Genomic DNA, 72089 nt, shown 5'->3' on the forward strand with positions numbered 1-72089 from the left:
TGGTAGGATTGTTGGATTTGTTATTAGGTGTTGTTTCATTATTGATTTGATTAGTATTGTTAGAAATTTTAGCTATAGAGGCAAAAGAGTTTGCATTAGAAGTTGTATGAGAAAATTGAATTTTATACTTGGTAACAGCTTCACGCATACTACATTTATAAATAGTTTTAATTTTTAATATTTCTTTGGATTGTTGATATTTAGGGCAAGTATTAGATGATGCCGGGTGGTCGCCCGAGCAATTTGCACACATTATTCTCTTACATTCAGTAGGTGGGGTATGATCGGAAGGGAGGTTGCATGAGACACAAGAAGGTGAATTACGTCAGTATTTTGCTGTGTGGCCAATTAATTGACATTGCTTACAACGCATAGGATTAGGGTAATACGGACGGACAGTGAGGTTCCTCCAGGCAACATCAATTCTTTCAGGAAGTTTGTATTTATCAAAAGTTAATAAAACTACACCCGTAGGATTACGGGAGCCGTCAGCAATTCGTGAAAACTTATGTACAGCAGAAACACCCTGCTCCTTAAGACCATCAACAATATCTTCTTCTGATAAGTTATTCAGGAATGGGGCGTATATGGTGCCTTTAACCGTATTCAAAGTATTATGAAGCTTGACATTGATATGACCTCCGCCAGGTAAAATTTTTGCAGAAAGAAATTTGCTAGCTGTTTTGTTGTTATTTACAAAGAGCAGTAGGCTACCATCACGTAGCTCAGTAACTTTACTTACTTCCTTACTGATTGCTTGAATACCTTTATACGTAGCGAAGCATGATAACGAATTAAGTGGCTTGTTGTCGTCCAGCGATGACATGACCAAAAATTTTGGATCATCCGTGTTTGAGACTGGTAATTCTGGAAATTGGTCTAACGGGATCGGATTTGGTTTTTTTCTTTTCTTTTTCATTATTGGAGATAATAGGGAAAACCTATTATCCCCTAATTTGGTGGCCCCAGGGGCCATAGTAAACGCGAATTTTAGTTTAACAAATTAAGAAATTAAGTGATTGAAAAGATATAAAACGATAAAAAATTAATTCACAAACAAAGCACGAGCGTAATATAAACGCAGAACAAACCGTTATACCGTTTTAACAAACTCAATAAGCACAGAGCGAAAAGCAACCGGTTACGATGACAGTTCGACGGTGTATGTGCATCAAATTTACCAATGTAGTTCCTTTCAAACCAATTTGCGAGTCTCAGCATGTCATAATCATCTAAAATACTACAAAGACTGTTGTAGTATTCCGAGATTTCATCAGGAGGAACAAAAGCTAGGCTTTTCAGCATTCGAACTTGCAACGAAAAGTTCTCATAATTTCCATATTTTTCAACCAGTCTAAAAGCAATAAAAGTAAATGAAGATTACGCAGATACATTTATTAAATGCAGACCTTTCTTTTTGAACTTTTCTCCAGATTATTTGACCGAAGTGGAAAAAGCAGCCACGCAAATCTGTGCCCGGGAAAGAATTTCTTAGCGCCGATATCAGTCCAACTTCAAAATCGCTGATAATTCTTTCTGGTTGAAAATTTTCGCCGTACTCGGATGCGATTCGGAACAATTCTTGAAATAAAACCTCGTATAGTTTTTTGGACTTGCGGCTCATAAGGCAAAACACGAAGGGGAATGTTTCACCTTCCACTATGCCATGAATTGTAAAAAGCTGTCTCATTATTTTCGGGGCAATTTAAAATGTTCCGTCAACAACCCAGCAAGAACTCTGACTCAGAAACTTTAAACACGTCTTCGTACCACAAATAATTACACATTCATCCCTCTCTGTGAACTTTTCCACCAATACAAATAATTCTCCTTCCAGAGTATATAAATTTAAAGGAATATCTATGTCCTCCAAAGTTTGTGGTTCTCGAAAACGAGGTGCTTCCTGCCTTGATCTTCGAATTCTAGCTTTTTGGGCATTTCGGGATGGTAAATAGTCCCGACAGCTCTGCTCTGCTTCCACTGTAGCTCTTTGTATTATCTGACTTGGCGCTAAGTGACTTCTCCGAGCCATGCGCTTTACTTTATTATTAATTGTTGCAATTGGTAACTCATTGGGAGCTGGTTCGTGGCAATGGTCCGCGGGTAGTTTAACAATAACGTGATTGTTCGCCAACACCTTTGTTACAATTCTGGACTTGCACTTATATTTTAATCTTTTAGAACACGCCCAATTACAAGTTTCCATTTGAGTCTTTCTTTCAAAATAATAAAAATAGCCGTTTAAGAACAATTTCTTTCCTCCTTTATTGGAAGTTATAATTTGTATTTGTGACATAACGAATAAATATTTTAATGAAAAAATATTGAGCAAAAACGACACGTGCTTTAGTTGCTTTCACAATTCTTACGACAATGAAATCAATTAAAAAGAAGTAAAAGCAAAGCAGAGTTAATTAGAAATTCAAACAAAACCAGGTAGGTTATTCTGTATTTACGTAATTCTGTAAATAAATGATAAGAAATACAAAGAATTTTATAAAAAAGTGCGCACTTAAATACAGAATTTTGTCAATACAGAATTTCGTCAGTACAGAATATTTTTTACAGAATTTTGAAATACATAATTTTAGATACAGAATTTTATAATACAGAATTTTTAAATACAGAATTTCGCATACAGGATTTTGTAAACAGAATATTGTATAGTACAGCATTTCGTACCCAACCCGCAAAATTACTTGCGTCCGTTGTCAGCTTGAATCGCTTGTTAAAATTTGGGTAATTAAGAAATGGATACTTTGTTATTAATTCTTTTAATTTTTCAAAAGATGTGATATAGTTTGGGTCATTTAGATTGATTTTGTTATCTTTTTTTAGATAATAAACCATCGGATAAGCAACTTTAGCGTAATCTCGGATAAATTTCCGATAGTAGTCTGTTGCTCCTAAAAATGATTTAATTTGTTTTTCAGTGGTTGGCAATTTAAGTTTTTGTATTACTTCTACTTTTTTATCGTTAGGAGTTATTCCTTGAGAAGTAAGAGTATGACCCAAAAATTGTGTTTGTTTACTCAAAAAATTACATTTATTAACTTGGATTTTCAAGCCTGCCTTTAATAAAGTATTAAATATGATTCTTATACTGTTTAAGTGCTCTTCTAAAGATGTGCTAAAGATAAGTATATCGTCCAGATATACCACACATGTTTTATTAATATGTTCTTTCAAAACTGAGTTCATCAGCCTTTGGAAAGTGGCTGGAGCGTTTTTAAGCCCAAACGGCATTCTGACAAATTCAAAATGACCATGAGGGGTACTGAATGCTGTTTTCTTTCGATCCTCTGTTTTAACCTTAATTTTGGATGTATTTTGTCTAAGAGAAGGTCAATTAAGTCTCGTTCTATATTATGTGGTTCATACATATCTTTTTTTTCATCGTCAAAAAATTGTTGTTCTAACAGATCGTATTTTGCTGTAATGAATATACTTAAAAGTTCTCGTAAATTACTCACTTTGATATATCTACACTTATTATATATTTCGCCATACGTTGTCCTTGGATGAAGATGTTCTTTCAATTTCTTTTTTATTTCTTCCCAAGTAGCGCTTTCCCTTATTTCACGGAGACATTTAGCTGCATCACCGCATATTTTTTCCTGGATTATTATTTGTAGTCCAAACTCCTGTACAGCTGCATCATCAGAACATAAGCCTAATGTTCTTTCCACGGATTTTGTAAACTGCATTAGATGGCTTGTTCCTTCCAACGGTTTCAAGTGGCGAAACTGTTGTAATTTGTCTCTATTATTTAGATATAAATATTGTTGTTGTACTAAATCCTGCATTGCTGCTGTTGTAGCACCTTGGTTTTGTATATGGTGTGCTTGAGTCTTGACTGTATTATCAAGCTCTTGAAGTTTCAGCCGTTGTTGATCAATAATGGCTTCTTGTTGACTGATTATCAGTTGAAGCTCTTCAATTTGTTCATTGTCCATATTTCTGTTTACATCAAATTTGTGCGTCATTTATTGATATATGGTGTGTATGTATTTTTTTTTTTTGAATTGGCTTAGAAATTATAGTTTTTTTATCTAGTCACGGACTTTTTCGGTTCGTTTGCCGACTACGCCACTTATGTTTTTGTACCCAACCGTACTCAATGAAATGAAAATGGAATAAAATGAATTTTCTCTTTTTTTATATATCTTTTATTAACTGAATTCTTCAGACACGTTTTCAACTAAAAGCTAAGCGTCATCCCAAAAATGGGGTAGGTACAAAAAGGTGCTATCTGGATAGTAAGATATGTTTAATATATATAGGAATGTATAGGAAAGTGTGGATATGGAAATTGGGATATGTTTAATATGTATGTTTATTATTCTATTATTATAGTGTGTTTACAATGCGTTTATTTGGGTATGGAATGTAACTTATGGAAATATATATGTTTATAGTGTGTTTACAATGTATTTATTTGGGTACGGAATGTAACTCGCGCGGTCAAATTGACCGGTGATTATAAAAGTTATGGATTTTATTATTCAATGCAGATAATTGTTGATTTATTGCCGAATATATATAAAATAAAAAGTTTTCATGAAAATTCGTAAAATAAATTTATATAATTTCTAAAATTCATTATAAAAGAAAAAATAAGACAAAATTTATATACAGAATGTTATGCATGTATATATAATATACTCTATTCGGCTTCCTCACATTGCTTACAAATTATTTTAGTCTGGAATGTGCATTTTCCACAAACATATTTTTCGCACTTCGAACAAATTTTTGTTGTTTTATAACCTTTACAAAATTTGATTTGGCAAGCTTTTCGTACAGGCAAATGAGAGGTTGAAGAGGGTGTTGATAAACATTTTTTTTCTTGAGATTCTTTATATGCATCTCCGAGTTCTGAAGCTAACTGGAACAAAAATTCTTGCCTCGAAATATTTTCACCCGTTGTTTCTTTGTACAAAATCCAAGCATTTATTCCAGCTAGATCTAATATATTGAAAAATACCTGCAGTGGCCACCTACGACTTTTCGACTTCACGCTGTATTTTTTGCCATCTGGTCTGCCACATGTACACCAAATTTTGTACGATTATAAAATCTAATAGTTTCTGGTATACGTTTGTTGCTTTTTTCTATTTCTATTGAGTTATGTTTAGAACTTAGGACAAGCACTTTTTTTTCGGCTTACTTTTATACACTGTCAAAGTAATGTAATTTGATTTATATAATTTGCTTGAAAATCTAGCCATTTTATCTTTTCTTTCTTTGGCTAACTTTGGTAACTCCCTTTTGTTTCCACGAATGGTTCCAACAATTGTAGTTTTTTTTTTTCAAAGTAATTTTTTGGCTAATGAAACACTCGTGAAAAAATTATGCGTTGTTACGTTTCTTCCGCATCCTGTAAATAGATCCATTAGCTTTAGGACAACGAACTCCCCAAGGGGCATTGAACGGTCTCTCCTTTCATCCTTTCCCAAATAAGGAAACCCATTTATTATGTACTTACTATTGAAGTTTCTTGTTAATCATATTCTGAATCCTTTTCTTCAATTTCCGTTATATTTCTTAAGTAATTTGTAATTTTCCAATGCTTTGACATTTTTAGGGTTATTATCTACATTATTGCACTAGGTAAGGAATACAAAATTACATCCACATTGATGCTTTACCTTACCTTCTTCAAATAAACAGTTGTAAAAAAAATTGCAAAGAAACTCTTTAGAAGTGCATGATAAATCCTTGGTGGCCTCCGCACACAACAGAACGAATTGGAATTTCATTGGAAAAATCATTACAAATAACGATTTGGACGCTGGGCAACAATTGCTCTTTTCGAGACGTCAGCGATCGTTTTGGTGTAGCAATTGGCCTAGCATATAAAATTTTTGTTAAAATAATAAAAATGATCTGCCGCTTAAAGGGAGATGTTATAATATTTCCAAAAACTGCAGCTGAACAAAAGCAAATCAGTGAAGAATTTTCAATTCTGCGCTTCAATTCATTCCCCTTTGTTCTAGGGTGCGTTGATGGAACACATGTTCCAATTTCACAACCAATCAAAGATGAAATCAGTTATCGTAACCGAAAGGGAACATACTCAATCCTCGCTCAAATAAATATTTGAAGTTTTTTACCCTAACTTATAATTTTTAAGTTGAATACTTTTTTGGAAGGCTATTGTCGACAGTCGCATGAAATTCATAAATGTATTTATTGGTTGCCCTGGTGCATGCCATGACGCTTCGGTATGGCAAATGAGTTCTATCAGGAAGGCCATAATTAATAAAGAAATTAATATTTATTCCAATTACCATTTTTTTTGGCGATGGAGGTTATCCGTTGGAAAAGTTTATTATGGTACCTTATCGTGATAACGGATTCTTAACACCAATGCAAATAAAGTATAATGTAATTCTAAGCTCAACTCGGGTTGTTGTGGAACAGGCATTTGGCATTTTAAAAAAGAAATTTAGAATACTAAAATATATTGAAGTTCAACGTCCATATATGCCAAAATTAATAACAATGGCGTGTATGATAATTTATAACATTATTATTGTAAATGAAGGCAGCAATACTGATGAAATATTAGAAGAAACAAACATCATCGAATTTGAAACGCTCGAAGAAACCACTTTATCAGGACCGAGAGATGCAAAAGCAAAGAGAGATGCATTGGCAACTTTATTATCAGCCTAGTACGTACATATGTACCTTTATCAATTAAATTATTAGTTAAGAGCATTTTGTTTTAACATGTTTTATTGAATTCAATTAATAACAATAAATTTATTGCATTGATATTTGGTTTTAATTCAACTTAAAAAGACTTCAGCCTATTAGAGTAAACAAATTAAGAATTATTGTGAATTTTCTACAATTCTCTGGAATAAGGTGTCGAAGGGCCATCACTTGTTAAATCTTCTATTAAATTATGAAGTGAACTTTCGACCATTTCACTTGGCACAAGAACGCTACTGCGGCTGCCGAATACCTCGTCTAAGGCATCGAAAAATTCCCAGTTTGTAGAACTCTCACCAGATGTGTTGTTACGTTTCTTGATTCTTTTATACGTGCCCATTATGTTGATAAAACATCTAGTCGCTTCATCTTTAGAAAATGGATATGTGCTTTCAACATCCCGAATCTCCCGCATTATTTGTTCCAAAATTGTATTCCTTTTTTTCTTCTTTGCACTAAATTCTGGTTCATGTTGCAAACGTACTTCTATAAGGAGCTTCTTCCTCTCGTGACTCCACTTCTTTTCCATGCTGTTGTAAGATAAGTTGTGTTTCACTGTGTGAAAAGTTAATGCTAATTCCACTGCTGTAATATTGTTACTTTCACTTGATGCTGAAGAATTCGACTCAGTACTTGATGTAAGGAAATTTTTTAATACACTAGATGTTTTTTTGGCTTCAGTTTTAAACTTGTGTTTTTGAGTTTCTTGATGTTGCTTAATCTATGTATAAAAAGGAAAATTAACCAAAGCAATAATATTTTATATAGAACACTTCATAGTGAATTATACTTTAACTTAAATATCACTGTAAGCATGTATATATCATAACAGAAATAAAAAACTACACAGACCGCGTTAATATATTCATAATATTAAATGAAATAATTCACCTGAACCGATTGTAAAATTCACTGCGCAGATTGTACACCTTGCATTAGTTTTATTTTGGGAATCACTTGTTACCCATCCGTACTGTTTTTCCCACTCGGGTTTGTATTTTTGCATAACTTTTAATTTGCTGATTTTCGTTTTTTTGGCGTAGCTGGTATATCACTATCAGAAGAACATATTTTGGAAAAAGAAACATTTACTTTGCAATGGACAGAAAACTTGACTTTTGTAAGAGATGGCACGAATAATTTGATGTTTAAGCGATAGCACATGCCATATATTTGTAAGAGATGGCACCAGTAGCATGTATCGGTGTGTTTAGCAATTAATGATAATTTTCATCGTACGTTCATTTTAATTGAACTTAAACTATCGATAAATAGTTGTTCGCTTATGAATGAATGAAATAAAGTATTTTCGATGCTTTATTTTTATACAAAAGTATAAAGTATACTTTTGGAAAATAAAGTATAATACTTTATAATAAAGTACGGTTGGCAACCCTAGGCTCGAGTGACTTGAAAAATTAGCACCAGATGTCAAGAATGATAGAAATAAGATTGCGCAATGCGCATGTTTGCTTTCAGTCAGCTGTTCTTGGTGACGTCACGGTTGACTTATTATTCGCGCGCGCCTTCGAATGTGAAAGAAATTTGCAGTTTGAAATGGGTAATTATAGGATTTTGATTACAATAATTTTACTTTTATAACCAAACACTCTTACAGGTTTAAGTTCGCGGAGTCTAACAAAGTTGCTACCTAGCGCTTTTCTCACGTTAACCAGATTAACTCCTGCATAGGCTAATGAACGGCAGAAAAGGATGGAGTCTCGTTTAAACCACTGTTTCTTATCCTAATTGTAATAATAATCTTAACTAACAATTTATTCCCTTTATTTATAAGCATGTATGTATTATTATTATATTTTTGCAGGCAGTATTTTTCAACGTGTGTCAGTTGATCTAAATTCCACTGACCCAATTGAAAAAAATGATGACTTGAAGATTCTCAACAACGACGGGCTTGAAAATTTGGCAGGGTACATCTGCCACAAACTTGAGTAAAGACAACCCCGAAATTTGTGCCAATTCAGAAAATTGTTCGTCTTATACCTGGGTGGATCACCTTTCTGAAGGAGGACTCTCAAAACCAACAGATATGTTGATGGAGCATATGAGAGCCTTGCAAGCAGTATTTGACGATGTAAATGGTACTGATTTGCATATATGTACAAATTACCACCAGAAACACTTAGATTTAAGTAATTTTGTAAATTGTAGCCCGAAAGTAAAAAAATAATTGTTTTTCAGAGCAAGAATGTATTTTAGGATTCGTTCCTTAAATAAAAACTTTATCGAACACATGTATAGCAAAAAAAGAAAATTAAATAAGACAATAAATTGATACTCGGTCACAAAATATTCAATCTTTTTATTTGCATAAATGTACATATATGATTGAAACAAACACAGCAAAGAGACAAACTTAAATAATACAATGAAAACACAATTAAATGAATATGTAGGTAAATGTTCACTATTAAATATTCACTTATATTGATATCTTTTATTAATATTCACTTATATTGACGTTAAATTTGATGATATTCATGATTTTGTATGCCTGCAATACAAAATTGATTCTTATTGCAAAGAAAAACACTGTGACCAGAGTGTGGGCAATTCACTGGTAATTGTATAATAGTGTGACGAGAGAGTGGGCAATGCATTGGCAATCCGTAACACACATTTTGTAAACAATAAAGATAAAATTGTTTAATTTTATGTAGTATATATGTATAGTTTTATTTTTTAATTTCTAATTCCTCCATTGCTATTCGTTCCTTCATTTCAAGCTCTCTGAAAGCCAATTTTTCTTTCATTTCAATTTCTAGTATTCTTTTTCTCTCTTCTGAATTACATTTTTCTTTTTCAAATAAAAATTTTTCGTATTGTAAATCAAATTCTTTTTCTTTTAAAGATAGCTGACAATCTTTCATTTTTGATTCTATCTCCAACTTTTGTTGCTTCACCTTAATTAAACCAGTGTGCATAGTGAGCACAACGGCAAGACCTGTCCGCGAATAAATACCCTTCCGATTTATTGTGTTGCATGTAGATTCTGGACCGACTTCTTGCAAAATATTTTCAGGTGTGGTAGCTACATTTGCACTGCTTTCGTGGTCGAAATCGTCTGTGGTGGACGTCGAGTTGTTTTCTAAAGCTTCTGTATTCTGAAGCGCTCGAGTTATGTTTAAAAGAAACACTTATTTAGTTTCGTGGTATTCAACTTAGACTGTTTTTTATTTTTATTTTATACAAGTGTTCGCTTTGCTAGTTCGCAACCAACTACCGACTGCTGGCCAGCCGAAAAACTGTCCGCCTTGCTTCTGATTTTTTCTCTCGTGGCGTCAGCCAGTCGTCTACGTATAGCGGTTTCTATGTGCGGCACCAATGATCGCTGAGTTTTTTGCATAAGCACATAGACGAAAAATTAGTATTTGCCTGTCGCTTCATTGTTCCAGGAATGTGCGACTTGTTGTACAGCAGAAGGGTCGGGGAAGATATGATAACTCTCGCGCTTTACGCGTTTGTCCAACATCCTGGTTTGATGTTGTTGATTAAAGTGATGAGTTGAGGTTTCTTCTCCTGTGTTTGTCCACTTTAATAAGAATCTCTCACTGCAGTGTTGTTATAAAACCGTCTGCTGTGTTGGCGGCATAATATGCCTTTGCTGCGAAAAACCCAGGAAAATTGTATTCTTTTCGTTTCTCCTCTTTCGCCTGTTGAGTGAAGTTGGGGCGGTTGATATTCCTTTGCATTACGCCTCTATCACTTTATGTAATTTGTGGGAGTAATGCAGAGGAGTATTTGTTTGGATTTAACAACTTGTATGACTTAAAACATTTAATACTTATATGAAAATTTATTAAGACTAAAAAAAATACGTATTGCGTGACCACTATATCTCTGAACAGGATCCTCTTTATTACTTGTATGACTTTATATACTTAATGCTTATATAATTATATATTAATGGAGGTTGTTGTTAACTTCCTCTCTTTAATATATACTTTTTTATTAAAACAATGCAGTTTCGTGTTTTACAACAATTGTTTATTGTACTGAAATAAAAGAAATAAATATTAGTAATTAAAATTAAATGAATATACCAATTGCAGCGCTGGTCCTTCAGGTTTCCTTGATAGTCTCTTCCTAACGGGGATGTCGCCTTCCTTTTCTGTAGTGGATTAATGCTCCAATCTCAATTGAACTGAATTGACTGAACTCATGCGTTGGTGGTGCTGATTCTTTTATACTGCATTTGAGCAGTGGTGTGATCCAAAGTTGAAGTTCTTATTTCATCTGACATCGTATTTCTTCAGGTCGTAAATATGACCATTTTACGATTTTGATAACACAAGTCTACAAATAAAAAGCGAAAAAATGCAACTGTCTTGGCTATGCGTGCATCATTATCTTTGAAGGTTCCTAAGTTTGAATTAGAAGGTAAAAAAACACATCACGTACAGTTTTCCAGTTACATCAAAAAAAAGTCTCTTTGAAGAAATATTTGAAAAATGCCCTGTTGACTAATATACTGATAAAATTTAAAAATAAAAAAAGTTAATACTTTATGTAAGACGTTTATTATATCGTGTAATAATTACATATAACTATTGAAACTGTTTTGTAGATTTCCTCTTTGCAAATGGCGATTTTTTCTTGTATTCTCTATTACTTTCTCTCATTAGGAACCAACAATAATCCCCCATCATTGCAGGATCCCAGCGGCCTTGATATCTCTGTTCCATTGTTAAAATATCTTGGTGGAACCTCTCTCCCTGTTCATCACTGACGGAACCCAAATTTTGTGGAAAAAAACTCAAATGTGAATGTAAAAAATGAATTTTTAGTGACAATCTGCAACCCATTCTTTGGTAGTTTTCTAGCAACTCGTCGATTAGTTCCTCATACGTGTTAGACTTTTTGTTTCCTAAAAAATCCGTGACAGTGCTTCTAAATGATATCCAGGCTTTACGTTGAACGGGGTTTAGTTTCTCTTCAAACTGCTTGTCCTTCAGAATTTTTCGGATTTGGGGTCCAATGAAAATTCCTTATTTTAGCTTGGCGTCACTTAACTTCGGGAAAACTTCTTTGAGGTATTTAAAAAGCTTCGCTATTCTTATCTAAAGCTTTAACAAAGTTTTTCATCAATCCGAGTTTTATGTGTAAAGGGGGCAGCAAAACCTTACAAGGGTCAACTAGAGGTATATTCTTGATGTTAGCTTCACCCGACACGAAATCACCTCTTTGCGGCCAATCTTTTACAGTACAGTAATGTAAAGAAATAGGCAAACTCTTCATTACGGTATCTAAACGCGGTGACCTTTTGTATCTTTGGCCAGTAAATTCCACTGCTGTAACCTTGACGCTAAAAGTTCTGCATGTTGTTGAGATAAGTTAAGGTCACGCACTAAATCATTAAGTTCAGGCTGCTCGATCAAATGTGTTTTTTTCTTTTCTTCGGAAATCTGATACACAGGAGACTCTTTGCTTCTTTTACGGGATATAATATTCTCTTCTATAGCGTCATCAACAGCACAACGTCCAAGTTCTGTATCTAAGTCCTGTGGCAATGGTGAAACGGGAATTGGTAAATTTTCGCCATGAGGAACGGGTCGTTTAACTGAAGATATGTCGGGATATTGAATTTTGTGCTTATTTTTTTTTTGAAAATCCACATACGTTTGTCATACAAAAATAGCAATCGGTAGCATGGTTTGTCAGCTCACACCAGATCATCGGAATAGCAAAGGGCATTGATGATCTATTTCCATTAAGCCAGTGGCTTAAGTTTGACATACAAGTCTGGCAACAAATATGAAGAGTCCAATTCCGATCTTGATTCACTATAGGAAAACCAAAATACTTGAGATATGCTAATTCAGTCACTTTAGTTATTAATCTGGCATGAGATTTAGGTGTATACAAGCCACACACATAACAAAATGAATCAGTCGATTGTATTACAACCACGTTTTCGTACTTTAGACATTTTAATCAAATAATCTCACTTTCCACGGCTATCGCAATAAATATACAACTACCTTCATGTTTTAAATTGATAAACAAGAAATAATACAGATAAGACATACGAGAAATGTCATAAATACTCTCGACTAACAAATAACTCAAATTATATATGGATTTGGCGCAAGTAGAACAAAAAATTTACAATACTACGTAAAAAAAATAATTTTGATTATTAGTACACCTAATTTAATATAAAAACACCAATAGCCAATCAGTTGCATATTGCCTGTAGACTAGTGTAATTGATGCGTACCGAAAACAGTGCGGATCATTGCTCAAGTTAATTATTTATTGCCCGTGTCATGTTGAAACGCTCGCACAAAGAGAGTCAGCAAAAGACCGATGACCGAAAAACTCAACGCAAACGGTCTTCACATTTACTTTTGTTGTAAGGCATTTAGATTTTCTGCACTAATCAAACTTCTTCGTTCACTTAATATAAACTGTAGGGCTGAGAATGCCCGTTCGACGGACACTTGCGTTGCAGGTGTAGCCAGCACAACCTGCGCTAGTGCACTTACATGTATGTATACGGAATTTTAAGCTGCAAATCATTAAAAAATTCCAATATACTATTTGAATTTAATGGCAAGCGACCAAATGATACGTCGAAGTTTTCGATGTCAGCATAAATCTTGATAAGTTTTGCAGAAACAGGATCTTTTTTGCTTTCTGACACTGTCTGCAACAAATATTTCACAACTTAACACACTCAATTCACGATCGCAATTAATATATTTCGTCTGCAAAACAGACGTTTAACGATTTGCTTGCCTATGCGTGTGAATGTATACCAATACATACGCAAAAGACTTTTTGCTCCACTGAACACGACAAAACGGTCTTGGAACAACCAGAACAAAGCAGAATAGAAAAAAACGGTTTCGCTCTGAGCGCAAGCAAGCTCATTCAAGAACCCATAAAACGGTTGCTCTCTGAGTCTTTTCGTAAAGAGTCAGGGAGAGACACTTATTTGCAGACAACGAGAAACGGTCGACAGTTATTTGCGAGCTCTGATTTTGAGAGCTCTGAGGCAGAACTTGTATCGCCAATTTTAGTTATCAAGTATTTTAAAACTAAGCTTCTATACAAAGTTTTAAAATTTTGGATTATACCTTGATCAAGGGGTTGGCTAACTGCCATTGTATTTGGTGGCAAGAAACAAATTTTTATGTTGGTCAAGTCTAATTCCTTTGGATGAAAAGCCGCGTTATCTAGAAACAAGATCATTTTTCGATTCTGGGCTTTCATTTTTCGATTGAACTGCTGCAGCCATTCGCTCATCACTTCTCGAGTCATCCATGCTTTTTTATTAGACTTCCAATCCACTGGAAGTTTTGCAATTGGAATATGTTTAAAGGATCGAGGGCGGGCTGCTTTCCCTATAACCAAAAGCGGCTCCTTGTCTCCAGCCATATTAGCACAGAATAAAATTGTGAGTCTTTCCTTTGATAGCTTACCTCCCATACATTTTTCAGATTTAAAAGCGAGGGTTTTGTCCGGTAAGGCACGAAAGAAAAGCCCACTCTCATCGGCGTTGTAAATGTCTTCAGGCTTGTACCCATTCAACAGAGTTTGCAGCTTTGTCTGAAACTGTTCGACATCATCCTGATTCACATCTGCAGCTTCACTAGATATGCATTTGAAGGAAACATTCCTTAATCGCCATTTATTTAGCCATCCATCCAGAGCTTTAAAATTAGGTACACCCAGTTTTCCTGCAATTTCCATTGCCTTTGCTTTCAAAATGGGACCAGAAATCGGAATTTTTTGACTTCTAGCCTTAGCGAACCAATGAAAACACATTGTCTATTTCCGAGCCGCCTTCTTTAAGGAAACTTCGCTTTTGGTGAATATTAGATCCAGACTCCCATTTAGAACGAATTTTTTCTTTATTTTTATTAATTTCAGCAGCTTGCGTTTTGCCAATATTGAACCTTTTAAAGCAAAGGAAACGTGTACCTGCAAGTTAAATTTTGGACTCACCATACTTTACCTTTTTGCAATTCCACGTACTGATAACTTTTCTTTTTCGAAAACATTAATAACTTGCATTTTCTCTTTAATAGAAAGTAGCTTCTTTTTCGGTGCCATATTATTACGAACTTTGAACGCAACCACTCGCATGCAACTTACTTGACAAACTGAATAGAAAACCACCTTTTACTTGACACGCACGGCTTGAATGTGTGCATACATGTTAACAGGGGAATCCCCTATTTCATTTTTATAATGAACAGCAAAGCTTGCTTGCGATGTTTTTGAATTTTGTCCGTTTATGAGAAATTTTTTCATGGAAATGGCTTGAAATACAGTGTCCGCGTGCGGTTATTAGAGCGTCCGTTTATTAGAATGATATTTGTATGAAAAAATGATTGAAAAATCTGTGTACACAAAATTTGTCCGGTTATCGGAGCTGTCCGGTTATAAGGACTGTCCGTCTTGGGGAATTTCACTGTATTGCTTTGTGTATTCATTTATTTGTGTACTTATTATTTTATAGTACTGGATTAATTGCATTGGCAGGGCTGGGTATGATAATGTGCTGAGGTGAGGTGGATAGTGTAACTATTTGAAAATTTATTAAGACTCAAAAAAGACGATTTGCGGTGACCACTATATCTCTGAACTGGATCCTCTTTATTACTTGTATGATTTTATACACTTAATGCTTATATGAAAATTTATTGAGACTCAAAAAAAGGCGTATTGCGGTGACCACTATATCTCTGAACTGGATCCTCTTTATTACTTGTAAGATTTTATACACTTAATGCTTATATGAAAATTTATTAACACTCAAAAAAGACGTTTTGCGGTGACCACTATATCTCTGAACTGGATCCTCTTTATTACTTGTATGACTTTATACATTTAATACTTATATAAATATGTATTAACACTCAAAAAAGACGTATTGCGGTGACCACTATATCTCTGAACTGGATCCTCTTTATTACTTGTAAGATTTTATACACTTAATGCTTATATGAAAATTTATTAACACTCAAAAAAGACGTTTTGCGGTGACCACTATATCTCTGAGCTGAATCCTCTTTATTACTTATATGACTTAAAACACTTAATACTTATATGAAAATTTATTGAGACTCAAAAAAAGACGTATTGCGGTGACCACTATATCTCTGAACTGGATCCTCTTTATTACTTGTAAGATTTTATACACTTAACGCTTATATGAAAATTTATTAACACTCAAAAAAGACGTTTTGCGGTGACACTATATCTCTGAACTGGATCCTCTTTATTACTTATATGACTTAAAACACTTAATACTTATATGAAAATTTATTGAGACTCAAAAAAAGACGTATTGCGGTGACCACTATATCTCTGAACTGGATCCTCTTTATTACTTGTAAGATTTTATACACTTAACGCTTATATGAAAATTTATTAACACTCAAAAAAGACGTTTTGCGGTGACACTATATCTCTGAACTGGATCCTCTTTATTACTTATATGACTTAAAACACTTAATGCTTATATGAAAATTTATTAACACTCAAAAAAGACGTTTTGCGGTGACCACTATATCTCTGAACTGGATCCTCTTTATTACTTGTATGACTTTATACATTTAATACTTATATAAATATGTATTATCCTCTTTATTACTTGTATGATTTTATACACCTAATGCTTATATGAAAATTTATTGAGACTCAAAAAAATACGTTTTGAGGTGACCACTATATCTCTGAACTGGATCCTTTTTATTACTTGTATGACTTTATAAACTTAATACTTATATAAAAATGTACTAAGACTCAAAAAAAGGCGTATTGCGGTGACCACTATATCTCTGAACTGGATCCTCTTTCTGCCTTCTGGCAGATGTTTCTGGTGCTTCGTTAACACTTTGCTGTACTCGTTCAATATTTCCGCAGTGCGACTTAAACGTAGTGTACCGGTTCGAAGCAAATCTGTTACGCTGCCATGTTGGTGATGACGATGAACTAAGCAACGAATCATTGCTTCAGAGGGCGAAATTCTGACGTTAAAATGTCGACGATATGCTCTTTGCGTTAAAATAATTGATCTCTGGTTTAAATAATAAAATTCTATTGTTCTGGTTCTCTGTTCAGTTGTGTACCTCTCCATTATAAATTCTCCAAGTGTTGTCTATATAATCTGAAAGAAAAAATAAAAAAAAAATTAATAAACGAAAAAGTTATTAAACTTTTACACCCCTTGGTTTCTTTTGGCCCACCCTGCACTATGACTTTATAAACCTAATACTTATATAAAATTGTATTAAGACTCAAAAAAAGACGTATTGCGGTGACCACTATATCTCTGAACTGGATCCTCTTTATTACTTATATGACTTAGAACACTTAATACTGTTTGATTTGTATCATCAAACATTGAACTCAAAAAGAATCTATAAGTTCTTACCACTGGTGGGGGAAAAATAAATTTATTTGTTTGAGTGAGAATATATCGATTATTTTATTTCACCACAGAAATTTGGAATTTTCATTTTTTCTAATACCAATTTATGACGAAATGCTTCTTTGGCTCCTCAATTTTTAAGCCATGTTTTAGACGAGGAAGCTTTTTAAAATATTCTGCTACTATTTCGTCGTAAGCTTCCTCAATTTCCAAATTAAAATATTTTGAAAGATCGCTGCTGTACGCGTTTTCTATGCTATTAAACAGCGTTTCCAAATATGCGATTTGATCTGATTTGACAAACACTTCGAAACTCAAGTCAGGAGGTTCTCAATTTTCCTTCTAAAAATGGTAAATTTCCTATCTGACGTAGTTTGCTGTTGTTTTTGTGCGCCAATTTGAGGTTTCTGTTTTCTTTCTGCAAGTCGAATTTCCACTTCATCTTTAAGAGCATGTTTGAATTGTTAAATCATTTTTTCTATTTGCTCTGTTACGTTGTCATAGGAATTTGAGGAATTCGACTCAAAATAGTCGTCTTCGCTTATGCCATCCGCCATTAAGGGGTTACATGGGCTTCCTCGGGCAAAAAACGGCCTTTTTTCAATAATTTTTGTTACATATAAAAAATGAAATATTTTAATGATTTTTTTTTTATTTAAAAGACTCATATTTAATAAACATTTTGTAAAATTTTCAAAAAAATATCAAAATGGCAGTCATTACGACGCCATTTCCGGCAGTCCCTCGGAAAAAAGGTAGATCCGCGTTGTCAGCAGAACTTCTTTCAGGATCATCTGAAATAAAAATAAAAAATACGTGTTTTAGTAAAGACAATAAACTAGGTATTGGACGAAGAAAAAAAATGAAAATTGGATTTTTGGCAGACGTTTTTATAAAAAATGCAAATTTCAATGAACATTTCTCGAAATTTTTTTTTTTTGAAATAGTTGTAATTATTATGCCATCTGTCATTAATTTTTCGTGCTTAGCGTCACAATCTTTTTGCATTTTAATGGTATATTTATTTAATTCCTTAACCTTCGGTTTTCTCTTCGATTTGCCCACTATATTATTATATGTTTGCAGGACATAGCGGAGAATGTCAATTTGGCTCTCAAGGATCTTTCCTCTGTTGATTCCTATGCTCACAGGTTTTTTTTTAAATTGTATTATTGCGTTTTTAATCTCCAAAGGGATCGTTGGAGGTTATTGATTGGTCACCTAGTTGACCTTGCTGTGCCTCGACTCACAGCAGTTGAGTATTCCTTCGAATCGCAATTAAAGGATTTTTTCGTATAGTCTTTTACTATTACGGCTAACGTGTCCTGTTCCTTTTTCACAGTATAAGGCTTTATAATTGGGGCTCGAATGGATCAAATGTTTAGGAAGTTAGTGCAGCGCTGTGTCATTTATTCCTTACCTCGGGTGGAGGGTAATAAGTGATAGACACTGCTTTTTCCTGAAATATTTCCTTTTTTTTATTTTTTTTTACCCTTTAGCACTGATGCACAGTGGTTCCATTTGTATGGAGGATAGCGACAAAAAACAATGGAGATACTCACCTGCAATATACACAGCATATTTCTGTCCATGCTAGTACGATATTCTGAAAAAATCGCAATTGTATAACGCCCACTTGTCATATTCTACATATATAATTCTAACGTTAAAATACCTGAGCATGTGATAAATTTTGTTCCAATTCCCGGATTTATTATTAATAAATCGAAAAGAAAACAGATGTGCCATTTATTTTATAAAATTAAACAATTTATTTTTTACAGTTCAAATAAAAATTTTATTAATTTGGAAGAAAAATAAGGGCGTTGTAAACCTCAATAAAAAATTCCTTTTCGTAATTAGTCTTCCAACAATTCTATTGTAGATTTTAATAATGCGCTTTTCTTTTTGCATGTAATTTTCGTTGACCTGTAATAAATGGATCTGAACTCAAATTTCAAATCAAATTTCATTTATTGAGACCAAGAAGAAACAAAAATACAAATTATTTACAAAAGTAGAAAGTTATAACTTAAGACTATACATATTTTATCTTAAACAAACGTTTCCGAAAACAGATCTTAATCTAAAGGAAAAAAAAAGAAAAAATTACAATAAATGCTTGCTCCCGACATTTTTAAATGTATTCTGAGGGCTACGACTCAGTCGTAAAACTAACTTAAAACTAATTAAAAGAGAAATCTTACAAGCTATAATAGCAAATAAAGCTTATGCTTAAACTAGCCCCTGTGCGAACCAAGTGTTGATTTTACATAAAAGTATGAGCAGAAGGCTTCTGGATGATTAACATCATTTATTATATTTTCTTTACTAATACCAAGTGGAGATAAATACCTGCTGTTGACCCAAGTATGACTCGACTGCGACATGATACCATCAGCAATCAATGGATTGTCACAATTCCGAACATGGTCGAAAAACCTTAATATTGCTCTTATTGCATATTTATTAAAAGGGAGTACTTTAGAATTTGAGTAGATATATTTATTTGAGTATCTCTTTTTAAAGTGAATGAAGTTTTTGTTTAAACAAAATCTTATAATTTTACGTTCAAATATTTCAATTTTTTTCATCAAAGAAGGCGAAAAATGAAACCAAATCGGCAAAGCGTACATTAAGACTGGACGGAGAGCCACTTTATAAATCAAAATTTTGGTTCTTGTGCTTAAACTTGTATTTTTCATTATCATTGATAAGGCATGAAAACGGTTATTACATTTTTTCACCATGTCGTTAGAATGAAAATTGAATTTAAATAAGTTGGTGAAGGTTACTCCAAGATATTTCATTTGATTCTGAAAACGGATATTATGACCATTAAGATTTAGAATCAGGTCTCTACTCTCCTTTACAACCCCTCTAGGTCCTTTACCTGAAGCATTTCTGATGCAGATAGGTACAGTCTTGGCCTCATTTATCTTAACCCCCCAATATTTGTAGAAATTATTAATTTTTTCTAGATGATTCTCTACCATTCGCAATGCCAAGGTAGGGAATTTGTTATGAGCATAGATTAAAGAATCATCAACATACAGAATACTTAATGAATTATTGTGACTATGTGGGAAATCAAACATAAAAATATTGTAAAGCAAGGGAGCTAGAATAGAGCCTTGTGGAACTCCACAATTGCAAACTCCAAGATCCGAGGTACAATCATTAATAAGCACAAAAAATTTCCTATCTGACAAAAAACTTGAAATAATCTTAATAATACCATGATCAAAACCAATCTGAACAAACTTAAAAATAAGCCCTCTATGATAAACACGATGATAAACACGATCGAATGCTTTTTCGATACCTAATGATACTGCTACAGTACAAAGTTTATTCCTTAAATTTACCAATACATCATTAGAGAACTTAAAAAGTGCATGTTGCGTGGAATGTGATTTTTGGAAACCAAACTGATAAGACGGAATAAACTTTTCCGAGTGCAAATCATGAATTTTGGAATGAATTATTTTTTCAAGTAGCTTACCAATGTTCGATAGTAAGGAAATAGGTCTAAATTCTTTTGCCTCAACAGAATTACGATTTTTTTTAAAGGTATTATCTTGGCAACTTTCCATTTTAACGGAAAATATCCATTATTTAAGCAATTATTGAATATAATAAGTAGAAATTTGATAGCATTTTCTGGCAGTTTTTTAATTAAAGAATTCGAAATGCCATCTGGTCCTGCAGATGGCTTTGAATTCAGTGAAATAATTGTGTCTTTTAAAATATATTTATTTATCAAAAGCTTATTAGTATTTGTTGGAGGATCAAGCGATGTAAGACGTGGAGAAAAATCAACAATATTACCACCAAGAATATGATCATGCGCATCCAGGGTTCTTTCCACACGACTGACTGAAGCACAATTAGGAGTTATCTCCGAATAAATACTTTCGTAATAAGATTTGAACACTAGAGCCTTTGCCTTATCCTCATAAATCTCCACATTATTAACCAACAACTTATCACAAAAAACATTTGGTTTCATCTTAGCCGCTCTATCAATTTTCATAAAAGCATGAGGTCCTGGTGTAATAGTTTCAAGGAATTTATTGAACCTCTCTGCTCGCGCCTTACCAATCCAATCCTGCAGAAGCACTTTAATATAATAAATTTGAGATGAAATTAATTTGTATTCCAGGGAAGTTCTATGTCCGGATGTATGATAAATTTTTTTTAATTTTTTTTGCCACATATGCTTAATAGCAATTAATTTCTTAATTTGATTATTATAAAAAGGAGAAAATTCTATATGCTTTGTAATGCAGGAATTTTTAATCTTGGCAATACCTAAATGTTCAACAAACTTTTCCATGTAGTTATCTATTTCAATATTAGTAAGATTAATGTCTGCTGGAGGAAGTCTTTCAGCCAAATCCTGATTGAAATCATTTGCAAAAGATGTCCAATCTGTTTTAACAATAAACTTCGCACAATTAAATAAAAGATCAACATTTGGAATTTCTATATGAAGAATAAGGGGAAGGTGGTCAGAAAAGGAGGAACCTAGGAAAACTTTAAAGTTTTTAATATTGAAATCTATTATATGTGAAGACAAAAGAAAATGGTCCAGATACGATTGACCTCCAGAGTAAGAAGGTTTTCTACCGCAAAATCTAACTAAATTTTGATCCGAGCTTTGTAACCAATCAGATATGCTTGTCCCGTTAGAATTCGTTTGCGAGTCACCCCAATCAACACATTTTGCATTAAAATCACCTCCTAAAATTGATGCAAAAAAATTTTTACTGAAATTTGCAAGGACATTCAGACCTTGTTGTAGATTATTAACTGACATATTAGAGGGAATATAAACATTACCAACTAATAAATCTGTTTTCTTTGAATTGATAATAACCTGAACTTTAATAAATAAAGAAGAAAATTGAGCATAAGGACTATAAATTCTACTATGTGCTATGTTATTCCTTATCGCAATTAGCAAACCTTGTTTAGCATCATCTCTATATATAGAAAAATGTCTTAAAGAAACGGGAATATCTGAGTTAAGATGAGTTTCCTGAATAAGAGCAATATCAATGCTTTCACTGTCCAGAAAGAATTGCAATTCGAGCACTCTCAACTTATTAATTAAAGAGCCAACGTTAAAAGTTACTAATTTTAATTGCTTAAAACCCATATTTTGTTCTTACTTCAGATAGTAACTGACAGCATTGATCTCTGAGATCGTCTTTAGATAAAGAATTACAGTTATCCAAGAATTTTTGTATCCTGTCTTCAATAGTATCCGTAACAGGTTCAAGTATTCGTTTAGCGACAGCAAGAAAGTCTTCTATTAATTTAGGTTTACGCATATTTGGTGATTGACTATATCGATTATTACTATCTACATTGTAAAATTGGCTAGCAAATGATTTGCCTTTTGATACAAAAGAATGATTATTTAAAGCAGAATATACATTATTTTGCGCTTTTAAATTAATATTATTTGACAAATTATTATTCTTATTTTTAAATTCTGAGTAACGTTCCAATTAGCCGGATGACCCAAAGTATTGCAATTCACACAAAAGGCTTGAGAGCCATCATCTTTTTGGATCATACCTGCTTCATGATTTTCCTTACATTTCATGCAACGAAAAGCTCTATTGCAGTTTTTAGCGGCATGGCCCCATTGCTGGCAGTTGCGACATTGAATGGTATTTGCGTTAACCTTGGGCTTTTCCCACATAACGACTTGATATGCTATAGTTTTAATTTTAGCAATATCTTTCAGTTCAAAGCCTTGATTCAAAGTAACTAAGAAAAGTCCTGTATCAACGCCTTTTTTCTTTGAATAATTGGTTACAAATTTGTTTACAGATGCCACTGTTGAAGGGCAAATTTCGTCCAGTTCTTGCTTAATTTCATCAGCAGTCATATTGTAATGTAACCCTCGTAAAATTACGCTTGCTACTTTTAATTGTTTTGGGGTCATTGAATAAGAATCAACTTTTTTTTCTTTCAGTTGCGCCATCATTTGTAAATAGATATCCAAATCCTTAATAAGAAGTTTACTTTTATATTTGGATTTATTTATAACCTTGAATTCCACTTGGGGATATTTCAACTTGAGTTGATCAATTAAATTCTTCACATCTATATTATAAAGAAAGATAGGTGGACAATATTCTGCGACTTTTTGTTGTTTAGCCGCTCTCTGTTGCGAAGTTTCTTTTGAGTGCTTATTCGCATTCAAATTTTCAGTACTTTTCTCTTTTGCGTTCTTAGCCGGAGCAGTCACTTTTGGGTCTCTTAAAACGTTAAACTCCAGGTCGTTAAATATTGCAAAGCGATTTTGCGAATTCATTTCGCCCAACCAATTTCTCTTTACCATTGGATAAGGTGATGAACTATTTACTCTCTTTGTTGGGTTTCTATGTTTAGGTATAGCAAAATTGCCGCTAAGTGCAGGTAGAATGTGTTCATTAGATGTAACACTTGGAAGCGCTGGAAATTGGTTTTGCTGATTGTTACTGTTGTTGGTAACATACAAACAATTTTTATTAGTGGGCAAGTATTCAGTGGTCCAGTGGTGGGTACTGTGTAGGCTCCATCAGCTTCATTACCCTCCATGCCGGCCGCACTATTAAAGCACCCACAAGTGCAATTACACTTTAATTTATTATTTATAACTGTTAATATATAATATTCAAAATGTTCACACTCTTATTACACAAGTATATAAGAAATGAGCACAATCAAAATAAGTCACAATGTCAACAATAGCACACGATATAGACCGCGAAACTTACGACAACCTATCACGTTGACGAACGCCGTGAGACTCGGATCTGAACTCAACAATAACATATTAAGTAAATCCGTATTTTTTGCAATTCGAGAAGTTTTCCTCGTATGTTGAAGCCTGTACCTCTTAATATCCTTGTTTTCGGCTTCCGCAGCTTCCTCTGATAGCTCTCCAATGGGTATTATTGCACTTTCGATGACTTCGGAACCATGCACTAGGACAAACCAATGCTATAACACGCACATTTGATGTACAAAATACACTTTGAAACTAAAAAGTTAGGTTAGTTTAATGAACTTTATTTAGAAACCTGCAAATACCTGCACATGAACTTAATATTATTTTAAACTATATACTTGTACCAACATTTACACACTAATCCGGTCACTGCATTCGGTTGACAAAGTTACTAAATCTCCAAATACATTTAACAAAGAACAACAAAACTGAATCAAAAAGACACTTCATTAAAATTTGTTATTCTAAAAACAACAGCACAATTTAAAAACTTGTTATTACTGAAAAATAATACTATTACCATATACTTTAATTTCCATTTTCAGTATTTTTATTAAGACACTTTTTTAAATTAAGCTTTTGCAGTTGAATGAACACGTTGCTTTCGCTTTTATTTTTGTCAACTATTTACTTCTGTGCAAGGCCGTACATATGTTGCTTTCACTCAAGAAGTTCCGTTAGAAATAATCAAAACAAACTCAAAATACATAAATTTGATGGCATATGCAACTATTTATTTAGCTACAAGCCCAATATATAAACATAGACTTTTTTATTTTTGTCGTATGGGAGGAACCACCGTGTGATGGAGAGAAGTAAAAAATATAAATAAAGAGAATGTTTTTGGCTGAGATTGTATTTCAGCGATTGTGGCTTAAACTATCAAAATGTCTATAGCTAAAATGCATACTTGCAAATGCAGCTATATACATATAAAATATTAATAATTAAAAAGGTGAACGTATCTAAATAGATAAATATTTGCCGAGAGTGATGTCCGCAATTTTAAATTTAGTTAAAGCGCTTTTTCCCGCTTTTCCATCGCAGTTGTATAGCCACACCATCTCGTCACTAAATAATGACTGCATTACCTTCCCTATCGACACCTTATTAGATTTTAGATTTAGACCTTTTTTCAAATTTTTTTTTTTTTACATATAAAAAAGAAATTTTTAAAGAATTTTTTTTATTTAAAAGACTCATATTTAACAAACATTTTGTAAAATTTTCAAAAAAAAATATCAAAATAACAGTCATTACGACGCCATTTCCGGCAGTCCCTCGGAAAAAAGGTGCATCCGCGTTGTCAGCAGAACTTCTTTCAGGATCATCTGAAATAAAAATAAAAAATACGTGTTTTAGTAAAGACAATAAACTAGGTATTGGACGAAGGAAAAAAAATGAAAATTGGATTTTCGGCAGACGTTTTTATAAAAAATGCAAATTTAATTCGATGAAAATTTCTCAACATTTTTGTTTTTTTTTTAATAGTTGTAAAAATCCTTCGTTCAAGACCCTGTAAATGATATCTCAAAAAAGACGTTTTGCGGTGACCACTATATCTCTGAACTGGATCCTCTTTATTACTTGTATGACTTTATACACTTAATGCTTATATGAAAATTTATTAAGACTCAAAAAAAGACGTATTGCGGGGACCACTATATCTCTGAACTGGATCCTCTTTATTACTTGTTTGACTGTAAGCATTTAATACGTTTATGTAAAGTCAATAGTTTCACCGGGTTTTTGTGGGGTTCTATTAAATGCATCGTGCGACCTGTTTGCCTTGACGTATATTACGTTGAGTTCAAGTCTTTTTATTTCCAGAGTATAAATAGACTTATCTTCGGGTTGTGTGTCGTAGTGTTCCTCAATATATTCAAATAAATCGGAAATACAAAACTTGAATTCTTCCATTATCGATAAAAAATCCACTTCGGTTTTTTTTTCTAAACGTCCGTCGGTAAAGTTAATTCCCATACTAGCAAGATTCCCGAAATGCATTGATAGGCCCATGACTGGTAAGCAAGAAACCAGAAGGAGTCATTCCCTATATGCACAACACTTACAAAGGGATTCGAGCGGCCCAAACAGAGAGTTCATCATGAGGTTGCAAATATATGAACTCAATCATGCTGACTAGGGAAGCTTTTCTGTCTGAAAAGTAACTCCGCCAAAAAGTAATTTCCGGACAGCCAAGTTCCTCCAGTCGTTGTATCACTCGATCCCAGCTTGGTTAATTGAAAGCCCCCTTGAAGTCAACAAATATGCCAAAGGCACTCTGACCGCCCATTATGTAAATTTTACCATTCAAAGTCGCTAAGTTCAAATATCATTGAACATGCTTACTTATCAGCAAAGCTAAAGTACTATTAAAAATAAATATCTATTTTCAAACATTCAAGTTATCAGGCCTTTCACTACGACCGAAAAAAAATGTTTTTTTTTAATTTTTTGTAAGGTCCGTATGAACTTTTCACGAACACCTTTGTTCGTGAGGTCCCTAAAACTTCCAGGAAGATCCCGAACCACACCATTGGTGGTGTAAGGCTTCTGGAGTATTGCGATGCTGCACCTGTTATCTATCAAACAACCCCCTAACTCGCAGATTACGGCGTAAGAACCCTGGCAATTAAGCTAAAAAATCTCCCCGATTAGTGTCTGGCGGTACCAGATGCCCAGCTGGTTTGACTTTGAATTCGCAGTTGCAACTAGGCAGGCGTATTAACGCAACCAGCAGCTCTGTGGCCCTCCTGACCGCACCTTCGGCAGATATCGGACTTGGTCCAACATTCCGCTACTCGGTGGTCGAAACTTATATACCGAAAACATCCGGCTCGATGTACCAAAATGTCGGGGTTGTCGACGTTGTGTTTGGCAGTGTGTTTGGCGGTGTGCCAAATACAATAAAATTGTTAGAATTCAATAATAATTCAAATGTGTATATTTGAATGAGTAACATATAATATGGGTGGGTTAGTATATAGAATTGTGTACTTATGGTTTATACGATAGTAATTCAATATAAGAGTTATTTATAAGTAATTTAAAAATAAGTTCTTCTATTGTGCGGTTTGTTATAGATTGTCTTATTGAGTTTACTGCAGTACAGCTTGTGACGATATGTTTGATAGTAAGTATCTCATCCTTGCAGAATTGGCAAGTTTGTGGGCGGCCTCTTTGAAAAAGATACTTGTGCGTTATCCGTGTGTGCCCTAGGCGAAAGCGAGTATATATTATGATGTTTCGTCTTGAAATTGTTGTTGGGAAGATTGGAGGAACCAAGTTTGGGTTTATGGATTTATAGTCATGGTTTATATTTTGCCAATGTTCAACCATAAGTTTCCGATTTACTTTATTGATTGTGTTTTTAGGTCTTTCTTGTTAAAGCTGATTGTTATGTGTAACGGTGAGTTGGTGGCAAGTTTTGCTGCTGCGTCTGCCGAGGTGTTGCCCTTTATTCCGATGTGGCTGGGAATCCATATCAACTTAATTTTTGTAGCATTGGAAGTTAATATATCTCTGATTTGGGATATCACGGTATCGTTATTGTTAATGTTTTTACCGATAGCAGAGTTGAGAGTGAGTCGCTAAAGATAAGCCATTTCCCTTTGCTTTTCTTTGCTATTTTACAAGCGTGGTAAACTGCGGTTGCTTCTGCAGTATATACAGATGCGTATGATGGCAGTATAGAGGAGGATAGTGTTTCGTTCTCGTTAACGACGCTATATGCGGTTATGTCCTTATATTTGGAGCCGTCAGTATATAAGTTAAATAGGTTAAACAATTCTTATTATTTCAATTATTTATTTTATAATAATTTGGTGGACTACTTTTGGTAAAACTTAAATCTAAAGAAAAGTATATCTAGAGCCTATGTTTACTGTTAGCTACGTGGCTTTGCATTGTTTCACTATTAATAGCATCAGAAGACCAATGCAGTGGCTGACGTGAGATAACGAATTTCCTTATCTTCTCAATATCTTCTGTTGTACTATTAATAATATCGAGCTAGCGTGGGATAAGAATTTTGTTCACTCAAGCCACGCGTGAGTTCTCCGTCTGTGGATGAGCTATTTGAGTTAACTTATAAGGTAGACCAGTCTTGGTATTTGCTGCGTATATAATGAAAGTGCTGGAGATGCATTGAAATTGGAGTGATTTCTTTTTTGAATTTTGTTAACTGCAGTAATATGCTCTTGTATGTATTTTAAAGCTTCTAGAACTGATGAGGACTTTTGATTATCATCCACTTTCTCTTCTTCCTCAACGTCAGTCCTATCGAAAATATTTTTAATAATTTCTATATCAGTATGCATTACACTCTTCGTTAAATTAAAAATGAGAACAATGTGTTTGGTTGGAATGCCAAATTAATTCTGTTCTTTATTGCTAATCTTAAATATAACATATGTAACTTAATTCTATGATCAATGTCGCGTCTCTGTTGCAGCTATTCCACGAAACTCTTGTCTGTTTATTACCTTGTTTATACGAACGCATAATACGGTTTCACCGAATACACTATACTTCAAAACGTATGTATAAACTCATTTTAAAGACGCTTTGAAATGATCATGTGTGTTCACTCGCACTCATTTTTCAATCGGTATTTCATTTCTCGCTTCGGTTAGAAGGTGCGTATAAACACCTCACGTTATCGAAACAAAGACAAAATCAGCTGATTGCCTTATGGCAGTCAAGTGAACAGGGCTGCCAGATATTTTTCTTATTGAAAATGCATAATTCTATATCATGAACAAACTGGAAAATCTAGTAAATTGTGTTATTTCGTATTTATCTTAACCAAATCTAAATATAAAGCAACAATTAACTTTGACTTCTACTTGTGCAATTAATATTTATTGAAAAACTTTGCTAAGAACTTATTTTTTTTGCAAATAACTGAAAACCGGCAGCTCTGTCAGTTAAGCGTATATTTATTTGAGCTTTTCGATTTGTCCGCATTATTTATACCAAAGTGAAAAAATTTTATTAAAAATGGAAAATAATATAAAAAAGCGAAATTTATGGAAGCATCTAGAAATAACTGAAATGCTTTCAGTAATTAAAGAGAACCATGTGTTGAAACTTCTTGATAGTAAGGTAAAACGCAACAAAAATGTATTTGAAGAAGTGGCTCGAGAACTGAAGGCAAAGGGACATAATAAGGATGCAGTACAAATACGAACGAAGTTTAAGGCATTAAAAAGTGAATACTATAAAGTAAAGCGTAATAATAACACCAGTGGCGCTGAAAGACAGACATGCGAATATTTTGACCTACTGGATGAAGTTTTAAGCCATCGCCCAGCAATAGCGACAGAGGGAGAGGACACCTCACACAATAATTCGGAGAATGGTATAGCTGAATCTGAACCCCCTCAAATTCAAGCAAGTTCATCGAAAACTTTTAAAAATCCAAGTATGTAGACCTGGTTACTTCTAGTTTTGATTGATCAATCATTTTCAAGTTTCAGGAAAGAAAACCTACCAAAGGGTAATGGAGTCTTTTACCAAAGACTGGAAGCAGACTCAGGACAATTTAATCGGCGCATTAAAGGAGCAGAACACAAATTATTTAAGCACCATGGAAAAATTATTGGAAAAAAATCGCGTAGAAACAGCCAAAATGCTGGAACAGGATCGTCGTGAGACAGCTAATATGTTTTCAAACATGGTCAGCATGATCCAGCCGCCATCACTTACATCAATGTGGTATCCCCACCAAATTGGGGTTCCATCACGTAGTGCAGTGCTATCTGATTCATTGTTCAGTAATTTTTTGACTTCTCAAGCCGATGCGCCAACTCCGGAATGTAATGGTATTTTTGCATCCACACCGCAGTCATCTCCAGCTAAATAACATGACCTTGATATTAGCTGTTAACTTTTTAAATCATATTAATTAATGAATTGTATGAGCTCTTTAATTTTCTAATACACGTTTTGAAATTGTTAAAGTTTACACAGCGATTTTCTTATATTAAGGAAATAGGGGTTAGCACATACATATAATTAATATAATAATACGAGTATATTCAATAGTATGATTCCGCTAACTGAAATGTTTATGAGTAGGAAAAAATTGTTAGAAATGTGATGTTCGTAAAGGATAATTGTCTTTCAGCCAATTTTTAATATTATTTCGCAAATCTTTGGGATGGATGTTTCTTTCGCTAATCATCTCACTTGTAATAGTATCTTGTGGCTGTGGGTAATGTATATCTTCTTGGACGGATTGGGACCAGAACTCCAAATATGATTCCTTCTGCTGCTCAACATAGTTGTGTAGAATTGCACAAGCCAGAACAACTTGTGGAACGAAAGCAGGGTCGACATCGATTCGTTTTGCAATGCATCGCCAGCGTCCTTTCAATCTGCCGAATGCGTTTTCTACCACTATTCGTGCGGAACTCAAGTGGCAATTGAACGATTCCTCTTCAGCATTTAAGTTGCCAATAAATGGCTTCATCAACCATGGAAGAAGAGGATATGCAGGGTCCCCAACAAGAAATAGAGGCGTTTCAATATTATTTACCAATTTTGTGTATATTGGAATACGGGTTGAGGAGTTTTTGAATAATCCTGATTCCTTAAATACCGTCGCATCGTGAGTACTACCTGGAAGCTTCACGCTGACGTCTGTAAACCTGTATTAATTGAACAAAATGTTTAATAATTTACACCAAAATGTACGTTTTACTACAAATCTTCTTACAAATAGTTGTTATCTACGACCCCTTGCATTACAATCGAAGGCCATCCTTTTCTATTTATAAAATCTAAGAATCCATCACTTGGCGGCAAGACTGGAACATGGGTACCTGAAAAATTTATAGATTTACTAGCTACATATATTTATGTACCAGCTTAAGCTATTCGATGAATATTACCATCAATTGCACCAATAATGTTTGGAATACAAGACTTCTTTTCGAATTCATTTGCAATTATTAATGCCTCTTCCAATTTTGGAAACTTGATCATTTCATTTTTCAGTTGTATTAGGGCACTCACTACTAAATGAAAGTATTTGTGAACTGTGCTTTTATGTACACCAAAAACATCACCGACAACCCGATATTCTGCACAAGATGCTAATTTGTATAGACAGATTGCAATTTGTTTATCTGTTGGAAGAGGCAAAGTGACGGCTCACAGTCCCTTCTGAGAAAAGGATCCAGTTTTTCACAAAGCAATAAGAAAGACTTCTTGCTCATTCAGAACGCTTCGAACTGGCTGTTTGAGGATCCACCAAAAGTTGTCGTTTCGTTTCCTTTTCTATAAACTACGAATTCGCGGCATATTGGTTGTTAAAAATAAATTTGGAACATTGCTGTGTGAAACCCAAAATTCTTTTAAGTTTTCCTTTCTTTTGTCAAGCAACTTGAATATGTCTGAATCCGCAGTCAAATGTTGATTTATACAAATAGACCTCTTTCTTTTCACCGCTTTCATTAAAGTAAAAAGCAAGATTTTAGAATTGTTTTCTCCGTTCATCTCGGTGAATTTAATACCAATGAAGGAATATCAACAGAAAACAGCTGATTCGACATGCATTACAAAGCGGTTGCACTGAACACGGTTTTAAGTCTATTGCATAAACACTTGGCAAGAAAGCGTATTGAGTCGATGCGGATTCGATTAATGCGTGGTATAAACGTGGTATATGTTGTTTATACAGGTACCAGAGATCAGCAACGGATGATTGTAAAATGTTCATACGCAATCATTGCACAGAAATATCAGCCTTTACGCTCATACGATCGAACTTGTTCGAACACTCATATTCAATGTTGATTTTAATTCAATCAAACCATGCGGTTCGTGTGCGCTCGGTCATTTCATAAACGATCGCCTCAAATCACTCAAGCTGGGTACTTGTTCGTTCAACTCAAAATGATTTTTTGTGATGGGGAATAAACTCAAAAAAGACACAAATGAATGTTTTGATTTTTATGCCGGTAGACAAACTGGATGACGGCAAAAGCAAACTGAGGTGGGAAAGAAGGAATATTAACTCATTGCAGTAAAATTATATTTATTTTCATACACACATATCTATATACATAAATACAACTTAAAATAATATGTTATTCATGAAAGGAAAATAAAAATAAAATATATAAAGAAAAAAATTTAATTCATATTTTCTTAAATAAGTATTAAAAAATAAAAAAAACTGAAAGCAATACTTTTAATTTTTAAAATTTTTGAAATATGATTGCAAAAATAACAAGCTGTCTATCGATTTTGGTCCAAGTCTGCTTCTCTTTTCTGTTATTACGTTGCCAGCCAAAGAAAAAGCTCGTTCAGCAGCTGCACTACTGGCAGGAATTGAATGGACTTGTAGTGCGACTTTAGATAAATATGGATAGAACTTTTCATTTGATTTCCACCTTTTGAGAACATTAAAATCGTCAGTTATTTCTACATTTTCCTTGCAGTATCTATCTATCTTCTCTATTGGTGTCTTCGTGGTATTCTGTGTTACTTTTTTAAATATGTCGGGGAAAAAAAATTGAACCTCTTTTTTATATGACGGTTGATTTGTAGATTCAGTGTCCAAGTCTATTGAAATACTGTTTTGAGTAAATGAAAATTGCGCAACGGAATCAGAACAAGGTGTGCACGGACTAGTTGGAATAGAATGAGATGATGATGATGTGGGGGAATTTTAAGTAAATTTTCAATTAAGGAAACGCAAAAATACTTAATATCATTTTAATCGGTTTGCTGTGTACTCAAAGCTGGTGGATATAAAAACAATGCAGTTTTTTGCCATATACCCACATTTACATCCCACATTTTTTCAACGTTTTGAGTAATTTTTTTCTTCAATGATACTATAGCAGCTACGTCTGTATCTTTAGGCATACACACACTCTTAACTTTTTGAATTGCTGGTATAACGAAACACAATGATGGAGAACTGCAAAGTTGTAATTTTTTAAATATTATTTCAAAATCACTGCACAAGTCAACAAGCTCTTTAAGCGTTGAAATATTTATCAACAACAAGCGTTGGCTTTCTTCTTTCTCTTTGAGAATTTCGTTAATTTGGAACCAATTGTCTACTATTGACTTGAACATAGGTAAATTCGAATTCCAACGGGTGGGGCAATCGTTTTTTAAAGAAGTTTGCAACTGGTGCTGCAAATTGGCTTTTTTGAAGTATTTAACGATCCTCTTGCACGCCTCAACAAGGTCTCGCAGCTCTGTAGTTTCCTTAAAGGAGTATTCCAATACATTTGAAAACAAATGGGAGCTGCAGTTTAAACGAATTTTATTCTCCAAGGCTTTTACAATGTTTGATCCCCTGTCTGTTACGAATTTAATGTCATCTATTTTACTTATTCCAAAGTCACCAAACAAAGTCGTTAGTTTACTCCAAATGTTAGCACCAGTTGAACGCTCGAAATCCATGGATTTAATACCCAAAACTATGTCGTATAATTTCAAATTTTTTTTGATAATGCAATGTAACTCCCAAAAAATTTCTGTGTACATAATTATCTGTCCACAAGTCCATTGTAGCAGTGGCTCCTCCGCAGTTTATTATATCAGATATTTCATTTCTAATTTCTTTTCTCTTATTATCTGCTAGCTTCTGTGTTGTACGAGAAAGTGTTGATGGATCAGGGAGCAGATCTTCAATATCGACATCTTCTCCATATTTGGCTCCAATTTTAATTAAAAACTTTGCGAGCTTTAAGAAGCCAGACCCCTTAATAGCTGTGAATGGCTGAAAATCTTCTGTAATCCACGTTACACAATTGTCAATGGCGGTCGTTTAATCTTCTGGTTCAACACTTTTTAGACACTTCAATTCTTTCAGTGATTGGCAGCACTTATGACGGCATAAATTGGACGTTCGTTTTGGCAAATATTTAAGAAGTTTTGAACATGAACGGCAGTAAACAAATTCCTCCAAAATATTTCCTTCCTCTTTAATTATTTCGGATAATATACTCCATATAACACTTCTGCCTTTGCGTCGTGGCGTCAATGTGTAAACATTTTTAAAAATTTGTTCTAGAATAAAAGTTTGATCATCCGACATTTTCTACGATGTTAAATGTATGCTTCTGCACAACAAACTGAATAAAATCAAATTGGTTGATGTTACTCAAATCAATCTTACTTTCGTTCAAACAAGTGAATTTACACAAACATGTTCGATCAATCCACTCATAAATATCCGAAAGACGTGTTCGACAACTTGATTGTGATTTTCTTCAATGCTGAGTTTTGTTACATGATTAAATGTGAGTAAAAATTTTGTTGTATGATGAAATCAAGAAAAATGTGATTTTTGCTGATCTCTGTTCGACAGCGATGTGATGTCGTCTCAAGCGTTAGAGCCTTCTGCGCTGAAGTACTGCGATGCTTATGATTGTGTAGGGGGTGTGGCGAACCTGATTCATGAGCGTTGGTGCCCGTTTCATATTTTTCACTGTCACTCACAAAGTCAGGTCCCTGCTCGGGCGCCATTTGTAATGGGGTTTCATCCATAGCTGAGGTATGCTCATCCGCTCCAGGGTCAGCCTTGGGACCCACGAACCCTTAGCAAAAAATATTTACTTTTTGTAGTAGATGTATCCACACCCCTTGTTTGGACAGCCAGACCAGCTTATATTTATATGGCGAGTCAGGTCGATTGGATTTGGTGTGCCAGGCGTTGGTTCATGTCGAAGTCGGCACGGTAATTACGGTAAGGTGGTGGTCCTTCTATATTCTGGTGAGGAGTAGTCACTCCCAGACACGGTGCTGACTGTACGGTACAGTGCAGTATTCTATGGATCCCCACTGCCTATTGCTGCTTGCTGCTGTGTGACCGTCCTGGCTGGCGAGCTGGAAGAAATGATCACATTTGGTGTGAAGTGCTTGCTTATATAGAAGCATAGCGCAGCTTTGGTCAGCGTAGTGAGGTAAATTGTGTGCATAGCTTTGGTCAATGCAGTGAGGTGAAGATATTTCTAGTATGGTGGAAAGCACTATGTTGAGGTATGGTAAGGATAAATGATGTACAGTGTTGGAGTAAATTATTGTAAGGTGGTAAAAGCCACGTTACAATTTGCTCAGAGTTATTTGTTTTATTTATTTCCAAGGTTTTGTTCAACTTTGAACTGGTCGAAAATAGTGGAATGTAGAAAGAAATAAGCACTTGTAATCAGAAATTCCAATGAGCTGAAATTTATTGCCTTGAACTGCTATTGGCTGCTGCTTCTTTTAATTGAAGTTGTTATTTAACTATTGTTTATTAAAACTTTCATTTGCTTGGTCGATTTTGCCGAATAAAATTAAACGTGCCCACTGGTATTATAGCCACGAACGTTAATGGCTAGTTTCGGATATCGCCAAACCTTTATTTTTCTAAAGTGGTACTTTATTGGGTTTGCAGCTGTTTCCTATACAAACTTTGTAATAAAAAAAATTGATTTGAGAACGTACGGGCAGCAAAATATTTAAAAATTAGCACGTTTACTTCAGTGACTTCTGCAGGCAAAATTGGTTGTGGTGGCCAAAGCGCTATGAGTACTTAGAAACTTATAAAATGTTTAGGTCTATACACTCAATCACTTCTTTTCTTACCTATGTTTAACACCGAAATTCCGAAGGAGTAAGTATTAATCAGCTTCACTTAAGCTATACCGATAGTAGGTCATACACCTACGGTTTGTTTGTTAGAGCGCTACAAGTCCACCATTTGTTTAATTACATGAGTCCACAAATTTGCTGAAGCTTAACGTAGTTTTGCAGGATTGTGTCTTAAAATTAATGCAACAAAATGATCTAGAGACATAAAATTGTATTCGAGAAAGTATTGCTGTCGAACTTAATCGAGTAGGTACAATCTTTTATAGGAGTGTACAGCTGCTGGCGTATGCCGATGATATTGATATCATTGGCCTCAACACCCGCTCCGTTAGTTCTTCTTTCTCCAGACTGGACAAGGAAGCACCGAAAATGGGTCTGGCAGTGAACGAGGGCAAGACGAAATATCTCCTGTCATCAAACAAACAGTGGTCGCACTCGTGACTTGGCTCTCACGTCACTGTTGACAGTCATAACTTTGAAGTTAGTAGATAGTTTTGTATATTAGGGAACCAGTGTAAACACCACCAGCAATGTCAGCCTAGAAATCCAACGCAGGATAACTCTTGCCAACAGGTACTACTTCGAACTGAGTATTTAATTGAAAATTCTCTCGACGAACAATAACCAAACTCTATAAGTCTCTCATTATTTCCGTCCTGCTATGTATATGGTGCAGGGCCTTGGACGATGACAACTACTGATGAGTTGACGTTGCGTGTTTTCGAGAGAAAAGTTTTGCGAAAGATTTATGGTCCTTTTGAGCAGGGGCGTTATCGTGGTGCAAAAGCCAATTTTTGTTCTTCCACAAATCCGGGCGTTTCTGGCGGATTGCTTCGCGCAAATTGCGCATAACTTGCTAATCGATATGTTTAGGTTCTCAGCAACTTCTCTAACGGTGATTCGACGATTGGCCAATACCATTTTCTCCACTTCATTAATTTTTTCGTCTGTTGTTGAAGTACTCGGGCGTCCGGCACGCTCTTCGTCGCTCACATCTTATCGGCCTTCTCAGAACATTTTGTACCACCGATAAACGTTGCTTCGGTAGGTAGCTTCTCCGTATGCCACAGTCAACATTCGGAATGCATCCGGGCACTTAATTTCGTTTTGCACACAAAATTTGATTCAGGTTCTTTGATCTATTTTTTTGAATAGGTAAAAATCGAAGACGATCCAAAACACGTGCAAGCAAAGCAGCTGTCAGCAATTAAATGAACATTCAAAATCGCCGAGCTTGTCGGCATAAGTGAGAGACATGAGTACCAACATAACGCCAGAAAAAATTCGAAATTCGAATATACGTAACCCACAAAAATTCAAAATTCGCGATACTTTTTGAACACACCTTATGCTATACATAGTCATCCGATCTGAACAATATTTTCGGCGATTATTTTATTACTTCAAGCAGTCTTCCATGTCAAATTTCGTGAAGAGACCACGTCAAATGCGAAAGCCCTTCATTCCAATCGTTCAGTTTGTATGGCAGCTATATGCTATAGTTAGCCGATCTGAACAATTTTTTTCCGATATTACATTATTTCTATGAACAATAACTCATACCAACTTTTGTGAAGATACATTGTCAAATGCAAAAGTTTTCCATACAAGAACTTGATTCGTTCAGTTTGTATGGGAGCTATATGTTATAGTGGTCCGATATCGGCCGTTCCGACAAACCAGCAGCCTGTTGAAGAGAAAATGATGCAAAATTTCAAAACGATATCTTAAAATCTGAGGGACTAGTTCGTATATATACAGACAGACAGACGGACGGATGGACGGACAGACAGACGGACATAGCTAAATTGACTCAGCTCAACATACTGATCATTTATATATATACTTAACAGGGTCTCCGACGCTTCCTTCCGAGTGTTACAAACTTCGCGACAAACTTGATATACCCTGAATAGGGTAGGTAGGCACCAATATGCCTAACAGCATGCATCGAAGTTTTGCTAGAACAAAACAAAAATCAACACTTTTGCTCTTAAAGGCTGAAAGAACTTTCAAAGTTCAACTAAACAAAAAAATTATTAATTAATTCGTGACTGTTAAAAATTGTAAGCTGTTATGGCAAAACGAAAAACTAAGCAATATTTGTGGTAACCAGCCAGAACACACAACCTAAAATATAATTTTACAAATATGTTTTATTTTATAAATCCTTCGACGGGGTAAAGAAAGAGTAAGGTGCGCCACACCGAGAAAACATATTTACATTTTATGTAGTGTCGAAATGCGAAAAAGGAGGCGTTAAGAAACCCATTTCACGCTCCCAAAAGTGTGCTTCTTTCCACATACTTTATAATCCTTAAAACTTCTCTTTAAAATCCGTTGGGCCGAAACCGGTTTTAGCGCTTATACGCAATTTTATAGAAGAAGAATCGTCTTGCTCTGATATTAAGCTGACATTCTCCAACATGAAGATGAAATTTTAGAAAAGTACGCCAGATTTATTACATTTGTTTACTGAAGAAATATGTCCTCAATTTAGTACTTATCCAATCCAGAAATATAGCTGAAATTGGAGCAAAAATAATGTAAATAATAGGTTGTCAAAAAAGTCTTGCGGTATTTGCGCTAGTTGGCACTGAAAGCGCGTAGTTCTAGTTTTATTCGTCGCATCGGGTCATGCTATACCTTTTTGGAAAGCTCATTTCACGCGCTAACACGTGTTTGATCGTTTGTGAGTTAAAACGTCGCAAACATGGAGCAAAATAAAGAGAAAATACGGCATATTTTACAGTATTACTACAATAAAGGCAAAAATGCATCTCAAGCCGCCAATAAAATTTGTGCAGTTTATGGACCCGATACAGTTTCCATTTCCACCGCACAACGATGGTTTCAACGTTTTCATTCTGGTGTAGAGGTGGTCGAAGATGCGTCACGCTCCGGAAGGCCTGTCGTCGAAAATTGCGATAAAATCGCTGAATTGGTCGAAAGAGGCCAGCATAGTAGCAGCCGTAGCATCGGTCAAGAGCTGGGCATGAGTCATCATAAATTCATTTCAATTTCAATAAAAAAAAAATTCAATAAAAATACCGCAAGACTTTTTTGACAACCTAATATTAAACTTTTCTGTATTATCACAAGAGTTGATCTATAAAAACCAAAAATATTAATAAAACATTTCCTCCCCAAGTATTAATTAAGTTAGTCAGGAGGATAATATAATAACAATAATATTATATATAATTAAAAATCTCGTTAACAAAAAGTCAAAATATGATCATCATTACCAAAGCTTGCAATTATACATTTTATTACACCTATTTGCTCCAGTAAAATTTTCAAAATTTTTGGTTCATGAGATGAAAAAATTAATAGCGATATTATGAAATTTGCATTTAATTTACTTCAAAAATATTCCTTCAAAACAGTTCGGCTTACAGTGGCGCATATCTGAATGTTTCACTTTTGTGAAATTTAAATAGACAAAAATATTGCGTTTAATGGGCAATTCAGAGGATATAAGTTTTTAAGTGATTATGTAATATAGATATACTACTATGATCAAATGGATAGGTGAATTTTTAATTTATACTTCGCGTGTTTTTCGAATCGATAAATAATTTTTTTCTGTAAGCTCGTAGTACTGTTAGTGACATCTACGGTAAATTGCACATCAAAATATTAATTAGTATTTGAGATACGCGCCGCTTTGTGAGGCTCTAAAAGTGAATTTTTTGATTTTTACAATGCCTGAATTTATTGAACGAAGAAGTGCGATAATGCACCATCTCATACTACATTGGTTATTCAGTGAATTTACATGACTACTCCGAGGACACCATTTTGACTCAATTGAGGATATAAAAGCTGAATCGAAGAAGGCTCTGATGGCCATCACAACGGAGGATTTTCTCAAGTGATATGATGACGGCAAAATTCGTTGGCATAAATTTATTGCAGCGGAAGGGGATTAAATTGAAGGAGATGAAATGTACAGAATTCACCTTTCATTCTGATCACAATATGTAGTATGTCGGCATTTATACGCCACATTAATAGGTTATAATTATTTCCGTTATTCATATGTACATATATGCAAAACTGTACTCCCGCAATAAAGTGCAGCATTATTTCGGAGTTAATTTTTTTACTTCCCACATTTTTAATTGTTTCCACTGATGATTCCACCGATCCTACGTAATGGCCGGAATTGCCACTTTGAAAGTTTAATATAATCAAACCTCTTTAACTTTACCAAGTATTTGCAATGCAAAAGTCATATCCGTCTCCTGTACCACCATTTCAACCCATTGATTGCATATACTCTACATTACTCATTTGTGCTAAAGTATACCATACATACATATACATATATATACACGTATTCTGTAGAATCATCGCTGCATTTGCAGTGCTTAATTTAACGATCTCAAACTGAAGCTGCATTACAATCTGATTATTATCAATTAAGCTTTCATTATGTCTGGCTATCGTCGCTAGCTTTATATATGTGCACACTCTTGAATGTATATTCAATTTTTTTCTGCAATTTGTGCAGCATTTCGTTAATTCTAATTTTTTTTGAGATATGAAAAACATTTTTCTAATTAAAACTTTAATAATGAGTTTTCATGATCAGCAATAGTAAAAAAAATTGGTTTTACAGAATTATAATCTGCTCTTAGAAGTGTTTACCGTTAAATCATAAGATTATCGTGGGCACTGCCAAAGACATCACTATCACAATCTGTCGGATTCACTAAAAATTAGATCCCACAAAGCAAGATTGCGGGAAAGTAATTTCGCTAATTATGTTCACTCATACTAAGCTATGTAAATGTGTGAGTTCGAGCTGGTTTTATATGTTTTTAACTATATCACACGGCGAATATCGCATTCGATGGAACGATGAGCTGTACGAGATATACGATGACATTGACATAGTTCAGCGAATTAAAAGACAGCGGCTACGCTGGCTGGTCACGTTGTCCGAATGGACGAAACCACTCCAGCTCTGAAAGTATTCGACGCTGTACCCGCCGGGGGAAGCAGAGGAAGAGGAAGACCTCCACGACTGGCGCGTTGTTGTTAACTCGGCTATAATCGCGTAAGCGGTGTCTACGCCAATTAAGAAGAAGAAGAACTACACCACAACACAGTGTGAGGCATACCTTCATGACTTCGCCGAAGTAGATTTCGAAATATCTGAATAAGAATGTCGGTATTGTGGATGAGCGTAATCTGGCCAGTGCCACGCCCACAAAACGCCACTAATGAAAAGGCTATAACTAAATCCGCAATAATATACACGGCTTATTTAGTACAACGAATTGCGTTAGGAAGCGACATCTATGATTAAATTTGAATTTCCCAAATCATAGGAATTATACTAACACTTATCCAATATTATACTTTTAATCAATATTGCTAAGACATCTTAGATATTGAGTAATATATATTGTATGAAATCGATCGCAAGTTCGAAAATATTTATATTAGCTGTATCCGATCTAAAGAAAATATTGATTCGACTTTAGCCATTCTTGGCACAGAGACATATTGTCATTGCAAAGACGTTCTCCCCAAATTTCAAATTTAGAACTCACAGATTGAAGAATATGTTAGGTAATTAATCAGTCACACAGGCTGGTGTCCACATATCTGTCCGTGAAAAGCTTTAGTACACTATTGATGTAAAGTTATTTTAAATAAAAATAATTTAAATAAGAATAATTTAAAGTTTGTTATATGGAAAGTATTAGGGCAGTCGTTTTCACAGTGTATGAAAGAATGGGAAATCTATCTCAAAAATGAAGTTTGATTGGTCAAGAAGCTTTTTACATATAGGATTGCACCTTAAGATAGGCAGCGTCACGCTCATTGTCTCGCCACATATTAAGCCCTTCTCTGCCATCCACACCTTTCCAATACTGTATGGTATGACACAATGCGATATGTAGCACTGGAGATTCACGACTGCAACGACATCTATTGACAAAATACGAAAATACTTTTTCGAATATCCAATATATGTAGTTTTTAATTATTAACATATATTCATTTGGAACTTTTACACAAAACAACTTATTTTAGCTTATTCTAACATATCTGAATTCAGTTTACAAAGTTTAATATAAAAAAAAGTATTTTTAATTTAATTTGATTAACTTGTCAGGCAGCGGTCGCTGGTCTGCCCTTCTTGAGTACTTTAGCTCTACTATCCAACTATACTGTACTGTTTGAATATATTTCGAATTATCTAGTTTTTGTTCAGAGATGCAATGAAAAGGCACATCCGCTACGTGTGGACTTTTGACCCACAGATTCCAACATACATATATACTTATACACATATGTATAAAAACTAAAAGTGGTACTATACACAAATATTTTAGCATAAGCACAAATTACTGCTCACCTTTGCAAAAATTTATTCCCTCTCAACACGAGTCGAAAAGCTTGCATAAAGAACTTAAAAGAAAAGAAAGCAGAAATATATCAAAAAATAGTAAAAGAAACAAGTAAGGAAGGGCTAAGTTCGGGTGTCACCGAACATTTTATTTTCTCGCATGATAAAGTCATAATCGAGATTTCATTATTCGTCATTTACATATTTTTTCATTTTGCTGTAAAATTAATTAGATTCGATCAATTTGTGTACTTTGAGTATTGAGTTGTATTTTCATTTATTTTGACTGTATTGAGGACTATGTAAAAAAACAAAAACAATCGTTTTTCGAAGTTAATGCACATTTTATTTCTTACATCAATAAGGGTAGTAGGCGCACAAACCATCGTGGGCGTCTACTACTTGAATTCCTCGGCCAAACAAATCTTACGATCCTGAATAGCGGAACGCAAAATACATTTCAAAAAGGAAACAAAGGCTCTATAATCGATCTCATGTTCGCCAACGACGCCCTTAGTAGGCACATCAAGTGGGCGGTGTCGGACATATTTACACAAATAGTGACCACATGGCTATTATTGCTGAAGTCTCTACATATATGCCGAAGAGGTCGGAACGCCGCGGCAGGAACGCATATGCCAAAACGAACTTGGAAAGAAAAGGCTTTGATGCTGAACTTTTTTTGAGATGGTCTGGAGTTCAGAAAATATACAAAGGCGAAGACGCCATGCACCTGGTATCCGCAGTTCGTCAAAAATTGTCTACAGCTTGCGACGCAACCATGCGCGGAACAGCACACCACCAACAACCGAGGCCAGTGTATTGGTGGAATGAAGGGAATGGCTAAAGCTCAGAAAACTCTGCAACTCAATGGACGCCGCCTACAACGTAATCAGAGTGAAGAAAATGAAAGCAGTCTCGAGGAATTTATTTAAAGTCAAAAGAAAGAAGCCTTCAAAGAGTCAGCCATCGGTCGCAGTAAAAGAAGTGTTTTGAAAAACTCTGTGGAGGAAAGCAAACGAAGACCCCTGCAGCATATAAAATATGTAGCGTCAAAATTCAAAACAAAGGCACAACAGCCCAAAAGGTGCATCCTTCGCGAAATGCTCGTCGAAACTTTGTTCCCAAAACACGACGGCATTTCTTATGCTAAAGCCTCGAAACCGAAGTCGCAAAGAGCCACCACTGCTGGTTGAGTGAAGAAGAAATACTGGCCATAGCCGGAAAAATTAAAGCTACAGCGCCTCGGATCAGATGGCATCCAAACAGAGCCCTAAAAGGAGGCCATGATTCTGAAACCCTAAATTATCTCGTAAAATGTACAATGCGCTGTGCAAAGAAGGAACATTTCCGACCATACGGGAAAGTCCAGCTGATTGGTTCTACTCTGAAAACCAAAAAGCCTCCCGGAGGAACACATCTTCATATCTGACCTCTGTGCATGCCCCGACACTATTGGCAAAAGTTTATGAAAGCATAGTTAGAAACCGCTTGGAGATGGCAATCCAGAAAGCCGGCGGATTATCAGGAAAGACAATACCGTGCGCTTTATGAAAAAGAGGTCCACCATTGACGCACTATACGACGTCGTTGACACCGCGAAATGCGCAGTAAGTGGCAAGCGATGGAAAGGCGGGAACAAAAATATATGTGCGCTGGTCACCCCTGGATGCTTGAAGAATGCCTTTAACTCAGCAAAGTGGACAAACATAATTAAAGCTCTGTATGACATAAGCACTCCCTCAATATCTGATGGAAATTGTCATAAGTTATTTCTGAAAACAGGCGACTGTTATTTGATTACAGACGAAGCGCACAAAGAGCTACCTCTATCTCTGAGTGAGTACCGCGAGGCTCGGTACTAGGCCCCTTTATGGAACATTGCAATGGCATGATGGGGTGCTAAGGAGACACCAACCAGAAAGATATTAAATTAGTGGGCATACGCAGAACGACCTCCATGGGTAGCAGTTGCCAAACACCTCGATGACCTCGAGGCAAATGCAACGAGTGCATTAACGGTCCGCGCCAATGGTTCTCCTCAATGAGTTTAGAACTCGCGGAACAAAAGACTGAAGTCTTGCTCATAAGCACAAAAGAGAAAAGTGGAGGAGAGTATATCTCTCACCATAGGCGAATCCTGGGTCATTCACAGCCACGACCTAAAATATTTGGGAGTAATAGTAGACCTGCAGGGCTCAAATTTGAGCGACCACGCCAGAATACACTGCAGGTAAAGCAGGGCCGAAATCCTGAATGCCTTATCAAGAATGATGGCAAATAAAGGCTGCGTGCGTTCCACCCGGCGCTTTTTACCAGCAAAGGTAATGAGATCGGTTTGTATTATATGCGGCCCAATATGGATCCAGGCGCTAGGCAATCAGTGCCATATGCCAGACAAATAAAACACAGTGCACAGTAGCTGTCGGCACTCAAGAGTTATCAGTGCTCTCCGAACAATTTCAAGCAGAGGCTGCTGAAGTAATAGCCAGCATGATGCCCGTGATGACATCCAGGTTGTTGACGGAATACGAGCGAGTGTACAAATTATCAGGGCCAACTACAGAGGCCAAAAAGAAGAGAGAGAGGAGCTTAACAATATGGCAGCATGCGGTGGGAAAGCCTCGCATAAAGGACGGTGGACCTCCATGACTCACACCGAATGTCCATTCCTGGATCGACAGACGACATAGGGACCTGGATTTGGCACCTGACCTAAAATATTAAGTGGACATGGATGCTTTTAGAAGCTATCTATACAGATTCCAGCACGACATTAGTCCGTGTCCGTCGTGTTCAGAGTGCTGCGAGGACTCTGAGAGCATGTTTCACTATTGCGCGCTTTACAAAGTGCAAAGGCAAAAGAAACTTAAAACTACACTTCGGTGGTAGTTTTACGCGGAAAATTTGACGGCACTCATGTGTCCAGTCCACTGAGAACTGAGAGCTGTCAGCGAAGCGGCAGCTTCAATCATGTTCAAAATTCGAGACACCTAGACCAGAGTAGGCGTCAGTCAGTCCGTGCCATAGAAAGAGACTTGTCATGTCTTATCACTCCCACGAAGTAATACTTAATCAGGTGGTTCCGTGGGGAGAGTCTGGAAGTTAGAGGAGTAGGTTAGGCTTTAGCGGATTGAAAGCTCCCGCCTCCGGCTTGATGCTTCCCCCTGCGCACATCAATAAGATTATACAGGTTTGACTAGAAGTAATAAGTATTATATATTTTAATAATTAAATGTTTTTATTTTTAAAATCTAAAAAGATATGTTTTATAAATGGCAAAATGTATCCCACGTGCATTTCATTTATTCTTAATTTTATTACTTCTACTTTATATTTATACAAATTCTTATATATTAACAAATAATATATTTTATTTAAAACAATATTTCTCAAAAACTGCATTTTCTCTTAATATATAATAATGTATATTTTATTATATATGTAATATTACAATTTTGAAAAGATTTGTTAAATTATTTTAATTCTACCTCATGCTTTATACAAATTCTTATATATCACATTATTCAAATGATTTAAAATTTCTAAGTTTAAATATTTATTTATTAATTCATAATGTCATATTTAACCTCATTCTAATGCCCATATGTGTGAAAAAGATACTATTGGTACATAGCCTCAGTCCGGAAATAGAGACACAAATACCATCATGATGGCTATGCACTGTCTCATAAGTGATAGCACATCAACATGAGGATGATCCATGTTTGAAAATGCTCACCGAATTTGCCTCCCCGCAGGTGTAGCTGGAATATTCCACACTAAGCAGGGAACTGAAAGTTTTGTCTTGGAAGAAGATTTTCCCGTTGTAGACCCTGTAGACTTTAAACAAATGTTAAAATCTCCCACAATTAAGACATTGTGATTGCACAACTCTGTTGTAAGAATTTCTGGAAGTTCTGCAATAAAAAGCCTGAGGGGAAAAGCTGAGTTTCTGTAAAGAACCAGAATATTGTTGTTGAAACCTTTAAACAAAACTGCTTCTAAAACTTTGCGGCCTGAATAAATTTTCTTCATAATCTTCGGTTCTATAGAACTGGCAACACTATGCTTTGCATAAATTATAAGGCCCCGTTTATTTCGGTTGCTTGTCTCAGTGCTATCTATCCTCAGCTCGTTTATAAGAGTAAATCCTGGTATCTCAAAAATGTTCAGCGAGAGGTGCTCGGGTTTCCTACGTAGCACAGGCTATCTCGGAAGATAGCATCAGACAGTCGCTCTTTACATACCGTTAATGTGAGCGTGGAGACTCTGAGCATTATGATATAAAATTTGAAGTGCTGATGATCGAGAAATCATAAAATCGAAACTTGTAATCAGGGCTTTAGATGTGCTCAATTCCATCATTTTCCTAAATACTGGATCTGATTCAGAAAATTTATTAGGAGGAATAAAATCTCCGACAATAAAGAGACCTACTGCCGTAGTAGCTCGACTGCAAGCGACATATATCGAAGCTCTCACAGGCATTCTGGGTCGAGTATGAACGACAACTTTATTATATGTAGCGCTAGACTTTTGTGAGATATGGCTATTCCTCGGCTGGAACAACTGGAAACTGATTTTTTTCAATTATAATTTGCTCACTTCTTTTATATTGAAAGAGATCCTAATGACTTTTCGAATTGGTGTTCAAGAACTTTTCTAAAGGATGATGTGCTTTTTGATCGTGCTATCGAGCCAGCAGAAGTTCCAAGAATTTAATCCAAAGAATTGCACGGACGACCAGAGTGCATTAGTTCTCCAGTTGCCACCATTACCACTGCACCATCACATGTTTACAGTGATTCACTGTAAATCATGTGATGGTGCAGTGGTGGTGGCAACTGGAGAACTAATGCACTCTGGTCGTCCGTGCAATTCTTTGGATTAAATTCTTGGAACTTTCTGTTGGTTTGATAGCACGATCAAAAAAGCATCATCCTTTAGAAAGTTCTTGAACACCAATTGAAAAAGTTATTAGATCTTTTCAATATAAAAGAAGTGAGCAAATTATAATTGAAAAAAATCAGTTTCCAGTTGTTCCAGCTGAGGGAATAACCATTCACAAAAGTCAGGGTGCTACATATAATAAAGTTGTCGTTCATACTCGACCCAGAATGCCTAGAGCTTCGATATGTATCGCTTTGCAGTCGAGCTACTACGACAGTAAGTCTCTTTATTGTCGAAATTTTATTCCTCCTAATAAAATTTTCTGAATCAGATCCAGTATTTAGGAAAATGATGGAATTGAGCACATCTAAAGCCCTGATTACAGAAGTTTCGATTTTATGATTTCTCGATCATCAGCACTTCAAATTTTATATCATAATGTCAGAGTCTCCACGCTCCACATTAACGATATAAAGAGCGACTGTCTGATGCTATCTTCCGAGATATTTTATGCTTCGTAGGAAACCTGGAGCACTCTGTTGAACATTTTTGAGATACCAGGATTTCTCTTATAAACGAGCTGAGGATAGATAGCACTGAGACAAACAACCGAAATAAACGGGGCCTTATAATTTATGCAAAGCATAGTGTTGCCAGTTCTATAGAACCGAGATTATGAAGAAAATTTATTAAGCCATAAAAGTTTTAGAAAGCAGTTTTGTTTTAAATGTTTCAACAACAATATTCTGGTTCTTTACAGAGAAACCTCAGCTTTTCCCCTCAGGCTTTTTTATTGCGAAACTTCCAGAAATTCTTACAACAGGTTGTGCAATCACAATGTCTTAATTGTGGGAGATTTTAACATTTGTTTAAAGTCTACAGGGTCTACAATGAAATCTTCTTCCAAGACAAAACTTTCAGTTCCTGCTTAGTGGGAATATTCCAGCTACACCTGCGGGAGGCAAATTCGGTGGAGCATTTTCAAACATGGATCATCCTCATGTTGATGCTATCATATGAGACAGTGCATAGCTATCATGATGGTATTTATTCTCTATTTCCGGACTGAGGCTATGTACCAATAGTATCTTTTCACATAAGAGCATTAGAATGAGTTAAATATGACATTATGAATTAATAAATAAATATTTAAACTAAGAAATTTTAAATCATTTCCATAATTTGTTAATATATAAGAATTTGTATAAACATGAGGTAGAATTAAAATAATTTAAACAAATCTTTTCAAAATTGTAATATTACATATATAATAAAACATACATTATTATATATTAAGAGAAATGCAAAGTTTTGAAAAAAAAAAAAAAAAAAATATTGTTCTTAAATAAACATATATTATTTGTTAATATACAAGAATTTGTATAAATGATAAAGTAAAGTAATAAAATTAACAAATTAAATGGGAAATGTACGTGGGATCACATTTTGCTATTTATAAAATGCCTATATCTTTAGATTTTAAAAATAAAACATTTAATTATTAAAATAAATAATAACTTATTACTTCTAAGTCAAACCTGTATAATCTTATTGATTTTTTTTTAAAGTAGGGGAAGCATCAAGGTGCGGAGCCAATCACTAAGCCTAACCTACTCCCAACTCCAGACTCTCCCCACGGAACCACCTGATTAAGTATTACTTCGTGGGGTGATAAGACATTCAGTCTCTTCTATGGCACGGACTGACTGACGCCTACTCTGGTCTATATGTCTCGAATTTTGTCATGATTGAAGCTGCCGCTTCGCTGACAGCTCTCAGTTCTCAGTGGACTGACATGAGTGTCGTCAAATTTTCCGCAATAAAACTACCACCGAAGTGTAGTTTTAAGTTTTTTGCCTTGCACTTGTAAAGCGCGGGCAATAAAACATGCTCTCAGAGTCTTCACAGCACTCTGAACGACGGACAATTCGGACTAATGTCGTGCTGGAATCTGTATAGATAGCTTCTAAAGCATCCATGTCACTTAATATTTAGGTTAGGTGCCAAATCCAGGTCCCATGTCGTCTGTCGATCAGGAATGGACATTCGGTGTAGTCATGGAGTCCACCGTCCTTTATGCGGGTTTCCCACCCATATGCCATATTGTTAAGCTTTTTCCTCTCTCTCTTCTTTTTGGCCTCTGTAGTTGGCCCTGATAATTTGTACACTCGCTCGTATTCGTCACCCTGGATGTCAGTGGGCATCATTCTGGCTATTACTTCAGCAGCCTCGCTTGAAATTGTTCGGAAAGCACTGATAACTCTTAGTGCCGACAGCCTGTGCACTGTGTTTATTTGTCTGGCATATGCTTTGATGCCTAGCGCCTGGATCCATATTGGAGACGCATATAATACAACCGATCTCATTACCTTTGCTAGTAAAAAACTCCGGGTGAAACGCACGCAGCCTTTATTTGCCATCATTCTTGATAAGGCATTCAGGATTTTGTTCGCTTTACCTGCAGTGTATTCTAAGTGGTCGCCAAATTTGAGCCCAGCAGGTCTCTATTACTCCCAAATATTTTAGATTGTGGCTGTGAATGAATCTGGCGACTATGGTGAGATATACTTTCCTCCACTTTTCTTGTGCTTATGAGCAAGACTTCAGTCTTTTGTTCCTCGATTCATCATTGAGGAGAACCATTAACGGGCCGTTATGCACTCGTTGCTGCTCGGGTCATCGGGTGTTTGGCAACTGCTACCCTGGAGTCGTCTGCGTATGCCCACTAATTTAATATCTTTGATTGATCTCATAGCACCCCATCATGCATTGCAATTTCCATAAAGGGGCCTAGTACCGAGCCTTGCAGTACTCACTCAGAATAGAGGTAGCTCTTTGTGCGCTGTCTGTATCAAATAACAGTCGCCTGTTTTCGAAATAACTTATGACAATTTCCATCAGATATTGAGGAGTGCTTATGTCATACAGAGCTTTAATTATGTTTGTCCACTTTGCTGAGTTAAAGGCATTCTTCACATCCAGGGTGACCAGCGCACAATACTTTTTTGTTCCGCCTTTCCATCGCTTGCCACTTACTGCGCATTTCGCGGTGTCAACGACATTGTTTAGTGCGTCAATGGTGGACCTCTTTTTCATAAAGCCACGGTATTGTCTTTCCTGATAATCCGGCTTTCTGGATTGCTATCTCCAAGCGGTTTCTAACTATGCTTTCATAAACTTTGCCAATAATTGTCAAGCATGCACGGTCGATGAAGTGGTTCCTCGGGGCTTTTTGGTTTTAGAGTAGAACCAATCATTTGGACTTTCCCGTAGGTCGGGGAAATGTTCCTTCTTTTAAAGCGCATTGTACATTTTACAGATAATTTAGGTTTCAGAATCATGGCCTCCTTTAGGGCTCTGTTTGGATATGTCCGAGCGCTTTAGCATTTTCCGGCTATGGCCAGTATTTCTTCTTCACTAACCAGCAGTGGTGGCTCTTTATGACTTCGGTTTGAGGCTTAGCATAAGAAATGCTGTCGTGTTTTGGGAACAAAGTTTCGACGAGCATTTCGCGAATGATGCACCTTTGGGCTGTTGTGCCTTTGTTTTGAATTTTGACATACATATTTTATATGCTGTTCACAGGGGTCTTCGTTTGCTTCCTCCACAGGTTTTCAAAACCTTCTTTTACTGCGACCGATGGCTGACTTTGAAGGCTTCTTTTTTGACTTTTCAAATAGAGATTCCTGGGACTGCTTTCATTTTCTTCACTCCTGATTACGTTAGCAGGCGGCGTGCGAGTTGCAGAGTTTTCACAGGCTTAGCTATCTCTTCATTCCACCGTACACACTGGCCTTCGGTTGTTGCGGTGTGCTGTCCTACGCATGGTTGCGTCGCAAGCTGTAGACAATTTTGACGAACTGCGGATACCAGGTGCATGGCATCTTCGCCTTGTACTTATTTTCTGAACTCAGACCATCTCAAAAGTTCAGCATCAAAGTCTTTTTCTTTCAAGTTGGCATATGCTCCTGCAAAAGCGTTCCGACCCTTCGGCATATGAGACTTCAGCAATAATAGCCAGCCGGTGCTGTTGCCAGCTATATTGAGCGCGCGCGGTGTGCTTACTACTAGGGCGTCGTTGGCGAACATGAGATCGATTATAGAGCCTTTGTTTCCTTTGAAATGTATTTTGCGTTCCGCTATTCAGGATCGTAAGATTTGTTTGGCCGAGGTGGTAGACGCCCACGATTTATTACGCCTACTACCGCCCATTGATGTAAGAAATAAAATGTGCATTAACTTCGAAAAACGATTGTTTTTGTTTTTTTACATAGTCCTCAATACAGTCAAAATAAATGAAAATACAATTCAATACTCAAAGTACACAAATTGATCTAATCTAATTAATTTTACAGCAAAATAAAAAAAATATGTAAATGACGGATAATGAAATCTCGATTATCACTTTATCATGCGAGAAAATAAAATGTTCGGTGACACCCGAACTTAGCCCTTCCATACTTGTTTTTTTTACTATCTTTTGATATATTTCTGCTTTCTTTTCTTTTAAGTTCTTTATGCAAGCTTTTCGACTCGTGTTGAGAGGGAATAAATTTTTGCAAAGGTGAGCAGTAATTTGTGCTTATGCTAAAATATTTGTGTATAGTACTTACCACCTTTAGTTTTTATACATATGTATATAAATATATATGTATGTTGGAATCTGTGGGTCAAAGGTCCACACGTAGCGGATGTGCCTTTTCATTGCATCTCTGAACAAAAACTAGATAATTCGAAATATATTCAAACAGTACAGTATATTTGGATAGTAGAGCTAAAGTAGTCAAGAAGGGCAGACCAGCGACCGCTGCCTGACAAGTTAATCAAATTAAATTAAAAATACGTTTTTTTATATTAAACTTTGTAAACTGAATTCAAATATGTTAGAATAAGCTAAAATAAGTTGTTCTGTGTAAAAGTGCCAAATGAATATATGTTAATAATTAAAAACTACATATGTATATTGGATATTCGAAAAAGTATTTTCGTATTTTGTCAATAGATGTCGATGCCTTACACTGAGTTGTGATATAGTTAAAAACATATAAAACCATCTCGAACTCACACATTTACATAGCTTAGTATGAGTGAACATAATTAGCGAAATAACTTTCCCGCAACCTTGCTTTGTGGGATCTAATTTTTAGTGAATCCGACAGATTCGTTGGAGTATAGTGATGTCTTTGGCAGTGCCCACGATAAGGCTGGTGAAAGTGGTATTGGTGGTAAAAACGCTTGCAGTTGTGGTGGTGTTAATTACATAAATGTTAAATTTTGCAATTAAGTCAAAGGCTGCATTGCACTTTGTTGAATATTAATATCTATCTCAATTAATTTTAGGTGATACATACAACCTTTAGATGAACAACAAGTTTCAAGAGTATTCCACTCTTCCCTTGTTATCGATGTTTAAATGAGTTAAGCCTCTGCCCACTCTACCCGGGAAAAACTGGCGCACCCTAGCTAGACACAACACCAATACACCACACCTGGAGACATATCGGATTTCACCACAGCAAATGTCAAAAGGATCGGATCATCGCTATTATTTACGACACATTGCTGATTTTTACTCCGACAACAAATCCGCCAGATATCAATACAATTCGTTCTACACAATTCATTCGATACACTGCGTTCATCAGTTTTCGTTTTCGACAACAATCCCGTGCGCTGCAGTTAGCAACGATCAATGCCCCACGATCTATTAATTGGAACACTAACTTTCGAAATCGGTTAACTTATTTTGTAGCTTTAAATTAACATTATATAAAGCAAAATGCTGTTATAATAAATATCATTGTTACTAAGAACTTAAGTGACACGGATATTTTTATTATATGGTATGTGTGTGATAACCATCTAAACATAGTGAAAGTAAAAATAAAAATATACTTGTTACAAAATTATACATAGTCCTTCGAGCCATTCCGAATGGCACTATTGGTCTCAGCCAAAGAAAAAAAAACATGCCTATACACCTACATATATAAATTAGGTGAAAACTGCGAAAAAGGAAATAAAAGTTTTATACTTATATACAACCAAAAAGACAAAAATAAAAAAAACAAAGTGCGAGAACATAATGCAGTGACACACAAAAAACAGAACCGTATGTGCTTACATACAACATATATATACAAACAAACAACAACATAAAAGGGTGCAGTGCAAAAACAAAAAAAAAAAAAAAGTGCAGTGACCCAACCATAACAAAAATAAAAATAAATTACATGAAAAATCAAAATATACAAAACAGTCAACAGGTAAAACAAAAAACAAACAGACATATGGGCGCGAAACCATAAAACAAAAAATAAATAACAACAAAGTTAAACACAAATTAGGCGCGAAACCTAAACACGAAACATAAATCGGGCGCGAAGTCTAAAAATACAATCAAACAAAAAAGAAACAAACGGCCGCGCACATTACAACAAATATACATACACACAACAAAACAACGGCAGAAGGAGGTAGCCTGCTGGAGCAAAGAAAGAGGAACAAACCGCAAAAGGAAATATACCCTGCATAAACATAGCAAAATACCAAGTGAGCGTATCAAGTCCTTTAATATTATATGCACATACATATGTATGGATGACACATTTAATAATTTAATGCGGCTACCAAACGGTGCTAATTTTTGGGTTCAATTTACCGGGAAACCCGAGAACTGTTATATATGTACATATATATAATATAAATATATTAACTTTTTCTGCCTATGTACTAGCTTACGTTCGTGTATTTAAATACACATATTACAAAAAAAAAAAAAAAAATTATTTACTTCCCATATTTTTCCGGCATACCTCTTATGTTTAATAAAACAATAAGCAGGATTGCAGAAATTAAGTAAGCAAAGGCACATACAATAATCAAAATTGTAACATATAAAATAAAACAAAAAAAAGAGAAAACACAAAAGCAAACATACATATATGCAAATTTTCTAATGCGATAATATTTATATATATTTACATACAAAAATATATACAAAGTGCATACGGGAGAATACCTGCACATTCTTCATTTCGCATTTGCACTCTCTTCGCAGTGCGAACATACATATAGACGGCAAACAATCACCCGGTGCCATTATATCCTACACTGGGTATTAGTAAAAAAAAATTACGTAGTCTTAAAGTTAGTTAAAAAACAAAAAAAGCCGTTTAAAATTCACTTACAAGGCGGTAAAGTGGAACAAAATTTCCCTAATTTCATCTTTTTTGTTAAAAATAGAATTTAATAGCAGTTAAACAAAATCTACATAATTTGTGAATACTGTATATACAAACATACATACAGATATTAAAACATATAAATCTTCAAGGTCCACATTGGCATCTATCCGGCAATACCTCGTGTTCTTTGGCAAACAAAAACAAGCAGGATTGCATACAAAAAGCGAATTGATCTCTTCAACGAGCTCTCAATTGCTTAAGATCAAAAACATAATTGTAAACAAATACTAATGTAAAAAGCGCATTGATCTCTTCAACGAGCTCTCAATCGCAAAAAACATAAGTCCGAGTATTAGGGTGTACCTAAATACAAAATATTCGGACATCAAATATTTTAATATATAAAAAACGCGGTTGAATAATAATTAACCATTCAAAATAAAATATAAATAAAAATAATACCAGTGCAAAAAAAAAATTCAAAACGATATTAATAAAATATACGTTTGTACCGACATAAAAACTCTTATTTATTTAAAAGAGTATACAAATTATTACACTGTATCGCTTCGATTAGATACTACAAAGTGGTTTACACTAAGAAAAATTAAAATTTTCACATACAAATATTTTTATAATATAACAAAAATGGTTTGTAACGAACAAAATCAAAATACACCTACAGGAGCTACACGCTCAAAACAGGTTGTTAAATATATTTCACAAAGTGACAGTTTCACAAGATAATGCACTAGATTTGCCTCCTCACCGACTCACGAAAACTCTGAATCGCTATTAGAAGTAAAAGGCCAAAATCTTTCAAATTTTTGGACTCGCCTCCAAACGGCTCATGACGCCATTGTAGATTCTGACGATTCAGATCTACCACAAAATTTTAAAGTATCTGCTACCGCAATATACGAAAAATGCTTGGACCAATACGAAGAAACAAAAGCTATGATCTCCGATCAACTGAAGCTATTAAAAGCAATTTCACCTACTATCCACAGTAGAGTAGAGCTGCCACAAGTGCAACAATATCAAGAGGCAAGTTTCGGCATCCAGCTCGAGGTGCCCGCTTGTGACACAGAAACATTCTATGGAGGTTATGAAGAATGGCCGTCCTTCCGGGACATGTTCACAGCCGTTTACATCAACCATCCAGAACTATCAAAAGCACAAAAACTGTATCATCTCCGATACAAGACAAAAGGTCAAGCAGGCGTCATTGTAAAACAGTTCGCTCTTAATGACGATAATTTCAATTTGGCTTGGGAAGCTCTAAAAGCTAGATATGAAAACGAAAGAATACTGGTCGATAAGCAAGTAACGACACTATTAAACTTGCCAAAAGTTAAGAAAGGAACAAGTGTGGAATTCATCAAACTAGAATCCACTGTTTCGAATTGCTTGTCGATTCTATCGACACTAAATATTCCCACAGACAGCTGGGATCCAATTCTGGTAAACATTTGCACCGCCGCATTACCAGGAAAGTCGTTACTTCTATGGGAGCAATCGCTCTCATCACGAAAAAAGTGCCCAGCGTGGCAACAAATGAAAGATTTTCTCACCACCCAATATGAAATTGCGGAATGGTTAGAAGAAAAAATAATCAAAACTAAGAACATTAAACAGGACCAAAATAGAAGCTCAAATAGACCCCAAGTTAGTAACAAAAGCTTTTACAAAACACAAACGTTCACATCCGAACAAAGAATACAAACGTCATGCGAACTATGTAAAAGAGGGCATAAACTTATATCTTGCGAGAAGTTTAAAAGCTTAAAAGTTAACGAACGAAATAATTTTGTCAGGTCAAAAAGACTTTGCACAAATTGCCTGTCACATGCGCATACATTTACAAACTCCAAAAGCAAATTTCAATGCTTATATTGTCATAAAAGACACCATACAATGCTTCATTATAGCACATATTCCCTATCACACCAAAAAGGGGCGCATACAAAAAAAACCAAGGGTTTAATTGCAAAAGCAAATCCAGAAATCCAAAACTGTAAAAATTGCCAAGAGACACCATGTTGCTCAAAGGCACAACAAGTTCAAACGCTGCGCAGCGAAATACAAAGTGGTTACCACCATGCCAACTAAAGTTGAATATAATACAAACAGATACCTTAATTCACAATTAAGGAAATTTCGAATGTTAAGGAAACTTCCCCCTATAACAAACAAAACTCCAGAAGATCAGTATTGTGAAGACTTCTCTAAAGCCACAACTACTCGATCAAATAATGGCCGGTACGTCGTACGACAATAGAGCCACAATTTTCCAATACCCTACATAAAGGTAGAAAAAGCAAGGTTCGTAACCTTTCGCCCCCGCAGGATGGCTTTCGCCAATAATGATACAAAAATCCTATTTAAAAATTTTCAAACTATGTGGCGCGGTACTAAACGTCAAATTAGTGTATACGTACTTAAACAGAAAATATAACAAAAGTGTCTCAAAAAGAAAAAAAAAACAAAAAAAAAAAATCGGCTCTTCATACAATATTGCCCCACAGAGGCTTAAATTTTCAAAAGGAAGTTACCAGACTCCTAATGAGGTACAGTGACGTACCTTCTCTTACAAATAGCTAAAGATCTCTCTTATTGCAGCTATCCAAGCGCTCCTCATATGAGTGGGTTATAGGAATCAGCTATAGAAAGCATCAAATTAATTATGAAGAAATCTCTACAGTAAAAATCGGAGCCGTTCTCCATTCACGGCCACTCTCTCGCAAGATCCCTCTAATTTCATAGTCCCAACTCCAGGGCTAAGGAGTACCCATTCTTGCCACATCTGAGCCAGGCGGGGAGTTACTATCCTCTACAAGCACACTATAACACAGAAAAGGCAACTAATAAATAACTAGTTTACCAAGCCGATAGCTAAGAAATTTTAAATAAAAGCACAAATAATAAACCGATCAAAGAAACAACCGCAAATATAATAACCATGAAAATCCGTAAAATAAAGTTTCTTATTTATACGCACGTAAAAGCATAAGTTTGTTTAAAACCAAAGCCGTTTTCAACATTTATAACATGCAGAACACATCGGCTACTCTACCAGCAGTACGCCGAAATACAGACAACAGCATATAGTAATGTATACATACATACATGCATACATACATACATACATACTTTCATACTTACATACTTACATACATACATACATACATACATACATACATAGTATGTATGATGCTACAACAACATTAAATATAAGAGTATTAAGAGAACTTATCGTGGTAGCATAATATTTAATAATAAGAGAAATTAGAATAAGCTCTATGTTATTTATGCTTAGTGATAATGTAAGAAAATAAAGAAAATCAGTTCTTATTGTGACACTGAAGATTGTGTTTCATTTAAGAATATAAATATATACTTACGTAATACTAGGCAAAATATTCGCCTAGGGGGCCCAGGATGTTTAAATGAGTGAGGCCTCTGCCCACTCTACCCGGGAAAAACTGGCGCACTCTAGCTAGACACAACACCAATACACCACACCTGGAGACATATCGTATTTCACCACAGCAAATGTCAAAAGGATCGGATCATCGCTATTATTTACGACACATTCGCTATCAACCTTCGACCATATACAAGCCGCACTTTCACTTTCGTGTACACACTGCGCCGCGTCGACTCCTTCCTACTCACAATTCGATCTATACACAATCATCGCACATAAACAATTCGCTACCAAGTTTCGCATAGACACTGCCGCGTCGATCCCTAAGGTATTCTACCGCGATTTCTACCTTTTGATATCGAAGCGCGGAAATTCGATCACCAGCAGCGTAAAATCATCTTCGGCATTGGAGCCTCGCCGCCCCGCTTGTTAGCATTTTTGAATAAAACTTATAAATTTTATAATATTTAAATTTGCAATTTCGTTATGTTATATTATTAAAATAAAAACAAAATTTATAATAAAATACATTTTGTATCCTTTTAAACAATCGAAAAACTTATGATTTAACGGTAAACACTTCTAAGAGCAGATTATAATTCTGTAAAACCAATTTTTTTTACTATTGCTGATCATGATCACTCATTATTAAAGTTTTAATTAGAAAAATGTTTTTCATATCTCAAAAAAATTAGAATTAACGAAATGCTGCACAAATTGCAGAAAAAAATTGAATATACATTCAAGAGTGTGCACATATATAAAGCTAGCGACGATAGCCAGACATAATGAAAGCTTAATTGATAAAAATCAGATTGAAATGCAGCTTCAGTTTTAGATCGTTAAATTAAGCACTGCAAATGCAGCGATGATTCTACAGAATACGTGTATATATATGTATATGTATGTATGGTATACTTTACCACAAATGAGTAATGTAGAGTATATGCAATCAATGGGTTGAAATGGTGGTACAGGAGACGGATATGACTTTTGCATTGCAAATACTTGGTAAAGTTAAAGAGGTTTAATTATATTAAACTTTCAAAGTGGCAATTCCGGCCATTACGTAGGATCGGAGGAATCATCAGTGGCAACAATTAAAAATGTGGGAAGTAAAAAAATTAACTCCGAAATAATGCTGCACTTTATTGCGGGAGTACAGTTTTGCATATATGTATGTACATATGAATAACGAAAATAATTATAACCTATTAATGTGGCGCATAAATGCCGACATACTATTGTGATCAGAATGAAAGGTGAATTCTGTACAATTCATCTCCTTCAATCCCCTTCCGCTGCAATAAATTTATGCCAACGAATTTTCCAGTCATCATATCACTTGAGAAAATCCTCCGTTGTGATGGCTATCAGAGCCTTCTTCGATTCAGCTTTTATATCCTCAATTGAGTCAAAATGGTGTCCTTGGAGTATTCATGTAAATTCACTGAATAACCAATGTAGTATGAGATGGTGCATTATCGCACTTCTTCGTTCAATAAATTCAGGCATTGTAAAAATCAAAAAAATCACTTTTAGAGCCTCACAAAGCGGCACGTATCTCAAATACTAATAAATATTTTGACGTGCACTAACAGTACTACGAGCCTACAGAAAAAAAGTATTTATCGATTCGAAAAACACGCGAAGTACAAATTAAAAATTCGCCTTTCTATTTGATCATAGTAGTATATCTATATTACATAATCACTTAAAAACTTATATCCTCTGAATTGCCCATTAAACGCAATATTTTTGTCTATTTAAATTTCACAAAAGTGAAACATTCAGATATGCGCCACTGAAAGCCGAACTGTTTTGAAGGAATATTTTTGAAGTAAATTAAATGCAAATTTCATAATATCGGTATTAATTTTTTCATCTCATGAACCAAAAATTTTGAAAATTTTACTGGAGCAAATAGGTGTAATAAAATGGATAATTGCAACCTTTGGAAATGATGATCATATTTTGACTTTTTGTTAATGAGATTTTTAATCTATCTACTTATCTACTTACATATGTATATAAATAAAAATGAATCGCCAAAATGTATGTACGCTCATAACTCAATAACGCCTGGACCAATTTGGCCAATTCTTTTTCTTAAATGTTCGTTGAAGTTCAAAGATGGTTTTTACGGCGAGAAAAATTCGAATAATTTCCAGAAAACCCCTAAAAACAGCCTTCTTCTTTTTCCCATACAAACGTTACATACATACATACATATACATATATGTACATTAGGGTGATTCAAAAAATTTTTTTTTTTTTTTTCAATTGGTACTCGCAAAAATAGGTTCCTAGACACCTCTTAGAAAGCCTCTCCAATTATGAGTTTTTAATTGTAACGGGAAGGTCCTCCGCCTAACGGTTTTCTATTTTTTCTTATTATCAGATAGAAAAATTTATATCTCGCTTCCAACTACTTGAAAAAATATTTTGTTAATTAGGTTTAGTAGGAAATTGAATGCTCTAAAATATGGTCTCTTATGATTTTTTCGCAAACCCAACCGTTTAAAAGATATTAACGGTTGAAATTTGACTATTTTTGGAAAAATTCTTTATTTCTTATTAATTTTATAACTCAATGAAAAAAAATTATTATGAATGATGAAACTTATAGGCTTTCTTAAGAGGTGTCTAGGAACCTATTTTTCAGAGTACCAAACGAAAAAAAAAAATTTTTTTTTTTGATCCACCTTAATATGCATTGATGTTTGGCGATGAATATCTCGTAAACGCTTAACTTAATCGAAATATCATAGTAGACCATTTTTATAGAGCAGTAAATTTCCTACAAAACTATGTGTATCAGCATTCATAATAATTTTTTTTCATTGAGTTATATATATATATATATATATATATATATATATATATTATGTATATACTGTTGACGCCATAAGTTTCATTTATTAGTTTTGTTTGCCGTTTCCGTTATCCGTATGCGCCTAATTCTCAGGGAAAACATTGACGCGTCTAATTATTTTCTACTTGAAACTTTCCTGCACTCACACATTACTTTTGTATTGTTTTCCAATTATGTTGGCTAACTTCTGCAACACATGTTTATGTATTAGTGTATGCGTGTGGGAAACGAGAGGTGTGTTTTGACACAAATAGGTCGCTCAACTTAGCCCAACATATTGTTTCCTTTATTTATTTTTTCCCTAGCCTAAACACCAAGTCGCTCTGCCACATTTCTTGAAGTTGTCAAACTTTTTATTCAAGTTGGTGTAAACGTGTTGCCGTACTTATTGTTTTGTTGAAACACGCTGTCTCGAAATTACTGAATATATTCATAAGTAGTTTTCCCCCTGGAGACCTTGTTTTACTTAAGTGAGGTACTTGTTTATAGGCAAGAGTGTAAACCAATTAAACAAATAGAAAAGTTTATTCACCGGTGGCTGCATTGAGTGGTTATTTAATTTAGGGAATTATTGATAAGTAGCGTAGCCATAACGAAAGCAATTAATTATTGAGGAGACATTAGAGTTCTTAAGTGTTTCCGTTTCTAATAAATTAATCACTATTTTATCTTCTGCTGGCTTTTGTTATATTCCCCAATACATTCTTGATATCCCACTTAGTAGGTATATAAGAGAAAAGAGAACAAGTCAGTAGAATCATTAACTAAACGTTACCAAGAGAGAAGGAAGTAAGACGACATATTATATAGTCAACCCCAAGTTCTGAAATCTATATCGATTAATTCCTATATTTTGGTTGGCGCTTTATTAATGTAAAAACCATATGATTTTTAAGGGGAAGTAGGCATGGTTGTTATGTGATTTCGACCATAATGTAACATGAAGGTAACACGATAGTCTTTTGGCTATTGATTGAAATTATTGGAAACGTTCCTAGGACGGGAACAGTGCTATACACCGCATTTGGTTCAAAATGCTGAAATGTACGATTTTGGCTAGAGTGGGCGGTTAATTTTAATATATTGAAATAAATTTTCATTTTTCAACCAACTCAATTTTTTTGGCGTGAGAGTGGTCCGATTTCGCCCATCTGTAATACCAATCTTCGCTGGAATCCAGAGAACACGTGTAAAAAGTCTTATAAAGACGGACAGAAAGACGCCAGATCTCTGGAGATAAATATGACTGGTCATTTTGATCCGCGTAGAGATACTTTTGCAAGAGCCTTTTATTGACAGATAAGATGTCAGTCATATCAAGTTGTCATGTCATTTTTGTTCAGGATTGTTTAGTATTTTATCGTATGAAGAAAATATAGCTGCCGTAGCTGAGAGTGTACATGAAGGCAGTGGAAAGATGATTCGGCGCCGTTCGCAGCAACTTGGGCTGACGTAAGGAACGACTTAGCACATCTCGATCGTCACGATCTAAAATTTAAAGCAAACAAAATACAGCTTGTTCAAGAACTGAAATTACTCGACCCTAGTGACATCGCTTCGCTCCATGGGCTCTTGTAAAGTTCCAAGAAGATCCGACGAAATTTTGTTCAGCGATGTGGCCATTTCTGGCTCAATGGGTATATGAACAAGCAAATTGACGCATTTCGGATGAAGAAAAACCTGAAGAAATTGCTGCCATTTCACAGTAAAAAACAACAGTTTTATGTGGCCGGTGGAATCATCGATACATTGGTCAAACCACGTCAAGTGGTCCATGAAAATTTCGAAAAATATCCGATTTTGAAAATTAGCAGTTCATTAGGAAGGGGACCAGACGCATACCCTTTGGTATAAATATTTCGTCTAAATTCTTTTTATACTCTCGCAACAAAGTTGCTCTGGAGAGTATTATAGTTTTGTTCACATAACGGTTGTTTGTAAGTCCTAAAACTAAAAGAGTCAGATATAGGGTTATATATACCAAAGTGATCAGGGCGACGAGTAGAGTCGAAATCCGGATGTCTGTCTGTCCGTCCGTCCGTCTGTCCGTCTGTCCGTCCGAGCAAGCTGTAACTTGAGTCAAAATTGAGATATCATGATGAAACTTGGTACACGTATTCCTTGGCTCCATAAGAAGGTTAAGTTCGAAGATGGGCAAAATCGGCCCACTGCCACGCCCACAAAATGGCGGAAACCGAAAACCTATAAAGTGTCATAACTAAGCCATAAATAAAGATATTAAAGTGAAATTTGGCACAAAGGATTGCATTAGGGAGGGACATATTTGGAAGTAATTTTTTTGGAAAAGTGGGCGTGGCCCCGCCCCCTACTAAGTTTTTTGTACATATCTCGGAAACTATTATAGCTATGTCAACCAAACTCTACAGAGTCGTTTTCTTCAGGTATTTCCATATAAAGTTCAAAAATAGAAGAAATCGGATAATAACCACGCCCACCTCCCATACAAAGGTTATGTTGAAAATCACTAAAAGAGCGTTAACCGACTAACAAAAAACGTCAGAAACACTAAATTTTACGGAAGAAATTGCAGAAGGAAGCTGCACCCAGGCTTTTTTAAAAAAATTAAAATGGACGTGGCCTCGCCCACTTATGGACCAAAAACCATATCTCAGGAACTACTAGCCCGATTTCAATGAAAATTCGGTATATAATAATTCGGTATATAATATTTTCTTAACACCCTGATGACATGTACGAAATATAGGTGAAATCGGTTCACAACCACGCCTTCTTCCAATATAACGCTATTTTGAATTCCATCTGATGCCTTCTCTGTATAATACGAGTGTATACATTAGGAACCAATGATGACAGCGGAATAAAACTTTACAAAAATGCGGTATTTGAAAAATATGTAAATGACTGATAATGAAATCTCGATTATCACTTTATCATGCGAGAGTATAAAATGTTCGGTGACACCCGAACTTAGCCCTTCCTTACTTGTTTTTGTTAAATTTGTTGAAGGTTGAAATTTAGGGCACGATAAAATTGTAAAATTATTTTCTCGTAAACTACTGGAGATAAATCGATGAAATTTTGTAAAGTCAAAGAAAATGTTCGTGTTGTATTATAAATATCTTTTCACGGTCCTTTGTTTAAATAATAATATTTTACATATTTTTTTGTTAAACAATTGAAATTTTTTAAGTGTTCTTCACGGTAAAAAAAATTTAAAAGTATATGATACAACGCAGAAAATATTCACCTTTTATAATCTGCAAAAATTTTTGTTCATTCATACCATTCCAAAGATATTGAATTTTTTGTCCTCCTACCTCTCTCAAAACGTATGACACAACCATCGTTGCGCAATCGTTGCATAATGCGCTAATACTTCTCTTGCGGCACAGATGCCGGGAGCTTACGAGCGCACTGCGCAATGATGGATGTGCCATACGTTTAACACACATCGTATCAATGAATGGATTCATTGAGAGAACACTTCAGTGAGCAAATAATTTCACGTTTTGGGCCGGTCGATTGATTTTCCTCTGAAGATAGGTAAAGTCTAAAGTCTATGCGGATAATACCGCTTCGATTCACATTTTGGAGCAAAAGATTACGCATATCATTCGCCAGTTACCAGTCGAAATGCGCGTACCAGTCATCGAAAATTCAACTCAACGAATGGACTATCTCAAACGCAGCCACAGCCAACATTTGAAAAAGTTGGGCTATATATACATACATACATATACTCGCTAATTTAAGGCATTACAAGCAACGTTTAGTTGAATAAAATTATTGCGCACACAGCAACATGATTCGAGGGTACAATAGTTATTCAGTTTATTCTTGAGCAAGTTTCCAAAAGAGGCCTGCACTGCCGCGCCAAAATTTTTTAATCAAAGAAAACCTCTTGACATTTTTAATAGTTATTTGTACAGTGAAGCAGTGTAAAATATTGTAAGGAACACACATTTTGCGTATTTTAGTTTGGAAACAAATTATTATAGAACAGCAAGTACCAAATTGTGACTCATGTTTGACTAATTGTAAAAAAATAACTCTTGTAATAAACTCCTTTTGCTTTTTATGATGGTACTTCAAAGGCAAGCAAATTATTCATAACTGGAAATCAAATACACGCATCTGTATGTGTCTGCCTGTGTGACTGTACCCAATTACGGTCGTTGGCTAACAACCGCAAGTGACCTAATTATCGTGAATTAGAAAACAAACCGAGCACTTCCACCTTGACCTGGGTCACCAACTTCATTTATCAGTTTCGGCTACAGCGTAAATTACATGGCATGAGAGAGATGAAAAGAAAAGTTTTTAGAAAGGTCATAATCTGCAAATTCAATCACAAGAACTTTTCGGGTAACCCACCGCATTTTAAAGTACATACAAAGGAACCACAAACTTACTGCTCTGCGGTCCGTTAGCAAAGAAGGTTCAACCAATTTGTGAGAATTCGTCGATGCGAGTGTGTTTTATTTGTTGTGAAAGTTGAACTACGTACTAAGTACTTATAAAAAATTCCCGTCATTTGCACGTGCCACAAAGGTTGGCAAGTGACAAAACCACGAAGTTTGCGGCGCCCAGCCAGGCAATAAAGATGGATTTTTACGTCTACACAATGCACTAGAAATACAAATAATATACATACGTGTATTGTATATTGTGCATATGTATATATGTAAGTACAAAGTATATATAGTGTAGGCTTCTAGCCCGTCACTTCACTCGAATTATTCGCCGGATGTCAATTGTTTGTTGACGAACTAAAAGTGCTGGTTTCCGTTGATTTTCGACTCGCCTCTTCGCCGCGCACATTTTAGTTGGAATTCATAAATTATTTATTGTCACGCGCTTTTCGCCAATCTGTGTTTGCGTTCATATATTATGCATTGCGAATTGTCTGGATTACCTACCCAAATGCAAAACAACCTGCGCACTTAAATATTATTTGTATATATGTATGTGCATACATGCTAATGCCTGAAAATGAAAATGGAATTATTTTCCTAGCAAAATGAAGTGTACAAAATAGCTGAATATAAAGCATAATTTTTAATAAACAAGTGTCGAGAAGTACACCTGTTGTGTCAGAGAATTTTATTAAAAGCTTTTAATTTAATTGGATAAATAAAGAGAACTAAAACAGCGCTTCGCTAGTAAACGAATAGACATCACATGCTTTTACTGAAAGTATGCAGCTAGTCTTTTGACGATGCCTATGCACAAGAGGCAAAAATAAACCGCGCATTTGACACCTCCGTAATATTTCAGATTCCAACCAAATTCAGGTCTCTCTCCACCTGGTCCTTCCAAAGGAGTGGAGGTCTTCCTCTTCCTCTGCTTCCCCCTTCGGGTACTGCGTCGAATACTCACAGAGCTGGAGTGTTTTCGTCCATATGCCCGACATAACCAAGCCAGCACAGCCGCTGTCTCTTAATTCGCTGAACTATGTCAATGACGTCTTACATCCCATACAGCTCATGGTTCCATCGAATGCGATATTCGCCATGCCCAAAGCGCAAAGGACCATAAATCTTTCGCAGAACCTTTCTGACGACAACTCGCAATGTCAACTCATCAGTTGTTTTCCTCGTCCATGCCTCTGCACCATATATCAGGGCGGGAATTATGATTGACTTATAGAGTTTGGTTTTTGTTCATCGAGAGAGGACTTTGCTTCCCAATTGCCTGCTCAGTCCGAAGTAGCACCTGCTGGCAAGAGCTATGCTGTGTTGAATTTCCAGGCAAACATTGTTGGTGGTGTTTATACTGGTTCCAAGATAGACGAAATTATCTTCTTCTTCTTAATTGGCATAAACACCGCTTACGCGATTATAGCCGAGTTAACAACAGCGCGCCAGTCGTTTCTTCTTTTCGCTACGTGGCGCCAATTGGATATTCCAAGCGAAGCCAGGTCCTTCTCTTGGTCCTTCCAACGGAGTGGAGGTCTTCCTCTTCCTCTGCTTCCCCCGGCGGGTAAAGCGTCGAATACTTTCAGAGCTGGAGTGTTTTCGTCCATTCGGACAACATGAACTAGCCAGCGTAGCCGCTGTCTTTTAATTCGCTGAACTATGTCGATATCGTCGTATATCTCGTACAGCTCATCGTTCCATCGAATGCGGTATTCGCCGTGGTTAACACGCAAAGGACCATAAATCTTTCGCGGAACTTTTCTCTCGGAAACTCGCAACGTCGACTCATCAGTTGTTGTCATTGTCCAAGCCTCTGCACCATATAGCAGGGCGGGAATTATGAGTGACTTATAGAGTTTGGCTTTTGTTTGTCGAGAGAGGACTTTGCTTCTCAATTCTTCTCCTACTCAGTCCGAAGTAGCACCTGTTGGCCTGCGTTGGATCTCTAGGCTAACATTGTTGGTGGTGTTTACGCTGGCTCCAAGATAGACGAAATTATCTACAACTTCAAAGTTATGACTGTCAACAGTGACGTGAGTGCCAAGTCGCGAGCGCGACGACTGTTTGTTTGATGACAGGAGATATTTCGTTTTGCCCTCGTTCACTGCCAGACCCATTTGTTTTGCTTCCTTGTCCAGTCTGGAGAAAGCAGAACATGAGAGCCAAGCCGCGAGTGCGACGACTGTTTGTTGATGACAGGAGATATTTCGTCTTGCCCTCGTTCACTGCCAGACCCATTTGCTTTCCTTCCTTGTCCAAGCTAAAGAAATCAGAACTAACGTCGCGAGTCTAAAGCCACACTGATAAAGTCCAATCAGTTTCTTGAGGGTGAGCCTTAATCTTTCACGCAATAAGAACCTTACATGCGACGCTGATTAGGCTTATCCCACGATAGTTGGCGCAGATTGTGCGTTCTCACTTTTTGTGGATTGGACAGAGCACACTAAAGGCTGGGCCGGCAATCCATCGGCGCCCACCGCTTTATTGTTCTTCAAACGGGTAATTGCTATTCGAACTTCTTCATGGTCGGGCAATGGAACGTCTACTCCATAGTCATCGATTGAGGAATAGGGTTTGCCTTCTTCTGGCGTTGTACTTTCACTGCCATTCAGCAGGCTGGAAAAGTGTTCCCTCCATAGTTTAAGTATGCTCTGGGCTAGACTCGGTAACTAGATCACCTTTAGGGGTCCTACTAGAGAATGCTCCGGTCTTGAAACCTTCTGTAAGCCGTCGCATTGTTTCGTAGAATTTTCGAGCATTACCCCTGTCGGCCAGCTTATCAAGCTCTTCATACTCACGCATTTCCCAAAATGCCTCTTTCTTTTTCTGTCTGCAAATGCGTCTCGCTTCCCTCTTCAACTCTTGGTATCCATCCAATCCCGCACGTGTTGTGGTCGATCGTAACGTTAGGAGGTAGGCAGTCTGTTTTCTCTCCTCTGCGACATGGCACTCCTCTTCGTACCAGCTGTTCTTTTGCATTTTCCGAAAACCAATGGTTTTGGTTGCAGCTGTATGTAAGGAGTTTGAAATGCCGTCCCACAGTTCACTTATACCGAGTTGTTGACGAGTGCTCTCAGAGAGCAGGAGTGCAAGCCGAGTAGCCGTTTTTTGCTGCATAGAGGCGGGTGCGAATCTTGACTGCAACAAGATAGTGGTCCGAGTCGATGTTAGGGCCTCAGAGCGCGCGCACATCTAAAACACTGGAGACGTGTCTTCCGTCTATCACAACATGATCGATCTGGTTGGTGGTTGTTCGACCCGGATACAGCAAGGTGGCTTGATGAATTTTCTTGTGCTGGAATTTCGGGCCCGGGGAAGTCGATCAGCTTCAACCCATTTGGGGACGTTTCATCGTTTATCGGCCGTAGTGCCAAAGATACCTTCTTCGCATCTTTGGTCACATCATCCTTCTCTTACATTGGGGCGTGGGCGCAGAACAGCGATACGTCGAAGAACTTCGCCACCGGGGTGAATGACCGTACTCGACGACGGAGTCTCTCTCCTACCACGAATCCCACACCAAATTTGCGCTCCTTTATATGGCTACTGTAGCAAATGACACTAACGACATATGTTGGCAATGCTTCATATAGGTGCATGTTACCCAATCTCTGAGGTTTTGAACCATTTCTTTTACAAATAGATTTACAAAATCAGCAAAATGTAATCGGTAGTTGACAACACCAATTAATATTGAGACCAATGATAGCAGTATCATGGGCGTACGCCAGCTGTACACTCTTATAGAAGATTGTACCTGCTCGATTAAGCTCTGAAGCTCGAATAATTTTGCCAAGCTGTAGATTGACGGAGCTTTTGGTATTGCTGAACGTCAATTTATACAGCCGTATTAGTTTTGCGGGAATACCAAATTCTGATATCACGGCATAAAGGCAGCTTTGAAATCTATGAAGAGGTGGTGTGTGTCGATTCTCTTTTCGCGGGTCTTTTCCAAGTTTTGGCGCATGGTGAATATCTGGTCGATTGTTGATTTTCCAGGCTGTGTGTTAGAGCCTTATATGCGATGTTGAGGAGGTTTATGCCAGACTAGCTGGGACAGATTGTGTCCCCCTTTTTGTGGATTGGGCAAATCTCACTTAAATTTCAATCGTCGAGCATATTATAGAAAGAAGTTAATATATTACTCACCGTTGCCTTGTGTTTTTGACCGGAAGCTTTTTCAAACATTCGTAACGATTCTGGTTAGGAATATAAAATTTGAGACAAATTAATTTTTGGATATTTTTATCCATTTTAAAAATTGCAACGCCCTACTGAAGTGTACCGACTTAAACAGCTGCTGCTAACAATCTGGCTTAGAGATCGCGCTCATATTTGGCGTAGTAATTAAGGACAGTCCCGTCAACTTAGCAAAGTATTTTCTTTTGAAATATCATATATTGAAATATCGTGGTTTAATTACAGTTTTCAGGTGCTTTTTTGTCTTAATGAATATATATACCTAAAAATCAATATACTTATATTTATAGATTTTTCGTGCTTATGTGTATCTATGTAAGCATGGATTTGCATACGACAACTAATATGCATCAGTTTTGAACTTTTTCTCTCACTTTCCTACACTATAAACTTAATATTGAGTATAATAAATTTTCGTTCTTCATTTAATCAGTTTCTTATTCAATTTTCAGAATTTTAAGCAAGAAAACTTTCCAATGCACATCAGTGATTATTTTTGTTTCGCTCGGTATTTTTCTTCGAAATGAAGTCATTTTCGTGAGCGAAAGAGCAGAAAAAAGTTGTTTGTATATGGGCGTGTGTTTTCGCTTCACCTACACGCCGAAAATAAAAGAGTGAAATTTGAACTTCTACCGAAAACTGAAATGTTAAAGCAAATAATTAAATGCATGAGCTGGCGCACTACTATTTATGCGCTATTCACACCGCCAACCACATCTTTCAGGCCATTATTCAACAGACACCAAGCATGCGAGCGGCGTCAGTACCCGCAACAGCCAGCGCGACCTCATCATGCCGCACGCATACTTAAGCAAAGTTTTTGTGCCATAGTTGGCATGTGGGCTGGTGTTGGTGGCAGCAGTAGCCGCCATTGTTGACGCTGCCTCGCCGCTGGTATTGCACGGAGCTGCTGCCGCGCGCACACTAATGCCTTGGAAACACACACAATCCCGTTTATGAATGAGTGTGTGTGGGTGTATGCAGTGGTGTGTATGTGTGCAAATATGCACATGCATTGGAGAGCGGTTGGTTGGCGGTCGGTTGAGTCAACTTTCATTTAAATGAGTTGCCACTTAACTTTTAATTAAAAAATCTGCATGCCTCACTTTTATTTATTTTAGCAAAGCAAAATCAACTACTGTATAAACTTTCGCCTCTCACTTTTGCCAGCGTTTACTATGATTAGCGCCCTTGTAGGGAAAATCTCTAGATAAAATCTAAATGAAGACTCACTACTATATGTGGTTTAGTTACCTCTAATAAAGCTATATAAAACAAGGCTGCTGTATAAACTTTTAAAATTTGTTGTAATTGTCATAAGTAGTTTGGAAGCGAAATGTAAAGTCCAGGCCCACCATTCATCACGGGGTCTCACTTTCATACGTCTTCATACCAACACATAACCAGCCATGTGTATCAAGTTCGCTGCGAGTATGCACAAGGTATAAAAGGCAACAATAAATAATTACTGTTATTATTTCATTTTCTTCTTCCAATTGCAATTCTTTTATTAATTTAACCTAAATAACTGCAAATTAAGACTGAAAACTTATTCCGCTCAAAAGAGCTTTTAATTTTCAACTTTTTTTCGAAGTAGCAGAAAATCGCAGTTATGAAATATCAAATATATAAAAAATACGTAAGTTTTTAAATTAATCCTCAATGCTCCCTTTTCGTAGACCAGGTCACATATAATAAATACGTAAATTCTTAAATTAATCCCCAACAAGTACTAAACATACTATATATAATGTATTTTCGCTTTATTAAGTCTCAAAACGTTGCAGTTCATTGAAATGTTTTTAATTATCTCAAGTCAAGAGGCACTCTAAATATAAACGAATTATCGAAATAGTTTTTGAAGACGAAAATCTCTTTCAAAGTGTTGAATAAGCAATCAGAACTGAGCTAGTACTCAGTATAACCGTAGTTAACCGTGAGTTTTGATGATAAATTTTACTTTTGGCTACCAGCGCGCTATTTTGCTAAAAAACTACGAAAACTTTAAGGAGTTAACATATTATTTTAAATTCTTGTACAGATTAAGATCTCGTTTGTTTTATTTACTCAAATATTACGAGTTTCTAGAATAGACGTTCCCTCCCTCTTCTCTTTTTAAAAACGTGACTCCGGATTTGCTAAATACCTAGGTGGCATTTTATATAAAAATATCTGTATAAATTTTTTTTCATACACTAAAATACATGTGTCTTAAAGCCTAAAAGAATACAATTTAATTATGTTCCCCTTACACCCAGCATTGACACCTTATGCTATAAATAACCATACCCTTTTTACAGCCCTAAACTTACCTGACAAGCAATCGCAAGCAATTCTTCATCAATTTCGGCCAACACAAAACATTGCAATTCAGCTGACTGCAATCGATTAAATTAAAAATTTTTATATATTCAAATTCTGGCAATGATGATCGATTAAAGCAAATTATTCAATAAAACATCGATTTTTTAGTAAAATTAACATCACTCAACTAAATACAGCAAAACAGTCAGAAAAATAACCTTTTCAAATAAAACATTATCGAAAATTCATAAATATCAAAATCAACAGATTGAAAACTAATTCATTTTTAGTGATGTGGAAGTTTTTATATTATTCGTTAGTAATTTTTGCTTTAATGATACGCTCTTAGCAAAATGTGCGCTCGGGCGTATGAGTAACTTTTTCAACATAAGACCACTTAAGGTTCAGATCATTACGATTCCAAACTGTTAGCATTCCAAATATACTACGATTTATCAGCAGTTATCAATAATTTAAACACAGCAATCCACCAATTATAAATCCTTTCACCAAGCCAATTAAATGTTTACAAAACTGAATTTAGTAACCGAATATCCAAGGACATTTGAAAACTTTCGCCAAATTTGAACGCAAACATATTTTAATTGCAAGAAGGGTATGCGCATGTAAAACACCTGTTAGTGGAGCGCCCTAAACACGCACAGACAACACATGCACATGTGTGTGTACACATTAAATGCTGCTTTGCCTTAGTGTTTGCCTAGATAAAAATGCATGCATATTAATTACTTAATTTAGTCGTCGCTGCTGCCAACGCTCAAATACCGTCAATTTGGAATATAAATAAAACATTTGCATATTTTATGAGTGGGATTTGTTTAAAGTTTTCATATGTGCATATGTATATTTGCGTAGACATGTAGACGTGCATGCTCCAT

At 35.6% G+C, this 72089-nt stretch overlaps 3 protein-coding genes across 4 annotated transcripts; 1 reads left to right on the top strand and 2 right to left on the bottom strand.

The window, feature by feature from the left end:
- Nucleotides 1-6820: 6820 nt before the first annotated feature.
- LOC120770130 lies at nucleotides 6821-7793 on the bottom strand. The gene is made up of 2 exons (XM_040097312.1): nucleotides 7615-7793; nucleotides 6821-7444 (listed from the first exon to the last, which is right to left on the bottom strand). The coding sequence occupies exon 2, from the start codon at nucleotides 7250-7252 to the stop codon at nucleotides 6857-6859; it is 396 nt and encodes a 131-aa protein (XP_039953246.1). The 5' UTR covers nucleotides 7253-7444; nucleotides 7615-7793; the 3' UTR covers nucleotides 6821-6856.
- A 20638-nt stretch (nucleotides 7794-28431) lies between these two features.
- Nucleotides 28432-29895, top strand: LOC120770125. Of its 2 annotated transcripts, none has more exons than XM_040097305.1 (2): nucleotides 28432-29352; nucleotides 29402-29895. In XM_040097305.1, the coding sequence occupies exons 1-2, from the start codon at nucleotides 28929-28931 to the stop codon at nucleotides 29791-29793; spliced, it is 816 nt and encodes a 271-aa protein (XP_039953239.1). In that variant the 5' UTR covers nucleotides 28432-28928; the 3' UTR covers nucleotides 29794-29895. The 2 variants fall into 2 exon arrangements, with proteins under 2 accessions (XP_039953239.1, XP_039953240.1); XM_040097306.1 differs by having other exon boundaries at nucleotides 29408-29895.
- Nucleotides 29718-31074, bottom strand: LOC120770126 (protein ALP1-like). The gene is made up of 3 exons (XM_040097308.1): nucleotides 30824-31074; nucleotides 30649-30754; nucleotides 29718-30580 (listed from the first exon to the last, which is right to left on the bottom strand). Exons 1-3 carry the CDS (start codon nucleotides 30915-30917, stop codon nucleotides 30019-30021), a joined length of 762 nt encoding a protein of 253 aa, XP_039953242.1. The 5' UTR covers nucleotides 30918-31074; the 3' UTR covers nucleotides 29718-30018.
- Between the last annotated feature and the right edge of the window lie 41015 nt (nucleotides 31075-72089).

The sequence above is a fragment of the Bactrocera tryoni genome, chromosome 3 (assembly GCF_016617805.1).
Source record: "Bactrocera tryoni isolate S06 chromosome 3, CSIRO_BtryS06_freeze2, whole genome shotgun sequence".
Lineage (NCBI taxonomy): Eukaryota > Metazoa > Arthropoda > Insecta > Diptera > Tephritidae > Bactrocera > Bactrocera tryoni.

Coding starts and splice junctions, on each gene's coding strand:
- LOC120770125 (XM_040097305.1), top strand. CDS start 28,929: ATGGAAAATAATATAAAAAAGCGAAATTTATGGAAGCATCTAGAAATA. Junction 29,353..29,401: donor GAAAACTTTTAAAAATCCAA/GTATGTAGACCT, acceptor ATCATTTTCAAG/TTTCAGGAAAGAAAACCTAC.
- LOC120770130 (XM_040097312.1), bottom strand. CDS start 7,252: ATGGAAAAGAAGTGGAGTCACGAGAGGAAGAAGCTCCTTATAGAAGTA.
- LOC120770126 (XM_040097308.1), bottom strand. CDS start 30,917: ATGATCAAGTTTCCAAAATTGGAAGAGGCATTAATAATTGCAAATGAA. Junction 30,755..30,823: donor CATTATTGGTGCAATTGATG/GTAATATTCATC, acceptor TAAATTTTTCAG/GTACCCATGTTCCAGTCTTG. Junction 30,581..30,648: donor GTCGTAGATAACAACTATTT/GTAAGAAGATTT, acceptor CAATTAATACAG/GTTTACAGACGTCAGCGTGA.